The sequence below is a fragment of the Amia ocellicauda genome, chromosome 22 (assembly GCF_036373705.1).
Source record: "Amia ocellicauda isolate fAmiCal2 chromosome 22, fAmiCal2.hap1, whole genome shotgun sequence".
Classification (NCBI taxonomy): Eukaryota; Metazoa; Chordata; class Actinopteri; order Amiiformes; family Amiidae; genus Amia; species Amia ocellicauda.
Genome location: NC_089871.1, coordinates 17,169,958 through 17,242,046, shown reverse-complemented (window position 1 = coordinate 17,242,046; position 72,089 = coordinate 17,169,958). Strand labels below are relative to the sequence as shown.

At 39.8% G+C, this 72,089-nt stretch overlaps 4 protein-coding genes across 4 annotated transcripts; all 4 read left to right on the top strand.

The window, feature by feature from the left end:
* Nucleotides 1–2,229: 2,229 nt before the first annotated feature.
* On the top strand, nt 2,230–6,101 carry LOC136718570 (scavenger receptor cysteine-rich type 1 protein M130). Its single transcript, XM_066696330.1, has 4 exons — nt 2,230–2,299; nt 3,477–3,791; nt 5,151–5,465; nt 5,932–6,101. The coding sequence occupies exons 1-4, from the start codon at nt 2,230–2,232 to the stop codon at nt 6,099–6,101; spliced, it is 870 nt and encodes a 289-aa protein (XP_066552427.1).
* Nucleotides 6,102–6,128: 27 nt separating this feature from the next.
* On the top strand, nt 6,129–9,641 carry LOC136718569 (scavenger receptor cysteine-rich type 1 protein M130). Its single transcript, XM_066696329.1, has 3 exons — nt 6,129–6,141; nt 8,293–8,607; nt 9,313–9,641. Exons 1-3 carry the CDS (start codon nt 6,129–6,131, stop codon nt 9,639–9,641), a joined length of 657 nt encoding a protein of 218 aa, XP_066552426.1.
* Nucleotides 9,642–39,481: 29,840 nt separating this feature from the next.
* On the top strand, nt 39,482–50,402 carry LOC136717914 (uncharacterized). The gene is made up of 2 exons (XM_066695487.1): nt 39,482–39,811; nt 44,354–50,402. The coding sequence occupies exons 1-2, from the start codon at nt 39,529–39,531 to the stop codon at nt 45,646–45,648; spliced, it is 1,578 nt and encodes a 525-aa protein (XP_066551584.1). The 5' UTR covers nt 39,482–39,528; the 3' UTR covers nt 45,649–50,402.
* A 5,442-nt stretch (nt 50,403–55,844) lies between these two features.
* On the top strand, nt 55,845–66,445 carry LOC136717911 (ecto-ADP-ribosyltransferase 5). Its single transcript, XM_066695484.1, has 5 exons — nt 55,845–55,928; nt 61,619–61,711; nt 62,661–63,319; nt 63,477–63,494; nt 66,159–66,445. The coding sequence occupies exons 2-5, from the start codon at nt 61,628–61,630 to the stop codon at nt 66,172–66,174; spliced, it is 777 nt and encodes a 258-aa protein (XP_066551581.1). The 5' UTR covers nt 55,845–55,928; nt 61,619–61,627; the 3' UTR covers nt 66,175–66,445.
* The last annotated feature ends 5,644 nt before the right edge of the window (nt 66,446–72,089 follow it).

Genomic DNA, 72,089 nt, shown 5'->3' with positions numbered 1-72,089 from the left:
TAATTATTACCTTAGATATACTTCATGGCATGAAGAGATGCAAACCAACATAATGACAATCTCTCAAAATACACACATTTTACTTTATTATGAATTTACTGTTACTGTTTTTACAGTAAGTGATAGTAATAGTGTAAATGAGAATACCTTTAAATCTACATGTTGCTGCTGGCCCTGCCTTGGGTTGGGTGTGGGTTATTGGAGTTATCATAGAGATTGTCCAGGGGGATTGGAAGTAAAGAGCTGGGCAGTTAGTAGACTGCATAAATATATATTTTTACCTATAATGTCTTTATTATTATTTTATTATTATTTTAAATCCAGTTTTAAACGCCCAATATACTATAAATATACTAATATACTATTGGTGACGAGGACACTTTTGTACTGGACATAAGCAAAAAGGAGCACTTCAAGATGGCACATATCAGTCAAATTTAAAATTACAATGACACAAAGGAGGATTTTGATTCATACCTGGAGAGGATAGTTCTGGAGAAGTTCTGGATGATGGCAAACAATATCCTAGAGGACAAGCAAGTATGTACTCTTGTTGAAAAATGTAAAAGCAATGGACAAACTGAGTGATAAAACCTACAAGCAAATAACAAAAGTACTGAAGGAACATTACAGGCCACAATCTTTAGTTGTTGCAAAGAGATTTTGGTTTCACGGAAGGGACCAGAAAGAGGGAGAAAGTATTGCAGATTATATTGTGGCATTATGGAAGCTGGTCATGCGCTGTGAGTTTGGAAAATGTTTGAATGATGGCTTCTGTGATAGACTGGTGTGTGGATCAAATTGTGACTCCTTGGAAAATAAATTGTTATTGGTATGAAATTTAAACTTTTAAGATGGCTTGTGAGACCACATTACAAAAAATTCAAAAGCATTGGCAGTAAAAAGTACAAGTATCAGTTCCTGCCATATCAGCTGTGACCAGGGTTGCGCTCCGCTCACTCCAGCTTAAACAAAGAGAGACATGTTTTTTCCAGGAGGGAAGAAGAAAAAGGGCCCAGAAAATAAAATAGGCAGTTGCTATCGTTGTGGGAAAAGTACATTGCACAAAGTTGAGCATTCAAGGAACACTTGTAGAAATGCAAGTGGATATAGTGGCAGCTGTTTCCATTGTACCAGAAACCCTCTATGCTGAATGTTTAGCACATTTGTCTTTGGAGAAAACATCCTTACAGTTAAGGACATATTTAGGAGAAAGAAATTCCCCTACTTTGGCAGGTGAAAGTACCAGTACAAGTACCAATGCAGTCTGCAACCTTACCACTAGTCATTGCTAGAGGCAATAGAGGCAAAATGCAGAACAGTGTTCAAGCAAAGTTTGGGAACTATTAAAGAATTCAAAGCTGAAATAATGCTGAAAATTGTTGCAAAGGCATACCTGAGTATAGCAATGCATATGTATTGTTTTTGCAGAGAAGGATCACCAATACTTTTTGGTCCTGATTGACAGCCATTCAAAGTGGATTGAGGTGATGGCCCTCACTCAGATTAATTCATCCAGCACATTGTTTGCCGCCTATGGGATTCCGGAAGTGTTGAGGACGGTCAATTCATATCTGCAGAATTTAAACACTTCTCCAAAACGCTATCAAGCATACACTCATTTCACCTTATCATCTTGCGATGAATGGAGCAGCAGAACTTACAGTGCAGATTTTGAAACATGCTCTAGCAAGAGATGTGTTGGAGGCAGACCACAAGCAGACAAAACTCTCACTGCAGCATAGGTTAGCCAATTTCCTGATTGCATTTAGAAGTACCCCTCACACAGAAGATAAGCAGCAGAACTGTTCCTCAGGTGAGAAATTTGCATCAGAATTACCATGCTCAAACTGAATGTGGAATGTGACATGGAGGCAAAACAAGAGTGACAAAAAGATTACCAAAAGAAAGAAAGAAAGGCACATAGGGGAGAATGACAAAGTGTGGGTGAAAAATTGGGGGGGGGGGACAGAACAAGTGGATGAAATGAGTGGTATGCAGGAAAAAAGAGTCACGTTAATGTTTGGTAAGAGTGGGTAATGAAATGAGACTGGTACATTTGGAAAGTTTGCCGAAAGCTGTAGCAGGTGTTGCGGAGGAAGAAACCAAGTCGAACTTGCGTGCCAGTGTTCCTGACCCAGAGCTCACATCAAATAGTCGAGACTGAATTATGGAGAATATTAACCCACCATTTACCATGGTAGCCCAGGAAGAGTTACAACCAGAAACATGGAGCAGCTTGTAAAGGGGACACCAGTTAATAGAGACACCACCATCAGAGCAAACAACAGCTTCACAGGTACCTGAGGGAGGCCATTACCCAATCCGGAGAAGAAGAGCCCCTCAGAAACAAAATCTTTATTTTTTTTTGACTGCAGGGACTGTGTATCATTAGACCAGAAACTAATCCCAGTGTCTGAGGATAGTCTGCCTCCACCTTGTAGTTAGTTATAAAAGTAGTTTTGTGTAAGGAACTTTTGAGTTTAAGGGGGAGGAGTGTAATAGAGTAAATGAGGGTATCTTTAAATCTAGATGTTGCTGCTAGCTCCAACCTATGTGGGTTCTTGGGGTTACTGTACAGACTAGACAGGGGGAGTGGATGTAAAGATTTGGGCAGTTAGTAGTTTGGAGAAATAAATGTGTTTACGTAGAATATATGTGTACGTCTTTATTATTATTTTAAATCAAGTTTAGAACCCCCAATATACTACAGTGACCTCTATATATTTATAGACATGACACATTGCAAAATGTATTCCAAATTTAATTCAGTTAAAGGTATTTTGCATATTGTTTTTTCTTTATATTTGATTAATAAATCAATTGTTAGCACTGCTGGTGTGTGAGCACAAAGCGCATCACTGTAACAGATCTTACTGTGTATTTGATCTTCTCTTACTGTACAATACGTATGTTTTGTGTAATTCGCCCTGTGCTAAGAAAATGATTACTTTCTGAAAACTGGGAGCAACTTTTATAGTGAAATAAAAAGCTTTGGACATCTTTGTGGGAATGAATAATATGCACATGCAAACATATACATGTTGAATACAATTGCAGGGGTAACACTTCATTTTTGTTAAACAATGCAATAATGAAGGTCACTGGGCCCGATATTCAAAAGATTTATGCACCGCACAGAGGGGTATTTGTTTCGCAAATGGCTAACATGCATAAATGCACATTATTTGCCATATTAAAAACCTTGTTTTTCTTGGCGCAATCCAATCTGCACTGTGCACAGATTAATTTTATGCATGGGACATTATGGGGGAGTGGCTGAAATAATGCGTGATCCTGCTATATTCAAAGGTATGCGCTACACAATGGGCACTCACGATGCATACATATGGCATCAGTCCACACTGTGCAGTACATTCGAGTGTGGACACAATTCGGTGCTTGGTGTTTTTGATTTATTATTATGTTTTGTTTTTCTTAAGATATTTAATACTTGATCATCTTGTAAATTGTAGATCATCGAGGAGTCAGGCTGGTAGGTGGAAACAGTTTCTGCTCTGGGAGAGTTGAAGTACAGCTTGGTCAAAACTGGGGCACGGTATGTGATGCTGACTTTGACTGGCAGGATGCAGAGGTGGTCTGTCGACAACTGAACTGTGGAATTCCATCAGATGTGCTGGGGATGTCTCATTTTGGGAGTGGGGAGGGCCAGGTCTGGTCAGAAGAGATCCAGTGCAAGGGCAATGAATCTCAATTGTTTTTTTGCCCCAGTTCAACAACACAGAAACCTGGCTGCAATCATACGAATGATGTGGGGCTGGTGTGTTTTGGTAAGGCCACTATATTTTATTAATCTAAACTTACAATCTCCTGCAATCTCCAACAATTATTTTAGTCTTCCATTTTTATTTATAATCTTTCTTCTCCTCACTTAGTTGCGTAGGCGACTTTCCTCATTCCAGTACGCCACACAGTGGATCCTGAACCTTATGTTTTCATCAGAATCAGAAACGTAAATAAGCTTTCCAGTTTTTCCCAAACCATTCCCATACTGGTTTTTATTACATTTGCTGTCAACAAGACAAACTGCCTTTTTGTAGCTAATGAAAAGATTCACTACAATATTTATGACAATTTTCAGTCCTTACATTTTTTTCTGCTCTTCTCATATACTTTTCTTTGGTCCTTTTCTGTAAAGGTTTTAAATGTGTTCTATTGCTTTTGATAATAAAAGCTAGCTCATACATGTTCATCAAGTTGATCTGGCTTTAGCACCATTGACTTGTATGTGGAAAAGGCTTGAATTGTACATAAGGGCAGGACTTGATTGAGGGCAGTGTTCTCAAGCTAGATCAGAAAGCTGTGTAATGTTTATTACACACTGGAAAAGCAACAATTTATAGATGTAGCAGTAATATCTGGGCTAATGGAGGAGTTCAAGATTGCTATAGACAATATTTAAACTTTGGTTATTTTTTTTTTCATTTGTGGCCAGTTTTCGTTGTTTATTTTATTAGAAAGTCCTCTGCTTATTTCATCCATCAGTCTCAGTCTCACTCCAAAAAAGTTTTTGTTGCATTTTGCATTTCAGGGCCTAAATCATCTCAGTTTCAATATGATCTCCATTTTTGGCTTGTTATTACTTGTTTTATTTTTAATCAAAATTTAATTAATGTTTGTTATGAGAATACTGTCCACTAAGAAATATTATTATTATTATTATTATTATTATTATTATTATTATTATTATTAATAATAATAATATTGATATTAATATTAATATTATTATTACTCTATTTCTTATCAGACACCCTTATCCAGGGTGAGTTATTACAAGATAATTCACCCTAGTTTTGAATTTGGAGGAAACTTTCAAGTACAATATGATCCTGTGAACCAAATGTCAAGATTGAAATAAGAACAACTCTAGACATTCTACACCCAAAATCTAGAACATAGAATACCTTAAAAAGCTATAAGAAGTAGAGCTACTTTATTACTTAGATTTTACATAGCTGTAAATCTGTGTTGGAAATAAAAATGGACTGGAGTGTTTTTATAAGATTACTTTAAAAGGAAAGGAAATATTAGCTACATGTATTAATTATATGACATATTGCCAAAATAACATCTAAGCAATGCATACATGTGAAAGCTGAATAATATCTATATCCTTTTGCTATGGGCAGGGTACACAGATTCCAGGCTGCTGAATGGGACTGACTCTTGTTCTGGCAGAGTCGAGCTGATGTATCTCAATGAATGGGGGACAGTTTGTGATCGCTATTGGGATTTGAGAGATGCAAACGTTTTGTGCCGGCAGATGAACTGTGGGTTTGCTCTAGCAGCCCTAGGACAAGCCAGGTTTGGTGAAGGCACTGGTGTTATATGGAAAGATCACTTCAACTGTGATGGTAGTGAGTCACACTTAAAGAGGTGTTCCATCTTTGCGCTTGGACAAGATGCATGCTTTCATGGGAGTGATGCAGGAGTAATATGTTCTGGTGAGAAAACCTGAAGAGTATTGGACAAAAAGAAACAATCATAGATGACCAATATATATATCAAGCGTTTCAGTTAACTTAATTGAAAGTGGTCTTGGAAATTAATGTTGTGCTGTTAATGGAGATTCCCACCCTTGAGTAATCATTGTTACGTATAAAAATCTAGGACAGTCAAGCACAACATCACAAAGTGTGAACAAGATTCTATTTTGAGAAAAATAATGGATCCAAAATACTGATATATTATTTAATATATTTAATATATTTATTAAAATTACAGAGAAAACGTACGTTTTCTGTCAAGTTTATCTCATTATAATTTATACATTGTACACAAAATTGTTTCTCACTCCCATTTACATAAATTACTAATTTAAATAGGATATTAGAGAAATGGGCAAAATTAGAAAATGAAACAAACAAATCTTTACATTTTCCTAAAAAAATGTTTAATTTTTCTTTTCAGGCTCATCTCTCACAGCAGTGTCCCCTGTAGATGGTCACTGGGAAGACCAGGTGGAGGTTTACTACAATGGAATCTGGAGACGAATTCTCGAGAACAGCTTGAGTTTCAGAGAGGCCTCTGTGGTCTGTAGACAGCTGGGCTGTGGCTCTGCAATAGGTATCTATAACTAATCTTTATATGGGACACATGACATTGACATGTGTCTGACAGGTATTCATTCAAAATTATAAACTAAACTAAAATAAATGACTATGCACTGAGGAGAAAAACAAAAACTCATATGGATGGCTGATTATTATAGGAGAAAACAAATATCTGGGGTTAAGACCTAGGCCTAATGGTTGCCTCCCCTCTAGGCAGTATAATTACATGATACAGCATTAAGAAGATCATAAAGTTCTTAAACGGTGCTGTTTACTGTAGTCTTTCCTCTGATGGGGGGGGGCCTTGCCAGCCCTTGGGGTGGGGGTGGAACAACAACAGCCCTTGGTTGGCAATGACTCGTTAGTCCTTGGGGAGTGGATGCACTGATACTTATCCATGGTGGGGTGCCTCGTCAGCCCTCTGAGGTAGGTAGTGCCTTGTCGGGCTTCCAGGGTGGGGGTCAAGGTGCCTTGTCAGCCCCTAATAGGGGGCTATTGCTGGAAGACAAAAAGAGAAAATTGTGCTCAGCTTCTGATCATTAAATGTACAAGATGACAGAATACATTGTGCATAGCATGTCTATGGCACACTGGAGGCACAATGGGTTATAATGGCTAGAAAAATAGAGACTAAATGTGAAAACTAAGACTAAATGCTTTGCCACCTGTGGCTTTCTTGTGTATTTTAGGGACCACTAAGTAGCCGGCTTCCTAAACAACTTCTTACTTATTAATTCTTACTTACCCATAGAAACTGAGTGTAACATATTTAAAGTACAATGTGAATGAAATGTGAAATACCATTGTTTCTAGCATAGAAGCAAACATTATGTATTATACTTATGAGGTGCTGATCCATTATGATATGGAGTCTGACTCAAATTCCAAAACTGAAAATAATTCAGAATATGTGCTAGAATTCTACTTCTGTCCACAGAGGTGTGTACATGCTTTGAACAATGTTTTTATAATGAAAAGTAAATATTCATGAACAAGACAATATGTAAGACAAGTTGCTAAAGCAATGATAATCAATTGTTTTTTAAAGTATCTGGGACATTTTTTACTTTTTTTTGTTCGCCATAAAGCAGACAACTTCGCAATGATTACTCATATCAATAAATAAGTACAGTAGGTGCATATCTGATTTTCCAATTCTTATTGCACTTGTTCATAGTGCTACCACCTACTGCATTTTAGAGTAAATGGTCTTTGCACTGTGGAAGATAGAATGTGTTACAGAGATATCCATGTTACAAATTATTGAAAAAAATGCATGACACCAGGAATTTTATTATTTTCTCCAGATTGGTAGTGTTATATTTGTAAACAAGAATAATAAACAGTAACAGTAATATGAATACTGTTTGGTATCGTTTTTTAATTTAAATTTGAACTACCACATCTTACTTTTTAGAAAATTGAAAATATAAATTTACAAATGTAAAGCCTGTTTTGAGTGACACCTTTCTTGGAGAGTTTTGCAGTTGTACAAATGTGAATAAACATGAAAATAGATTGCACTTTATTGTTAAATAAGCTTATTTCTTTTACTTTACAATATTCAACATAATTGCTAATAATGAAACTTAGTTTCCTGCCCAAAAAAAGGACAACGCCATACTTATTTTGAAATTATCTTTCCGTGTCATCCACCTTGATATCAGGAATCTTTCAGCAACAGTAATCTGATTTCCGCTCATTGGGTATAACATAATAGGACCATAGTATTTTAAATTGTAAACATCAGGATATTAAATTATTGAATTACATTAGCCCATGGTAAACTCAGGTGTTTTGAATAAATTATATAACAAATACTAATGAACACATGCTCCAGATGTGTAATTATTATTTTATATGTATCATGTAATTTACCATTCTGATTTACCAATCAGAATGTTCCCAAAATTGCTTAAACATTATTAAGTACCTTGCTAGTTAAAACATTTGGATTTTAGGACATGTTTTTTGATCCAGACCATTGCTTTAGTTCTAATTAACAAGAATGAATAAGTTTTGAAAAACTTACAGTCTAAGACAAACTTTATGTGCTCCCGCTTTTTCCAAAATTAAAAAGTAAAGTATTATAATAATACTGCATAGACAAGACTTTCTCGCTAGTATTCCTAAATTTGACCTACTCTCCTAGTTTATGTAGTGAATGTGGTGAGATTGTAGATTTTAGTGTTGACACCTAATATTTCTGTGCTCTTAGACCATCAGTTTCTCAGGCTGGTTGGGAGTGGAGATGCCTGTGCTGGGAGGCTGGAGGTGTATCACAGTGGCTCCTGGGGGACGGTCTGTGATGACTCCTGGGACCTGGCAGACTCTCATGTGGTGTGCAGGCAACTCCAGTGTGGGACGGCCCTCAATACCCCAGTGCCAGCCTCCCTCAGCCAGGGAACTGGACCCATCTGGCTGGATGAGGTGGGCTGTCTGGGGAACGAGTCATCTCTCTCCAGGTGTCCCTCAGCCGGGTGGGGTCAACATGACTGTGGACACAAGCAGGATGTGACAATCATGTGTTCAGGTAAAGCATTTAAATAACCAAACATTTTTTTGCTGAACTGACTAGTTCTGAATATTAGTTCTTACTTGCTCATACACTATAGACATCTAGGTTTGAAATGTATTACTTTTAGTGTAGATTTATAAAACAGAGATATGGAAAATTCTCAAATAATATGCTTTTAAGAAGAATGATAAGAAATGGTATGCAAAATATTCTACTCATTAGCATTACTAAAATTGTATTAATTAATAAGTTTAAAAAATATTAATATTATATTAAACAATTTTGCCTACTTTGCCTTTTTCAAAAAATGTCATCCCACAAGGCAATTTTAAATGATGTATAAATGTTAACATGCACCTGTCATTTTTGAGACTGTCAAAACTGCTTTTCCTAAAAGTATTGAAAGCATCAGAGGAAGTAACCTCTTTAACTCTACTACAGATTGAACCATTCTAAAAATACAAGCTATGACAATTTCTAATCTTGCTTGAAAGCCGTGCGAGAGAATATCAGTGTTCTAGGTGTTGCTGTCTCTTATACTGTATTAAACATTGTCAGACACAAGAGCAAACTGATGTCACATATTTTGTTTTGAGCTGAGCATAAACAGAAATTACCTCAGCCATTTTTATTTTTATTCAGTAAGGGACACTGAAATCTGAAGTGTACATGCATTCAGAACAAACTTTTTATTTTGTTTTTATATTGTTGTACTGACAGAGTTCAAGCAGCTAAGGCTTTCTGGAGGCTGTTCGGGACAAGTAGAGATTTTTTACAATAACACCTGGGGCGGTGTCTGTGTCAATGAAATGACTGACACTACAGCTGCAGTAATTTGTCGGCACCTGGGATGTGGAGACAGAGGTGTTTTTAAGGATACAGTATCTAGGCTGAGCACTTCCCCATGGCTAGATAATGTTCAGTGCAGACGATTTGATTCCACACTGTGGCAGTGCCCCTCGTCACCCTGGAGTCAGGACAAATTCTGGACCACTGAAGTGGCTGAAGTCACTTGCTCAGGTAAACGTTTAATTTTGTTAGCTGTTTGAGGATAGTTGTAAGAGAATTACTTCATAAAAAGAAACTGATTACTTCATAAAAGAAACTGATTATTTTAAGATGGAAAACTGTACTATTTTTTAATCTTAATTGTACTTAATGTAATGTGTGGATTGATTTTCATGATGATTTTGTTACCTTTGTGATATTTATATTTCTTATGTTAAAGTAAGTAAGTTGCCTTTAATAACACTATGTAACAATTTTCGTTCCTGGGTAGTAAGTGTTATTTCCTAATTGCTTATGCCTCAAAAGTATATTCACAGTATTTAAAGTGTATTTACAGTATAATCATAAATCTCAAAACACTACTCACTTCTAAATCTTTCATAGTCATTTTTGTATTACTTTAGTATAAATACATGTTAATTTGGATTCATATGTTGTTTTTTTCTGACTTTATGTGAGTGAAAATACACAAAGTTGCACGTTTCCTCATTGGAAATAGTTACATTTCAAAATATCACTGTCCTGGTCACAAAAGCAAAGTTTGTGGGGAATAATTGCCATTTTCTATACTTTTGAGGCAGAAGCAATTAAGAAATAACACTTACTACCCAGGGACAAAAAAAGAATAAAAATTTGTTACACTGTGTAATGTATATATTTTCTTTATCCATATATTTTTTGCAGGTGAAAAGAAAGTATCTAATGCACCACCTCAGGACAAACAGCATCACTGCCAAAGTACGTTTTCTCTCAAAATCTCAAAACTATGTTGAAAAGCAACCCTGAGCTGAGTGAATTTAATAACCTCCCTTTTCATTAACAGAGCCGCTAGCCGTGAGGCTTGTTGGCCCCAGTAAATGCTCTGGTCGTGTTGAGGTGCATTACCAGGGCTCCTGGGGGACAGTCTGTGATGATTTCTGGGACTTGCAAGATGCTCATGTGGTCTGCAGACAGCTCGGTTGTGGATCAGCACTTAGGGCAGAGGGAAAAGCATCATTTGGGAAAGGCAGCGGTGCCATCTGGCTGAACAAGTTGAATTGCACGGGCTTTGAACTCCATCTGTGTGACTGCCGTCATTCTGCACTGAATGACTGTGGGCACAAGGAGGATGCAGGAGTGGTCTGTTCAGGTGAGTGGAGGAAAACTGTGTAGGTCAGAAAAGAATTCCAGTATGTTGTGTATTCAAGAATTGTGCATTTGGATAGATGGAAATTAACATTATATTTCTCTCAGATTTTCACATATAAAAAGGTGGATCAGGTTTTTTATGATGTTTGGTAATTCATTTAAAATTCAATTAGTTTCCAAAAAATTAAATGCCATATATAATAAAAGAAACATAATTCAAGATTTTATCAAATATGTCCCAGCACTGAAGAGGACATTTTATAAAAAATTTACATATTATTCGATCTCTTTTTGTCTGTCCATCTTTCTCTCAATCAGGTGATGCTGCACTAAAACCGAAGACACAGTCACAGTCCATCCCTATTGTTGTATTATTTGTGCTTGGAGCTCTGCTCTTCGTTGTATTGGCCCTGCTGGTTGGTCAGGTGCTGCAGAACAGAAAGCTAAGGAAAGGTATGGAAGTAGTCCTTCTCTGTGCAATGACATGATCACTACCCAAACAATGGTCCTGGGGACCCACAGTCCTACAGCCTTTTGTTCCAACCGAGCTTGCAGTTCCTTAATCAAATCTTTAATTGAACTAATAATGCTTAATTTTGTTTAAAAAATAAAGCAAAAATCCAACTGTTTAAAATAATGTAAAAAGTGTAATCTGGCAGATTATTAATTTAAATAAGATAGAGCTTGGCTGGAATAAAAGTACTGTGAGGCTTGAGAATCACTGTTCTTAGCTGTACATATAATTCTGAGCAGGGTTGTGATGGAAAAAAAAATCCCCTTCCATAGATAGGCAGAAAATGAACACTCAGAGTCCGTTTTTAGTAGAATACCAGACATAGTTTATTCAACTGTATCAAAGCACTCTGGAGACAGCCAGTCAGGAAGATTCTTCTGAAGTTTTTCTAAAGACCATACTATCATATAGGAGATTCCTCCCTTTGGTTGCCAGGTGACCTCATTAACCTCAGTTGGGTCATTTCACCTCTATATGACCTTAAAAGAGAGTTATGTTTAGTCTAAAACCAACTACACAGACATTAAGCTGAGCCTGGCCTACCAAGAGCAATGTACAGAAATGAAATGTACACATGGGTTACACAATCCTGCAGCAGCAGTAATACAAAGAAAACATGTACATCCAGACAGGGCAGTGTCCTGAGTCTTTCAGATGGGTGCATTCCCTTCCTAATTGTAAAATGGATGTAATGAAATGAAAGCTGCTATATAAATGCAAGGTATAATAATTTATGATAAGATAGTTAGGGAGAAACCAAGGAACCCTTAATACATGTTCACAAAAAAGTAATTAAAAATGTAATTTTTGTAAAAGTAAATAATTTGTAAAATAATTGTTTCTGGCAAGAAGGAGATTTATGTTCACAAGACTTTTTAAATAAATATCTATTTAGTTTAGCATGATGGCATAGACAGAGACACCAGGAATGCTTCATATCCTATAGTAGGGGATAAATATATAGCTCTGTCTCTTTGCCTCCTTACACAGTTATTGCAAAGGGCAGGTTAATCCCCTTCAATGAAGCAGTCTATGAGGAGATTGAGTATAAACTGTCCAGAGATCGAACCTACAGTGTCCCCAGGAGAGGTAAGTGGAAAGAGATTTGTTCAATTCAATTTGCACTCCACATCAAATAACTTCTAATATCACATACATTACACCCCATCAATCTGTGCATATTGTGGCCGAAGAGACCCTATATTAGCGAAAATAAGGCATTACATGAAAATAAATGTAATATTTGAATCCAAGCGTGATCTATTGGAGACATGGAGAAAACAGCACATATAGACTTAAAACAAAACAACAAAAAAACAATTTCAGTGGTAGCTTTTAGGTTTACGCAGTTAATGAAAGAAAATGAATATATAGTATCTGTAAATAGTGTATAATATAATTGTTTAGTTTGTAAAATGTGCTGGCTAACATATTAACTCTATTCAGAGTCTGAGAGAGCTGCTTTATATAAAATGCCACACATTTTGCTAGCAAGGTGTAATTCCTCTTGGGAACCTTTCCCACGTAAAGTGTAACACTTTGATGAAAATGAATACATTTGTATCAAAAATATTTTAACTGACTGATTCTGCTTCCAGGCAGATCATGTGGTTTTAGCATAGGATCAAAATTAAAGGGGAATTCTATCCTGAAAATTATATTCAGTAATACTTCCACCAAGATTCATTACACTAGTGCAACACACAGATAATCAAAACACAAAACCACAACTAATGGAGATCAATAGTATTAATCTGCTGACATCAATGTATGAGTACACTGCACATAACCCGTGCAGGTGGCTTTCCAAAAGTTTATAAAATGCTGAAACCAAATAAAAATCTGCTCTCATGTTCACAGGAAGTTCAGACAAATTGACCCCTGAGTACACTGATATTGAAGATGGCGAGGAAGACCACACCCCAGGTAAGGAAGCAGTGGAGCACAGAAAAGTGGCAATAACTAGTTCCAACTACTAAAAATGTAAGGAAAAATGAAGGTTAATAAACTTTTGAACAGTTCACACATAACTGTCATTGTTTTCAGTGGAAAGCAATGAAATCTGTTGCCTGTTGGAGTTGCCTTCAGAAAATCATAATGTAGAGGGCAGTAAGGGAGTCTTTATCCTAGGTAAGATCAGTTAAGCTCAGTTTTTCAGATACTTCATATACATATACTTAACCTGACCACAGATCAGATGTTGACAAGCGCTTAGCAGGTGCCTAACATGAATATTTGTGAACAGGTGTCATCTTGACCTTGGCTGGGATTAAATCAAAACTTTGACCCATCCGCTAATAGAAAACTACAGAACTGTACTAAGTTGCGGCTTCATTTTTAGTTAGATGCCACTTTCCTCTAATCATAAACTGCTATGATGTACAGGTTTTTAGTTAGCAATTAGCGGGTGGGTCAAAGTTTTGATTTAATCTGGCCCCTTGACTACTATATAATGGTCTACTTAGTTCAGTGTTTTTCCTAGTTTCTATATTAAGAAAGGGTGATAAAGGTGCAAAAATAAGTATTTATTTATTTATTTCTAAGCAGACACCCTTATCCAGCACAACTTACAAAATATAAGAGCATTACAATCTAGCTAATCCCTACTAATCCGACAAACAGTGAGACTAAATATATAGCACTTACAAAGTTATTTTTAGAATATTAATTCATCATGAATAACTCCCCAGTCTTCCTTTGCTAGAAGATAGACTGACTGACCTCACTCCCCTACCTCCAGAACCTTATTTTCTCCACCCTCGTCCCCAAGAGTGGAATAACCTACACCTTGAGGTCAGGTCCACTATGTACCTTACCATCTTATGTCACCTGCTCAAGACACACCTGTTTAGACAGTACTTGTAATGTCTCAGCCCTTCTCTTCTAGACAATATTACACTCAAACGTAATTACCTTGTTTTAATTTGCTCTTTTGTAAGTCCCACCTTGCTGCTCCTTACTTATATTATTTGTAATTATTCTTGTACTTACATTTCTGTAAACATTTGAACCACCCTTTAAAACAATCTTCTACTATATTGTGGACTAGATTTTAGTGTTATGTATGTTGCTCTTTGTTCTTAGTTTTTGCGAATTATGATTTGTGAAATGTGTATATTTTCTATAGTAGCATGTTCTGGGTAACAGTGCAGAGACATAATAATAATTTAAATAATAATAATAACAAATATAGATAAATAATATGTTTATAAAGCTTTAAAATGTAATCTCCTCTAAGAAAGCAAACATGACAAGTATCCTGTGAAATGTTAAATCAGTGGATGACTACATTAATAATGGACTAATGTACTATATAATTAAAAATTGCTATGAAAATTAACATAATTAACTTAATTATTAGTAATAAATTTAAGACAATACTATATTATGGATATGGTTTGCCTATATTATTATTATTATTTATTTATTAGCAGATGCTTATAATACATTTTACAGATTCCAATTTACACAAGTGTATACAATATATGAGGTCTTACATCCTGGATTGTAAAAGCTGAGTGCAGACAAGATGTTAGGTCATAGTCAATGGCCAAGGGAAAGGGAGCAAATGGGAAATCAAAATAACAATATGAGTACTAGTAACACAAAGCAAGTAGTATGATAAAACATTGTAAAGTGCTGTCTTACAGGAGAGTAAATGACTAAATTACAAGTAATGTCGGAAAAGATGTGTTTTGAGTAAATGCCAGAAGTAGGTCAAGGACTCTGCTGTTTTGACTATACCATGATTACACTGACTGTGTTTGTTCCTGACAGGTCTGCATCACACTGTTCCTGGAAATAAGCATATGCTGGCCGAACTGAACTATGAAGAAAAATCCTCTGATGTTGATGGAAGTGACTATGATGATGTTTGTGTACCGGTGTCTGGAACATGATTGGCAGTGTAAAGTAAATGCCGACATTAAATTCTGATCCACCCTATTAAAAAACACATTTGATATTGGCTTTCCAATGGTGGCCCCATAAAATTGCACATTTAAAATTTGTACTGACCGTTGACTTGAAATTTTGAAAGAATCCAGATCTATGACTCCACAAATTTTCCACCTGCAAAACGAAAACATCCTAAGGGTAATGATAATTATTTTAGCTGACACTGATCTATTGTGGTGTTTTTGTTGTTGTTATTTTAATGAACATAAAGTTTTTATTCTTAAAACCTGTGACTTAAAAAAAATGTAGTAATTTAGATTACATAAGCAGGTGCACATTCACCCCCAAGGGATTTTTGATTTACAATTGGTAGGTTGGATAGGTTGATGTGTTTATTTGGTTCAATCGCTTAAGACTTAACTTATGTTTTGAGATATTTAATATAGGATTATAATATCTTAAAATGTTGAAATGTAAATGTATTGTACCAAAGTATGCTTATAACCTTTTAGAAGACATTAACAACCCTCCTGAGCTAGCTGTATCTAAAAACATATACTATACACATAAAGCATAATAATAAGAAGGACCAATGTATGTATTAGCTGTTAGATATGAGAAGCAGAAATTAAACGCAAACAAAATAACAAATTAAACTTTTGTCTACTGATAAATCTGTATGATCATGCTTGTGACAGAATGTAAAAGAAGCCTGCACTCATTGTTCATTGAGTCAAGTTTAAACAATTGCTGTAATGCTGAATGTTTTTCTCCACATAATGCTTATATATATATATATATATATATATATATATATATATATATATATATATATATATATATATATATATATATATATAGTTTGTTATAGTTAATAATTGATATGCATGTGTTTTAATGTACCCTTTTTGACTGGTTAATATTTTCACAATAAATGTTTTGCTTTGAATGCTTCTTCTTTATGTTATGAAATACAGGAACTATATTTGTGTTTATTTAAAATATATTTTCTTCATTATATGATTAAGCAGTGGCAAGTTAAATATGCCACAGTACGCATTCAAAGCTTTTAATATTAATACTATGAAAAACAAGTAAAAAAATAATCACAACAATCAATGCTTAGGGGGAACCAATGTCTGACATAATTTCAGTATTGTTAGGATTGTGTTGGTATTTTTTTCATGTGTTTTTAAGTAACCAATGTGTTAAAATGAGGAGTAAATAGATATAGGCTAAGAATAAATTACCCACTCGCTAATTGCATAACTATAATGGCAGATTTCTCTGTAATGAAGAAATATGTAAAAATATAATCAACCACGCAGTACAGCAATGTAATTTGAGATTAAGTAGTAGGTCAGACTTTTAATTTTATCACAGTTATAAATTGTTACATTTTATACAGTGATTTCACCACAAGGGAAAAGATATGTTTTCCATCACCATTACAGTTATACAGAATATGAAAAAGACCTAAACTAAACACCTAAAACAACTCAACTAAATGACTTTAATGTATGGTCACAAAGCACCAGGTAATGTTGAAAAAGTTCATTTGACACAATCCTAATAATTTTCAAAAGGGACAAAATAAAATTTAATTGCAGAAAATGTCTACATTTTATTTGTAAATATAAACTCTCTAAAAGGAGTTTATTAAGTGACCTAAATGAGGTTTTAAAAATTAGATTGCAACCAACTTCATATGTTCCCCTGATTTTTTTGGAAAATCATGTTGAATGTTTCCTGCAAAAACTTTGTCCAGTAAATGGACAATGCCAATATAACAAGGACACCTTGGTGACATTTTACCAGAGCTGTAAAAAGTATTTGGAAGTCATACTTGAGTAAAAGTAAAAATATTCTATCAAAACCTTACTCCAGAAAAATGAAAAAATCTCCCGTTCAAACAGTAGTTGAGTAAAAGTATAAAAGTAGCTACTTTCAAGAGTACTCAAGTACCAAAAGTAAAAGTAAATTGTGATTTTAGTAATAAAGTGAATGTGCATGTGTTTGTGTGTGAGACTTATGAAGAGGCACACAAGAGATTAATTTGATGTTTTAATCTAACATTTTATTTTCCATAAATGATCAAGGTATTCTATTTCCATGGCTCCTCAATTTTATCTTGAGGAAAACCACTTCCAACAAAAATAAATGTTATTTAGGCACATATGTGCAAATTACTTTCATTTGTATTCAATATTAGCAAAAGGTAATATTGGGGGATTTATATCATAGCCTATTTTGAGTTTTCTTAGCAAACTGTTCACACATGCACACATGCACACACACAGAGACAGACCCCTCCCCCCCCCACACACACACACATACAAACTGAGCTTCTGAAATGAGGTCTTACGTCTTCGTTTAAACCCAACAAAACATAACAAAACAATCTGTCCAGTTTTTACAAAGTGTCATTTGGATTGGGCAGGGGTGTCTTCAGTAATGCTTCAGCGTGTGGAAAGCATGGCATTTTAAAAAGTATTTATTTTTGCCAGGCATGCAAACATGTTGAAAGTTGTATTTCATATTCAATTATTACTAATGTCAATCTAAGAAAACTAAGGTCGTGCCATGTCCCCCCTTCTAACGGCAAGTAGCCAATCAGACGCATCGTATAGGGACCATTCTGCCTCCCGGAGCAGTTCTGTCCTATCAGAGCTGTTTTCCAAAAACTCGATTCAGTGATTGGGTCACTATCTTCTGCTTGAAGGCGGGACTAAGTAGAGTGGCAGTTCAGAGAGCCTTTCACAGGTGAGAATTATTTGAAAGAAAAAGCCGGGAGAAAGTAGTACTGAAGCTTGGAAACGCGGTTAGAGATGCCGTCGGCTGTACGATCTTCATCGGGAAACCGTGCAGTATACCGTCTCAGTTCAAGGACTATATATATATATATATATATATATATATATATATATATATATATACAATGGCATTGCTTCATTTATGGCTTAAATTAAACTTGCAATCTGTGTTCCCAAATGTGGACATCGCATGTGTCACATATCTACCTTTGCGGTTAAAGCCTCTGGAGATGCTATTTCTCTAAACCGGGCTGTGAGGAGCAGGGCCTCTATGGTGCGGACAGACCGATGCTCCCTCTGATGCCCTTGAAAGACACAGTGTGCGGACCTGGGATTTTGGTGACATCAAGGTAAATAATGGCTGTTCGTTCATTTATGTAACGGGAGGGGGTGCCAGCCCTGCTGCTGATCGAAGTCCTTTAGGCTCCTCTTGTGTTGCCGCGCCAGCACTGAGTGACAGGTTGTGTTGCTCAGTGTTTGCTGTGTTGGTTGTGTGTGATTAGCCATGCAGATCAAATGTCCATGAAGCATTGAAAATAAGAGCAGAGTTTCTGTTGCGATGCTTTTTCTTGTATTGAAGGATTTGATCCTGCAATAAAAATGTTTGATCACAAGGAAAGTTGTTGAGTATGCGCTGAGAGAGACACGGCGGCAGGGAAAGTCGGCGCATTGTTGGAGCTCCAGCTTCAATTCCAGGGGGCACGACATTTTCCAGTGGCTGTAAAAAACCGCACCCCCTTGCTAAATGCAATGATGAGTCGTAAGAGAAAGTACAGTAAGAGAAAATAACTTGTGTGAGTGCAGCTTTAACTACGTATGTTTATACAGTCCGATAAGCACAATATAGTAAGACATCTAACACATCTCAATAAACAATATCTGTATGTGTTGTTGCTGGTGCTGTATTTAAACCATGTATTTAGCATGCAGAATTGCAGAAGCACTAAACTCGCTCCCGGTGGCAGATATATAGCTGGGTTTGCATGTGTCGTGATGAATCCTAGGGCCCTGAATTCGTTTTAACACCGGTAGAAATGTGAGCTGGACACCGTTGTCTAATCGGTTCGCATTGCCAAACCGATACAATCAAAATCGGGTAGACGATTAGTTTGTAGAGGCAATGCTAACAGTTCACACGACGCCATTTTGTTTCTTTGGCTATCTGGTCCTATGACATCACTAGATTTTGCATACGTAACAGTTGCCGTGACGCGAATCAGTTCGCTTTGTATATAGTTTATTTTATGGAATAGTGTGAAGTGTGGAGAAGGAGCCAAAGACATAAAGACGTGAGCAAATTGATTCCCAAGAGAAAAGCTAAGGCTAATCTGTTTAAAAGAATGAAAGAGATTGTGGAGCTGGAAGGATGCCTCAAGGCACAGCTGGAGACATTCTTCAAAATGTAAGTTTGTTCATATTTATGACTTTAAACTTTGTTCTTAATCATTTTACTGATGTATTTCTTTTTACTTTTGCAAACATGGGCATAACAATAGTTTGATGAGTGTGTAGATCCACTTCACAGTAGTCCCACACAGAGACTAAAAACAAGAACAATTCATATTTGTATTTGCCATACATAACCAAAGGACTGTGGCCATCTGCCTCATGACATGTCCAACTCTTTGCTGTTTCACAGGGACCTATTTCAATTAAAAATTGCCAAGGAGCACTATGAGCAGTTAAGTATCAAGAAGGCGGCGCTGCAGGAGCCCATTCAGGCCCCAACAAACCATCGCTACAAGGCCGAGAAGGGGCTCAGACGAGCTGCGCTTTCCTATGGCTATCAGGTGAGCCCCAGTGCCTGGGAGCTGGGATGCAGCTGGCATACACGACGTCTTCCTCATGCAAACCAATCCAAATCTGTTCTTTTCACTGGAAATATTGTCTCCTAAAAGCTGAGCCTAAAATCTGTTTAAGTCTTTGAAAATTCTCTTTTTCTGGGCTCTGGTGTTTGCTTGAAATGTGCAGTTTTATTGAACTAGCACTCCTGTTATACTGTGTGTTCAATTTTCTTCTGACAAAATAGCAAATCCTGTGAGAATATGGAGAGCTATCTGTAGAGTAGAGTACTCGCATAGCCATCACCGTGCCCTGTCAATTGTCATGCAAAATGCATTTTGTGGTAGAAGCTTCAAATACAAGCTTGGGTATGTCTTTGGAATAATCCAAATTAGTAAAATGAAACACCTGCCATTCTCATCTGATATGTGATTCATTACCCACTGCCCATAACAAGTCAGTGTGCTGCTTTGCAGTAGTCCGGTTCAAGTGTTTTCCTGCTGACAGGCCCTTTCAGACATTTTGTAAAGGCTGGTGAAGAAAAATGTTTTCTGTCAAAATGAAGCAATTACATTGACTTCCATTAGGAACTATACATTGTATTGTTTGGTCTTATGGTAATATCTGTATGCATATGTATATTTTGTGGGAAAGAGCATCTGCTAGTAAATAAATCCTACTGGAAAGCCACTGAGAAAATAGCCTTTCATTTCTTTCCTTAGATTAATGTCCTGCAGGCCAGGAGATCGCAAATCCTGAGATCGGTAAGATTGCTAACTTATTTTTTTTTTCAAATTCCAAACATTCATACAAGGAATGTCTACACAACTAAACTTAACATAAGAATGCATGACTGGTGCAAACCTTTTGGGCTGAAGACAAATGTGCCTTTAAGTGTGAAGTTTTGATAGTGACCTGGGTTGATCTGTGTTGACGTCTTCCAGTTCTGTGTGTTTGAGTGTATTTAAATGATTTCATATAACAGCAAAGATGTGAAAATTGCAAAAGTACAATTTATTTTAATATGTGTTTTTATTCATATTGGATAGAAAAGTTTGTTGTCTGTTTTTGTTTTTGTTTTTGTCTATCTATCTCTTTCCCTGTCAACTGCTTTAAGTGTTTTCTTCAGTTCAGCTGACTTTATGTAGATGGGTGAATACAAAATAGTTTTTTGTTTTCTTGCAGCTGGATCAGCTGTTTGATATCACAGCAAAGGACACTGAGGTCATTAACAATACATACCCCAGCACCCAGAAGATAGTAAGTTTTTTTCACACCTCAGTATTTGGAACTGTGATTTGTGTAAGATGATGGTTGAATTGTGCAAGGAGGGGCATCATTAATATGTACTCCATAGGCTGAGAATCCAGTATTCTCCAATTCCCTTTGTCACAGAGGCTGTGGTCGGCTTCATTTAAGGTAAACAATTCCTTAATGACTGATGACCTACTGCTGGTAATGGTAACGATTATTTAAGTGAGATTTAACGGATGTCTTGTCAAAACAGGAACGCTTCTGGTCAGGGTTCAGTGCTGTCACGTGGGTGTCAGAAGGACTTAATCACCCCAAACTGGAGTACAGTTCATCTGTTAATTTCCTGCTCTCCCCCTCTCTCGGGAGCAGATGAAGGAGAGCATCTCTGAGCCAAACCAGGCCCAGCTCGCTGCCCCCGCTTCTGAAAGCGAGGCGCTACAGAACCCCCCAGCCGAGGAGACTGAGAAGAAACTGGATGCTGAGAACATTGACCAGAAATTCCAGTCTAGAGAAGGTGAGCTCTCAGCACAGAAGTACAGAAGAAAAATGCAGAATGCACAGTGGAGATGGATACAGATATTGTTACTAGGGCGATCACCAAAGAGTCGAATACTCGACTAATTTCAGGTGTTGTCGACCTAAGCGCTTGTAACCGGAAATGTCATGTGACCATTCACACTAGGTGCTAAGGTGGAGGATGTTATGTCAACATCAAAAGAAGCGCAGATTTTCTGTAGTTCACAGATGTGCAGAATTCCACCGATCCCACGTGACCCTGGTTTAGTGTGTTTTTTGTTTGTTTTTTAAAGCAAACCTGAAGTACAATTCACACTTGTCAGAAAGTGGTAAAATACAATCACAGCACATTGTGTATGCGTGAACACCACAGAGGAAAGCATTCCTTCAAACTGTCAGCTGAAAGTCAAACACTACAGTCCAGTAAGTGACACCTGAAAAGGGCAGTCAAAAAGGTTTGGATTTTCAAAGCATCCAATGAATGAGATAGGCTATGTCACAGGAAAAGACAGAAAATCAAATAGCATTCGTTGTGAGAGTTATATGTGTCAATAATTCATGCACAGCGATTTCAGGATTTTATCCATTCTTTTGAACCTGAGTACACAATTCCATCCCTTAGCTTCTGGAAACAATCCAATGCCAGCTGCAGAACCTAAAACCTATGATCTCAGAATTAGGTCACGTTTTACACATTTGCACTTAAACAGTTGCACTTGTTTGTGATTGTATGTATTTTAAACCTTTGAAATTCTTTGTGTTTTTATTGATAGATAAAAAACCCAGAAAAGCTCCATGTGAAAGGTCTGGCTGTTCCACTTCTGAAAAGATTTAAAAAACCGTTTAATTAAATGGAACAGGTTCAATTCAGCAGTAAGGAGCTCATCTGGAATGCGCTGAACACTACTGTGAGGACTAGGTCTGTGGTTTGGAACAGTGAGCCTCCATTCTTGGTCTGCTGCACTGCAAGCCCTCAAAATGCACAGGGGCAGTAGTTCTATCCATGTAGCAGTGCAGCATGTTCCTTCAGTGGGTCCGTCCCTCTTTTCACAGCTCCCGGGTCTGGACGGCCCTCTACCGGCACCCTGAACCGATGCTCCGTTCTGCAGCAGTCATCCTCTGCCGCACCTTCCTCCGTAGACAGTGATGCACGGAGAGTCCCGCAGAGGTGAGATCCCGCAGGGGGGCAGTGGAGGCAGCTGGGTCCTGGTCTACAAGCTGGGGTGTATTTTCATCCCCATTTTCAGCCCAAGGTCAAGTTTCTGCTGTGGAATTCTTATCCTACTTGTCCACCTTAGATTAATTCACATTTATACTGTGGACTGAGCTGAGCTTGACCTATGCTTAACTCACTGATTCACTGTGTCCAAAGAATTCTACAAACATTAACGAACAGAGACCACCTCTTTATAGATATCGCTCATCTAGGTTGTCAGTATGCAAGCAGTCTGACCTACTTGCTTGATCTACATCTTTCCCTCTCCCGTTGTTTTCAGGAGTAGCTCCCACCGGGGGCGCAGTGAGCGTCGTTGCCGCTTCGAATGTCTGGAGCGGCGTGAATGTGGCCAGCGTGATCGCTTTGATAGGAGAAAAGCTGGAGATAAGAGAGGCCTTGTCAGGAGTGACCAGAACAGGCCCTCAGTCACCAAGAGGGGCTATAGTAAAGAGACGGAAGACCGCAGCCATGAGAGGCGCCACTGCGGCCCAGCAGACCCCCTGCCCAGAGTCGCCAGCATGACTGACCACAGAGACCAGGGCACTCGGGGGAAAGCTGGGAGTGAAGAGACAGGTATGTGCTGGCTGACAGACTGGAGAGAGGATATGGGTATGGAGAGGGGGTATGGAGTGGTTGAGAGTCTAAAGAAGTGAAGAGGTAGAGAGTGGGGGATGGATAGTTTTCAGAGTGATAGACGGGTACGCAGTGATTGAGACAAGGTCTTGGAGACTGCTACTTGCAGAGGGACGGAGATGGGAGCAAATTTAAAGGTACTGCAAGGCAACACTGCAACAATAACGCATTGATGCTAAGTGAGACCTGACAAACCTGTTTCAGTGGAGCTGTTGAGTTTGTGTGAATGAAGGATTTTGTGTGTTCACAGTGAAACGGGAGGCAGTGTCCACCCCTCCTCCTGCCCCTGCCAAAGCCACCCTGAGCGAGGATGGCATGGACAAGAAGTCTAAGGCCATCATTGAGGAGTTTCTCCACATCAATGACATGAAGGTAAGGGGATGTTCCACTGCTGCACACAACAGGGGGCTCAGAGGCCATAACTTCAGACTTCTGTTACAGGTTTAATGTTTACATATATGTTCTGTGGATCTTGCTTCTGCTGACAACCTCCAACAAAAATATACAGTAACAGAGCTGAGGAAAGTTCAGTTAATCTGCCTGCCATGTGATCAAGACATGAATATAACTTCAATAGAATGAATATGAGCTGTGTGTTGCCAGGTTAAAGGCATGGTACATTTTAGAAATATCACTTCCAATTGCAGTATTTTTTGTGAATCTGTCCCCATCTTCTCTTCCTCACACCCACAGGAAGCCCTGCATTGTGTCCAGGAGTTGAACTTGGAGCCGCTGCTCTTTGTGTTTGTGCGCAACGGTATAGAGTCGTCATTGGAGCGCAGCAGCATTGAACGGGAACGCATGGGCCTGCTGCTCTACCAGCTGCTCAAGGCTGGTACCTTGCCCTCTGAGCAGTACAACAAAGGGTAAAGCCTGGCTTACACTACACATACTCTCACAGTTGGACAGTGGTGGCCGACAAACCCATCAGTTTCTGTGTGGAAGTTGCAGTGAAGAACACATTCCAACATGCATTGTGATCGGTGTGATTTTTAATGGGCAACTTCTACATTTACTTTTTTAATTCTCCAAAACTGTTATTAAGAGTGCCATCGGATCTGAACCTTGCCGATTAGGTTTCTGTTGTACAGTGTGCTGCTGCGGCAGTCAAGTGGTGGTGAAGCGCATTTCCTGAAGGTCTCTGCTGTCATTGTGTCCAGGCTGCAGGAAATCCTGGAGGTGGCAGAAGACATGGCCATTGACATCCCTTACATCTGGCAGTACCTGGCAGAGATCATCGCACCCATGCTGCACGAGGGGGGCATTGCCATGGGCGAACTCTTCAAGTGAGTCGTCTCGTAAACGTCCCTGTGATGTCACACACTCGCAAACTCGCTCTCCCATTTGGCCCAGTCAGTCACTGTCAAGTTTTGCATAGAAGGCTGTTTTTAAAGCAGAAGAGCAGAGTTTAGCCAGACCCAGCACTGTTTGTGCCACACAAGTCTTTACCTCATTCCATATAGTGAATATGTAGAAGCTGGATTTCTGACCACTTAAACTGCAACGCAATGTATAGTTTTGTGTTACTTTTATTAAAGCAATTATTGAATAAAAACGACATCTGCCCTAAGTTGGTGAATTTGTAAAGAATGTTCTTTTTTCAATAATACAGGATTATAATACAGTATGCTTGAACACTAGAAAGGGTGAAAACTTTCTTCTCCTTCTGTCCAGTCTCAATGCTAGTAAGTTAGTGTCCTTTCTGGTTTGCTAACACCATGCCATGTTTCCTTTGCTGGGCAGGGAGGTGTCCAAGCCCCTGATTCCTCTGGGCAAAGCTGGCATCTTACTGGCGAAGATTCTGTCCTTACTTTGCAAAGGAATGGTGAGTCCAGCGCCCTTTTGGACATCTTTAGAAACATTTTGTGAAAACTGCAATTATGATGCATAAAACGTATTGTATTTTTAACCTACATGTCTGTATACAACTTCCTCCTTCAGAGCCATGAGAAAGCTGGTGCCCTGTGGAAAGATGCCGAATTGGTCTGGAAGGATATCCTGCCTGAGGGTGATGATGTCAACAAGTTTGTGACTTCATTTAAAAAATAAACAAAATCTTCTCTGTTTAACCGACAAAATAAAATGTAAATATAAAAACTGAACTGTGGGAGTGCAATTCTTTCACTGTATCATTTTATCTTTTTATGTTTTAATGTATCTCTACACACTTCAAGATGTCTACTAAATCCAAAACAGAAACTAACTAAGACTGCTCTTAACAGTGTGTACGTGGTGTCATATATATAATCTATAGATATCCATAGTGTTCACCAGGCTGCATGAGCATGATGCACAAGGTGGAACGTAGTGTGAATTAAGGTTGGCCGTGCACCGGCCAGGAGCCGGAGCGGAGCTGGACAGTTTTTGTTAGTTGTGCTCTGGAGTCGGAGCGGAGCTGGAGCTGGCAGTGCTGGAGCCGGAGCGGAGCTCATTGGAGCGCTCCGGAGCTGAGTTCATGGAGCTGCTCCACTCTCCCTCTCCCCCTCCATTTTAATCACCCAGATATTAAGTCCAGTTTCCTTAAATTAACAAAATATGTAACTGCATATGTTTTGTTGTGGGAGGGGTTATAAAATAAGATCAGTTCTCACTCCAGCTATTAGTACCTAATACATTATTTTTATTAATTGTAATTATATGACACCTTCACTTTCTCACTCCGTTCAAGAAGTGATTCTATAATCTCAGGGCATCTCTCATAAACCACTTGCAATAGAAATAAAATTCATTTTAACTATAAAGTTTTAAGTATTTCCAAATTATTTTATTCCAACCAAATTCTTCATCTGCCTGAATTAACCTAATTTTATAGCCTCTGTTATCTGAAGTGTCCTGACTAGTTTGTCCAAAAGTTGGTTGACATGGAGTTAAGGTCACATGCAGAGTCATGCCTCCTGCACCTTGTTGACCACTTTTGAGATATGAAATACCGGACCCCTGGTGGAGGGGGGCGGGGTTTGAGAAATGTCAACCTAGAGGGGGTGCTGGCAATTAGACGATGATGGGGGGAGGTTGAGGGCAAATTGTACACTGATAACATTTTTTATGACATATCCAATAGATTTCAGTACATCTTCTAAAAATACTGGACAGAGGGTCAAAGTACATACATTACATGGCCAAAAGTATGTGGACACCTGCTCGTCAAACATCTCATTCCAAAATCATGGGCATTAATATGGAGTTGGTCCCCCCTTTGATGCAATAACAGCCTCCACTCTTCAGGGAAGGCTTTCCACTAGATGTTGGAACATTGTTGAGGGGATTTCAGCTACAAGAGTATTAGTGAGGTCGGGCTCTGATGTCAGGCGATCAGGCCTGGCTCACAGTCGGCTTTCCCATTCATCCCAAAGATGGGATGGGGTTGAGGTCAGGGCTCTGTGCAGGCCAGTCAAGTTCTTCCACACTAATCTCGACAAACTATTTCTGTATGGACCTCACATTGTGCATGGGTTGTCATGCTGAAACAGGAAAGGGCCTTCCCCAAACTGTTGAAAGTGCAAAATCACATAGAATGTAATTGTAGGCTGTAGCATTAAGATATCCCTTCAGTAGGACTAAGGGACCAAGCCCTGAGAGCATTATTCCTCCTCCAAACTTTACAGTTGGCACTATGCATTCGGGCAGGTAGTGTTCTCCTGTCATCCGCCAAACCCAGATTCCTCCATCAGACTGCCAGATGGTGAAATGTGATCCATCACTCCAGAGATTGCTTTTCCAGTGCTCCGAGGTCAAATGGTTACACCATTCCAGCCGATGTTTGGCATTGCACATGGAGATCTTTGGCTTGTACAGCTGCTCGGCCATGGAAACCCATTTCACGAACCTCACGAAGAACAGTTATTCTGCTGATATTGCTTCCAGAGGCAGTTTTGGCACTCGGAAGTGATTGTTGCAACCATTTTTATGTGCTACGTACTTCAGCATTCAACAGTCCCGTTCTGTGAGCTTGTGTGGCCGACCACTTCACGGCTGAGCTGTTATTGCTCCTGGATATTTCGTCTTAAAAATAACAGCACTTACAGCTCACCAGGGCAGCTCTAGCAGGGCAGAAATGAACTGATTTGTTGGAAAGGTAGCATCCTATGACGGTGCCACGTTGAAAGTCACTGAGCTCTTCAGTAAAGTCCTTTCTACTACCAATGCTTGTTTAAGGAGATTGCTGTGTGGCTTGATTTTACAGTGGCTCTCAAAACTATTTACCCCTCTTGGACTTTTCCACATATCATTGTGTTACAACATGAAATCAGAATGGATTAAATTGGGAGTTTTCCCACTGATCATCACAGAAAATTTCCATAATGTCAAAGTGAAAAATATAATCTTCAAATTGTCTAAATTAATTACACACACAAAACAGAAAATAAGTGAATGCATAAGTAATCACCCCCTTCAGTCAATATTTGGTAGAGGCACCTTTGGCAGTAATCACAGCCATGAATCTATAAGTCTCTACAAGCTTTACACATCTGGACACAGCACTTTTTGTCCATTCTTCTTTGCACAATTGCTCAAGCTCCATCAAGTTGGATGGGGACCTTTGGTGAACAGCAATGTTCAACTCTCTCCACATATTCTCAATTGGATTGAGGTCCGGGCTTTGACTGGGCCACTCCAGGACATTGACCTTTTTGTTTTTAAGCCACTCCAGTGTGGCTTTGGCTGTATGTTTGGGGTCATTGCCTGCTGGAAGATTAATCTTCTCCCAAGTCCCAGGTCTCTTGCAGACTTCAGCAGGTTTTCTTCCAGGATTTCTCTGTACTTTGCTGCATCCATTTTACATAATGCTGCCACCTCCATGCTTCACGGCAGGGATGGTGTTCTCAGGATGGTGTGTGGTGTTAGGCTTGCACCAAATGTAGCACTTAGCATTGAGGCCAAAAAGCTCTATTTGGGTCTCATCAGACAATAGAATCTTCCTCTACTTGGTCTCAGAGTCTCCCACATGCCTTCTGGCAAACTCTGGTCAAGATTTTATGCGAGTTTGTATAAACAATGGCTTTTGTTTTGCAACTCTCCCAAAAAGGCCACTTTTGTGAAGCACCAGGCTATTGTTGCAGTATGCAGATTCACAGTTGTGCCATATTCCCTCCATTTCTTAATAATGGACTTTACTGTGCTCCGGAGGATATTCAATGTCTTGAAAATGTTTTTATATCTTACCCCTGATTGGTGCTTTTGAAGAACCTTACTCCAGATTTGATTTTAATTTATCTTCATCTTCATTATGTAGTTCTTGTTAGGAAGTTCTTGTACTAACCAACTGTGGGACCTCCCAGAGACAGGTGTATTTAACCTGAAATCATGTGACACACCTTAATTGGTGGATTATGTGACTGTGGAGACAATTGGTTTCACCACAGCTCAATCAGCTGTGTCATACCAAGGGTGGTGACTATTTATGCATTCAAGTATTTTCTTTTTTGTATTTGTAATTTTTTAGAACATTATCTGTGTTAATCAGTGGCAAAAACTCCTGATTAAATCCATTCTGATTTCATGTTGTAAAACAATGACATGTGGAAAAGTCCAGGGGGGGTGAATACTTTTGAGAGGCACTGTATACACCTGTCAGCAGTGGGTGTCTAATTAGAAGAGGTGTCGGCATACATTTGGCCATATAGCGTACAAATACCGGACAGTCCGCTAAAATACTGGCTGGATGGCAACCCCAATTGCCACAGACATCTTTAAAATGTTCTACTTTTTCATGCTTGAATGGTTAAACAAATGTTTGTTATTAATATTTTGGTTTTGTTAAACAGTTATTTACATAAAAGTAAAAAAACAAAACGTTATAAATAATGATCGCATCCTAGTTGCACTTTTTTTTGTGGCCACTCCGGAGCTGGAGCTGGGGCTGGGGCTGGGGCTGCTGGAGCCGGCCCGGAGCCGGAGCCAGCAAACCCGGAGCACTGCCAACACTAGTGTGAATTCAATATAAGTGCACTGTAGATCAGCAATAAAGTAGAATAGGTCAACCATCAGCCTCATCATGCTCTTTTATGAAAGTTTATTTCCCCACAATGTGGTTCTTAGGTAGAGATTGGGGCATGTAATATGGGGCCTTGAACCCTTACCTGGCGGAAAAGGACTTGATTATTAATTAATAATTGTGTCGGAGGTGATGTTTGTGTATGTGTGTGGGAGCTGGGGCTGCGTCTTTTAAACCCTAACCTATGTGAAAAGCTCTAGTCCACAGCGAATCACTAGATCGCCACAGGAACTTCCCTGTGTTTTATTTATTTTTATTGTATGGTTTGTAACCGGGCCAACAAGATTAATTGGACATGCTATTGAATAGAGGAGTGCAAAGATGTGCTATAAAGTGACTTAATTTCAAGTACAACGATGTTTATATTTATAGTAGGCTATATGGTTCAGACTACAGAACCTGTAGAAATAATGTGCTGATCGCTGGACAGATGTCGACTCCGATGGTTTCACAAACCTTGGTTAGCACTAGTCTCGGACAACTCTACATAATATAAATCTGATAGTCTGAGACCAGTACTAAACTGTGTGAAGCCACCGCTAAGAAATTGTGAATAGAAGCTTGACAGTTGTACGGTGCAACAGGAAATGCTACGAATTTGGAAAACAATCTCAACAAATTTCATACAGTTGGGTATAATAAATTAGGAGAAACTATCGAAAAAGAAAAGAGCACTTCTACGCACAATGTGCTGTCTTCGACATGTGTGTGGATTTCTGCAGAAATGTAGCACAGCAGGCTCTGCTTTGACAAGAAAGTCTAAAGAACATCTTCTGAAAACAAAGACTCTTGAATATGTTAATTATGATCTCTCTAACAATATCTGTTGAACAGCCATCATTAATTGATTGCTGTAGAGCTCTGGAGCTGAAAGGCCAGGTAGACTGATGTCACTCACTCAGGACACACACTATGTGGGTTCCTAACTGTTTGTGAAAAATGAGCTGCCTAGACCAAACCCTACAGATTTTACCCCCAAAAGCAGTTATTTAGCTTTCTTGGTAAATTTGTGTCCAGTTTTCTTTCTGTGATATAGTTCTGTCCCCCCTCAGTTCACATTCTCACACATGTATTATTTTGATCATTAATATGTCTTCTCTGTTCATATAATTGCATAGGATCAAACATGTCTTTCTGTGACAGAATAGTGAAAGCAAGAGGTTTCCTTTTTATTTATTCAAATTGAACAGTTTGAAAACATTTTAAAAGTGAAAAGAAAGTCTTCAGTAAAAAATCACATACATGTGTGTCTATAGTCTCCGGGTGTGTCTACACTCTGATACAGTGCAATGAGAGACACTTAATGGATGATGGAAAGTAAATGTATGAATAAAGACAGTGAAGAAAGGATGTGTCCAGCGCTGGGCCTGCCTGTCTGGACCCGTGAAACACAGGAGCAGCGAGATGAACAGAGGAGCTGAGTCACAGTGAAGACCTTCACACATTCACAGTTTGAAAAGTGGGCTGCTTCTGCTTCAGCTGAACAAAGGCTGCAAGAGACTGGATATGCAGGCTAAGGAATATAATCAAGTCATATAATTTAGCATATATATATATATACACTCACCTAAAGGATTATTAGGAACACCATACTAATACTGTGTTTGACCCCCTTTCGCCTTCAGAACTGCCTTAATTCTACGTGGCATTGATTCAACAAGGTGCTGAAAGCATTCTTTAGAAATGTTGGCCCATATTGATAGGATAGCATCTTGCAGTTGATGGAGATTTGTGGGATGCACATCCAGGGCACGAAGCTCCCGTTCCACCACATCCCAAAGATGCTCTATTGGGTTGAGATCTGGTGACTGTGGGGGCCAGTTTAGTACAGTGAACTCATTGTCATGTTCAAGAAACCAATTTGAAATGATTCGACCTTTGTGACATGGTGCATTATCCTGCTGGAAGTAACCATCAGAGGATGGGTACATGGTGGTCATAAAGGAATGGACATGGTCAGAAACAATGCTCAGGTAGGCCGTGGCATTTAAACGATGCCCAATTGGCACTAAGGGGCCTAAAGTGTGCCAAGAAAACATCCCCCACACCATTACACCACCACCACCAGCCTGCACAGTGGTAACAAGGCATGATGGATCCATGTTCTCATTCTGTTTACGCCAAATTCTGACTCTACCATCTGAATGTCTCAACAGAAATCGAGACTCATCAGACCAGGCAACATTTTTCCAGTCTTCAACTGTCCAATTTTGGTGAGCTTGTGCAAATTGTAGCCTCTTTTTCCTATTTGTAGTGGAGATGAGTGGTACCCGGTGAGGTCTTCTGCTGTTGTAGCCCATCCGCCTCAAGGTTGTACATGTTGTGGCTTCACAAATGCTTTGCTGCATACCTCGGTTGTAACGAGTGGTTATTTCAGTCAAAGTTGCTCTTCTATCAGCTTGAATCAGTCAGCCCATTCTCCTCTGACCTCTAGCATCAACAAGGCATTTTCGCCCACAGGACTGCCGCATACTGGATGTTTTTCCCTTTTCACATCATTCTTTGTAAACCCTAGAAATAGTTGTGCGTGAAAATCCCAGTAACTGAGCAGATTATGAAATACTCAGACCGGCCCGTCTGGCACCAACAACCATGCCACGCTCAAAATTGCTTAAATCACCTTTCTTTCCCATTCAGACATTCAGTTTGGAGTTCAGGAGATTGTCTTGACCAGGACCACACCCCTAAATGCATTGAAGCAACTGCCATGTGATTGGTTGGTTAGATAATTGCATTAATGAGAAATTGAACAAGTGTTCCTAATAATCCTTTAGGTGAGTGTATATACACTGCGCAAAAAAAATTAAGGGAACACTTAAATCACACATCGGAACTAGATTAATAAATATGTTAAAGATCAAAATCTTTACTGTACATTGTGTAATTCATTGAGAACAAAATTACGTAACAACGGTCAATGGAAACCAAAATCACCAACCGATTGAGGGCTGGATTCAAACTCACACCGAAAAAAAAGTAAACAATTGAAATCACAGTCTGTTCCAACTTGTGTGAATTTCATCACGGCAACTCATAATGTGACTCAGTAGTGTGTATGGCCCCCACGTGCCTGTATGCACTCCCGACAACATCTGAGCGTGCTCCTGATGAGACGGTGAATGGTGTCCTGGGGGATCTCCTCCCAGACCTGGATCAGGGCATTAGTGAGCTACTGGACTACTACTACTGTGGTGCTACTTTCGGCGTCGGATGCACCGATACATAATGTACCAAAGGTTCTCAATTGGATTCATGTCTGGGGGACGTAAGGGCCAGGCAGCATAACATTCAGCACCGCATCTCCAGACTCTTTCATGTCTGTCACATGTGCTCAGTGTGAATCTGCTCTCATCTGTGAAGAGAATGGGGTGCCAATGGCAGACCTGCCAATTCTGGTGTTCTCTGGCGAATGCCAATCGAGCTGCACGGTGCCAGGCTGTGAGCACAGGTCCCACTAGAGGACCTCGGGCACTCATGACACCCTCATGGAGTCTGTTTGTGACAGTTTGGTCAGAAACATGTACACCAGTAGCCTGATGGAGGTAATTTTGTAGGGCTCTGGCAGTGCTCCTCCTGTTCCTCCTCGCACAAAGGAGCAGATACCGGTTCTGCTGCTGGGTTGATGCCCTTCTACAGCCCTGTCCAGCTCTCCTTGTGTAACGGCCCATCTCTTTGTATCTCCTCCATGCTCTTGAGACTGTACTGGGAGACACGCCAAAGCTTCTTGCGACGGCATGTATGGATGTGCCATCCTGGAGGAGCTGGACTACCTGTGCAACCTGAATGGGCTGCAGGTACCGCCTCATGCTACCAGTAGGGAAAAGGACACTAGCAAAATGCAAAACTAGAGAAAAATCATTCAGGAAAGATAAGGAGAGAGCAATTGCCTGTGGTCACCACCTGCAAAACCATTCCAGTGCACCTGTTGTCACTTTCATTTGCACCAAAACAGTGCAATCGCTTAGGCTTCCTAAATGGACAGATTGATATCCCTGAAGTTTAACTGACTTGGTGTTATACTGTGATGATTATGTGTTCCATAATTTTTTTTGAGCAGTGTATATTATTATTATTATTATTATTATTTTTATTTCTTGGCAGACGCCCTTATCCAGGGCGACTTACAACATAAGTGCAAACAAAATGCAAAAATACAGAGAAGTACAAGGCATCAATTACAAATTCAATTTGGCTAAAACAGCAATTCAAAATACATTTTACAAATTCCAATTTACAATTTACACAAGTACAGTAAGAGACTTCCTACATCCTGGATGGTGAAAGCTAAGTGCTATCAAGATGTAGGGTTACAGACGAGGGCTACAGGAAAGGGAGCAAGGAGGAAAACAATCAAGAATGTGAGGAGCATAATAAATCTGAAGTGTTATCTAGCAGGGATAGAGGACTAATATTACAAGTGCTGTCGGGAGAGATGCGTCTTGAGTAAGCACCGGAATGAGGTAAAGGACTCTGCTGTTTTGACTTCGGTGGGCAGGTCGTTCCACCACTTAGGGATGAGAAGGAGCGGCTCTGGAGGAAGGAGAGTGGAGAGGAGGCAGAGTTAGCCTTCTGGCACTGGAGGAACGCAGTGGTCTGGAGGGGATGTATGGAGAGACAAGTGACTGAAGGTAGCTTGGTAGTGTGGTCGAGACAGCGGTAGGTGAGGGTCAAAGTCTTGAACTGAATGCGTGCCGCTATCGGGAGCCAGTGGAGGGAGCGGAGCAGTGGAGTAGCGTGTGCGAATCGTGGCAGAGAGAATACCAAACGAGCCGCAGAGTTCTGGATGAGCTGGAGCAGGCGGGTAGTAGATGCAGGCAGGCCGGCCAGGAGGGAGTTGCAGTAGTCCAGGCGGGAGAGGACCAGTGACTGGACGAGTAGCTGAGTTGAGTAGTCGATGAGAAAGGGACGGATCCGACGTATGTTGCTCAGGAAGAATCTGCAGGTGCGCGTCAGAGTGGTGATGTGCTGGGAGTAGGAGAGCACAGGATCGAGGGTAACTCCTAGATTTTTAGCGGAAGAAGAAGGAGAGAGTGTGGTGGATTCCAAGGGGATCGAGATGGGTAGGCCAGCAGAAGGTGAGGAAGAGTGGGGGAAAAAGAGGAGATCTGATTTGGAGAGGCTGAGCTTGAGGTGGTGCGAGTGCATCCAGGCGGAAATAGCAGACAAGCAGGAAGAGATGCGTGAGGGAATGAGAGGGTCAGAAGAGGGAAAAGACAGGAAGATCTGGGCATCATCAGCGTAGAAGTGGTAGGAGAAACCATGGGAAGCGATGAGGGGGCCCAGGGAGCGAGTGTAGAGAGAGAACAGGAGCGGGCCCAGGATGGAGCCTTGGGGAATGCCTGTGAGGAGAGGTTGGGGTGTGGATGAGGAGCCTTGCCATGTCACTTGGTAGGACCGGTCACTGAGGTAGGAGGAGAACCAGGTGAGAGCAGTCCCAGAGATCCCAAGGTCAGCGAGGCAGGAGAGGAGGATGGAGTGATGAACATTATATATATAATGTTCCTGTTGGAAAAAGTAAGCATTATCTGTATAAAAATATATAATTTAAGATTTTAATTTCTGAGTTAAATATATGGTGCTTTTCACAACTTGTTACATTTGACCCAGACTGCTGTTACTGACTCTGGGTACGGGCTCAACTGTAACATCTGACTCCTTGGATCTGAAGCAATGTTCAATCTGCATGTTACCTCTAAAGACATGAATCACAGCACACAGATGCAAGTGCTCAGTATTAAAAATGACCAAAGCGCCTCAAACAGTCCCACAGAAACGGAGCACAAGGTAACACATGGTACAGCTGTCCCCAGTCTGCTCTACTGTCAAAGGCCAAATATTACAAATAATCTTCCTCTTTTACCATTGTGTTACTGTGTTGTGTAGTTAACTTTGTATATATCACATAGTGTAAATAAACCAAATACTAGTTGTTCACATGTATCTACCTGTAGTTTGGGCCACATACCCCACCCCCACCTTATCAGGCTAATTAAGTCAGAGATGCAGCAACAATGCATGCCAGGGAGGTGGTGGGGGGAGGTGTGAATAGAGACCCTGCACAGTCTATTCAGAAGCAGCTGGATCACTGTGGTACCATTACAAAATCAAGTAAGAAGTAAGACCCAATGTTCTATGTGCTAAATCATCCCAATCTTATAACACAATCACACGATTAGTACACTTTTGTGTGGAGTAACATACTTTATGAAACTAAAACAGAGGTTAAGCAAATCATTACAATTCTCTTTGTTTCTCACATAATTCCCTTTAACTGAAACAATTGTCTCCATATGAAATGAAGAGTCATAGAAATCCGGAGAGAGATATATATTTCCAACCAAAGCTTTTAATTACAAGCAGCTGCAAGGAAGAGGTGCAAGAGGCAATCTCAAGAACAGTCTCAAAACAGTTACAAACTACAGGAACTTTTATACAGACCAGAGAGGAGAGAAAGATAACAGGGCTACATGTCTGTCCCGTGATGAGTGCAAGTTCAGTTTCTGCCTAACAACTCGTTAGGAAAACCCATATATGGTTAAACCAGAAAAAATTAAAGCATACGTAATGTTTAATATAAGGGGGTTTGTACGATGTATCAAAGTAACCATCATCCCAGTTGTTCAAACTGACCAATACCCACTTCCTCGAATTGAGGATATTTTTCAGTTATTTTCAGGAGGCAAACACTTCAGTATACTCAATCTCACACAAGCTGGAAGTAGAGGAGGAGTCTAAGAAATGTCTTAATATTAATACACACAGGGGCCTTCTTCAGTACAATCAGCTTGTCTATGGCGTGGCTTCTGCTCCAGCCTTGTGGCAGCATGCAATGGATCAAGTGCTCCAAGGCATACCTGGTTGCAGATGTTACTTGGATGGCATCATCATTACCGGTGTCGATGAAGATCACTTGAGAAACCTGAAACAAATACTCCAGAAACTAGAGGAGTATGGATTGATCGTAAACAGCAGTAAGTGTGAGTTTTTTAGTCTCAGTTACATATTGTGGACATTGATGTCATTGATGCTGATGGATTTCACACATCTCCAGACATCCGGTAAATGTGTCCCACCTCAGATCATTTATGGGACTGGTAAATTGCTACCACAAATTTGTACCCAATTTGTCAAATACTCTCTGCCCACTGAATCCATTTTTACAAAAAGAACGGAAGTGGCAGTGGTCAAAACGCTGTGAAGAGACATTCTAAAAGGCAAAGCAGGTAGTTAGCTCAGAACAAGTACTGATGTACTACAAGCGCTAGAAATATGACTTGCATGGGATGCCTCACATCACATTTAAAATAAGACTGGATAGGAAACTTGGATCACTTAGTTATTAATGGACACCAAACGCGCATGATGGGTCGAATGGCCTCCTCTTGTTTGTAAACTCTTATGTTCTTATGTTCTTATGGTATCGGTGCAGTAATCTCTCATGTCATGCCAAATGGTTGTGAAAAACCAAAATTTTTTGCCTCCAGATCACTCTCTTCTACTGAATGACATTATGCGCAGATTGACAGGGAGGCATTAAGTTTAGTCTGGGGAGTTAAGAAGTTGGGACAGTATCTCTATGGCAGAAAATGCATACTTTTGACTGACCACAAACAAACTGCTTGTATCAATTTTCAGGGGATTCCTGAAATGGCAACTGCATGCATACAGAGATGGGCTTTGGTACTCACACCTGTGATGTGCAATACAAAGGCACCATGGCAATGCTGATGTGCTTTCACATCTTCATTTAAGAACATAAGAAAGTTTACAAACAAGAGGAGGCCATTCGACCCATCATGCTCGTTTGGTGTCCATTAATAACTAAGTGATCCAAGGATCCTATCCAGTCTATTTTTGAATTTTCCCAAATTGTCAGCTTCAACCACATTGCTGGGGAGTTTGTTCAGATTGTGACGACTCTCTGTGTGAAGAAGTGTCTCCTGTTTTCCATCTTGAATGCCTTGAAGCCCAATTTCCATTTGTGTCCCCGGCTGCGTGTGTCCCTGCTGTTCTGAAAAGCTCCTCTGGTTTGATGTGGTCAATGCCTTTCATGATTTTGAAGACTTGAATCAAATCACCATGTAATCTCCTCTGTTCCAGGGTGAAAAGGTTCAGTTCCCTCAGTCTCTCAGTAGGACATTCCCTTCAGACCTGGAATAAGTCTGGGTGCTCTCCTCTGAACTGCCTCTAGAGCAGCGATGTGTGTGGAGCCCAGAACTGTACACAGTATTCCAGATGAGGTCTAACTAGTGCATTGTACAGTCTGAACATTACTGCCCTTGTTTTAAATTCTACACTTTTGACAATATACCCTAACACTCGGTTTGCCTTTTTTATTGCTTCCCCACATTGCTTGGATGGAAAAAGTGAGGAGTCCACATAGACTCCTAAATCTTTCTCATGAGCTACTTCATCTAGTTCTATTCATAGTGTAATTATAGTGGACATTAAATACTGATATATATCCAAGGCTAAGAGATTATATTGGCTACTTAATAATCAACAATATAGCTAATGAGTAGATATGTCAAACCCTTTGGTACAATTCCACCTCACCATTTCTGTGACCTTATGTACAACTCTCAGGAACAACAGGAAGATCTGTCATCAATATAGTCTCATCCCCTGAAAGTGTCAAGGCAAGGGGAATAAAATATTTTGAGAAGTGAGTTTCTGTCTGCTACAGATGTCTCAGGACACCAAAAAAGGTTGGTATACACAGGCCCTGTATGAGACAAAATTTAATAAATTTGGATAAGTTCATTATAGTTGCTGATCAATACTAGAAATACTCACAACAGTATTATAAAGTAAATGTTAAGAATTGCAACATACTGAAGTTGCTGTAAATGTAAGTGCTCTAAGTGCTAAGTGTATCTAAATTATCAGTATCATAGTATATTCCAAGTACATTGTAAACTTCAGCATACTATTTTTCCATAGGGGATATCATTATTGAACTATACAGATCACCTACTCTTTTTCTTTTCTTGTTATCATTTTTATGAATCTCAAAGGCTGCCCAATGTCAGGCAACAAGCATATTACTAATAGCCAATACAAAAACACTATTGTCTACTGATAGTATTCCCTTGAATAATTACTTGAATGGTCACTGTGTAATTTTAATAAGAAACAATAACAGTCTAAAAGTGTAATTACCTAGTTATTGAAAATGATGCATCCGCCAGTGGAAATGGGGGCATTATAATCTGGTTGTCTGCAGAATTTAAGTGATTTCACAGAAAAACTGACTTGTTCCTTGCATTGTTTTCTAGACAATTCAAAATATTCAAATGATAGTTTACATGAAATATTATTTTATTTTGATTTAAAACTTAAATAACTTAATTTGGTATTTTAACCCATTCACATACATATATGTCATAATTACATCATTCATGTGCAAAATTTTGTATATTCCAACACTACTACAAATCGATTCATATTGTAGCACATAACAGCAGAAAATCCAATGATGTTCACCAATCCAGTTAAATTTCAAACCTTATACAGGCCTGCTGAGGAAGGTCAAGTGAAACAATAACATTTTTAGTTATTATGAATTTGTCTGGCTTCATACAATGCTGTGTCTGTTCAAAACACAAATGCATTATCATCTAAGAAGGAACCATAAAATAGCATATCATTTAAAGGCAAGAAAAATGTACCAGCAAGACTAGCAAAATACAATAAACACACAACAAACGAGGCAACGGAACACACGATGGCATTCTTTTGCAGGAGTAAGAATTAAGACCAGTTTGGGAATAGATTTAATGTTATGAATGTAGAGTTCATTCAAATTGTGCCCCAATCATCAAGAGTTGATGACCCACCAAGTTCTCATTCATATTTGATTCTGTCGAATATGTTAATTCACGAAAAATACAATGTATTATTATTCAGGATAGGGTCGTGGTGATCAACAAACTAGGGGGGGATGCCAGTTTACATGGGCTACTCTACTGTACTGTACTCGGGACATCGATGATCCCAACTACGGTACCGGACCGCAAGCGCTGCTATCTCTGTGCGTTTGAAGACCCTAAATAAAGACACGGCGCTCCCTTGCAGTGCAGCTGCGTGACGTCACTACGCCCCACCTGCACAGATCTGCAGATCTGCGCCGGGCTGCGGCCGAGAAACAGAAGAGAGACGCGGAGCTCTGTACTGAACTATGTCCGACCCTCCTTGTCTGGACGCCCGTCTGGCCTCGGCTCTGACCGGGCTGATGAGAGCCGCTCTGTGTGAGATCTGGAAGGCGGTGGGAGACACGGTGTCGCAGTACCGAGCCGAGATAACCCACAGGGATGCGGAAAACGAGGCGCTGAGACGGAGGCTGCAGGAGCTCCTGGCGGCGGGGGAGGCGGCTGTGTGTACCTGGAGCTCCGGAGCGGACGGGCCGCCTGTGAAGAGCCGAGGGGCCGGGAGGGCAGAGTGGAGCTGCGGAGCTGTCTCTGGTAGCTTTTCGTGTGTTTATTTATTCATGTATTTACTTGTATACGAGGCAGACTGAGCACTTTACACTGTCTGTAAATGAAAACCAGGAGCATCAACACAAACGAGCACTTTCTCCGCCAACCATAATCCCGGGTGGTGTAAGGCCTTGCGTTATCGGCGATTATTTGTAATTGAACTGTGATGCTCTAAATGTTCCCACAGTCTCCTATATTATTATATTTCAATTCCCGTTAACAAAAATGAAATTGCGCTTTGACAAATTAGAAAAATAAAAAGGAATTGCGATTAGTGTAAATGGGAATAAATCGATGCTCTAAAAAAACTCGAGACCAAACATGGATTCCATTTTACAAAACATCACAATCAAAAAGCATTTTTATTCAGAAACACGCAACAATATACACCTGGTTTTCTGTACACCACTGGGTAGCCTATGATTTAATTTGCCATTTTATCTTTAGATTACACTAGAAAGTCAACACTAAACTGACATTTATCACAAATAAAAAAGGAAAAACGAGCCTCTGAGATTGACAGCTGTTAAATCACTCCCTCCTGTAAAATCCCAAGGGAAAGAAAGTACTGAATGCCAACAAGATGTTATGTGTTTGTGCTCATATCCCCCTGTGAAAAAAAAATCATGATCCAAATGGTCAATTTCTGAACAATCAATCAGCCAAACAATGCAATCAGTGCTGGAGCTATACTGGGAATATCTACCCCAGATTGCTGATTTCCACACGGCGCAAATAATACAGCTGGTAGATGTTTTCTTAGACAGGGGACAGATTACAACTATTGACAAATCGGAATGCCCATTGACTGTGATGGGGACGTCAGGTGGATGGTATGCACCCCCATTCACACTGGCTTTGAAAGCTGTCAAAATGTCGAGAAACATAAAACTGAGATCCGGCTTTAGCTCTTCAGCCTAGGGAGCAAGATGTTACAGAAGCCTGTGGATTCTAGTTCCACAAGAATGTTTCCATGTGCAACAAGAACAATACATATTTGCTGTTTAGTATTATTATTATTATAACTTATATATACTTATAACTCTTTTTTGCAGATTTGTAACTGCAAACAATGCTTTTTGATGTATTATTTATAATTTGCTTAGCAGACAGATACAGTTGAAACAAAATACACACATTTCACGATTAATCATCCAGCTACAATATAGCAGGTTATAATTTAACTAAAGTGTGCACGTTTCAGTCATGGCGTTTATGTAAGCATTTATTAAACCAGTCCTTAGTGTTTTAGAGGGAAACCCAGATCTGCTGTATTTATTTATTCATTAATTTAACTTATAAATGTGCACGCGTTAACTAAATCATGTTCACCTTCATACTGATTGTCTCTGTGAGGCTGTTATACAACAGTCCTGCACACCATTCACAGGACAACAACCTGAAACACTGTCCAGTTGTTCATAAAATATTATCCGTTCCGATTATTATCCTTCAGTTTATTTTTAACTAGTCATGGCAAGGTACCGGTCTCCTGTGAAATCCACGTTTTTAATACACTCGGACAATAACTGTAAGTAATTCTCTGTATGTGGTTTTCACTCCATGCTGCTTGTAGAACCCGTCTCGGAAATAAGTGGAGAAGTCGTCGAGATAAAGCAAACAGAACTTTAATCAAGCCGGCTCGGAAGCCCCATGTCAGGAAATTTCTGCAGGTCTGTTTACGGTCTGTCTTCCCGTGAAGAGGTGATGGATCCAAAAAGCAGAGGTCTGTCTTTGATGTGCACTAGGAAGATGCGATCCCACGGTCGTCATTTACCTAGTGTCAATCGCTCATTAACAGAAACAATTCCTGCCTGGAGAAACGATTAAGTCACAAACAAATTTTCAACAAACAGCTGTAGGCTATTTCGGCACTGTGTGATCTTTTATTACTGACAGGAGTTTCTAACAAATGAACCTTTTTGACCTTTTGCTTAGCCTGCTAAAGCTAATCTGCTCAGTCTGTATACAAGCTACGTCTAATGCTAGTATTAATATAAACATTATATAATTATCACAAAACGCTTTCTTCAAATTTCCTATACAGTCTTCACTGCTAATAAAACTTTTCTTCTGATCCCACCCATTTGAGATTATAGCTTCCAACATAATGTAGCTGATCTCTTCCCTGTCTGTCTCAATTCCAGCACACATCTCTGCTTCTGAAAGATAAGTATTTCCTTAGTGGGCATTATGGACGCTTACGGCCATGTCTGGCAGCAGATAGTTAAGTGTCCGGACAAGCCAGTGGAAACACCTCTTTAAGTATCTGGGGTCGGATGTGTCCGTGAGTGGAAACAGGGCATTAGAGTGACCAATTAACGGAACCCGCATGTCTTTGGATGGTGGATGGTGGGAGGAAACCGGAGTGCCCGGAGGAAACCCACACGGACACGGGGAGAACATGCAAACTCCACACAGACAGGGCCCCCAAGATGGGACTCGAACCCAGGACCCCTGGAGCTGTGAGGCAGCAGTGCTAACCACCATGCCGTCCACTACCGCCAGTGTACACTGTAATGCAGTCTAACACGTTTGTCTAGGTATATAGAGAGATTATATTTTGCATGATTTATTCATATATAACTTCTGACATACTTCTGGAGATATAGACCGGCCTTCTGTTTTCCCGCTTGTAGTGGTCATTAAGTTTTAGTCTGTCACGTTGGACATTGTACCTGTAATTACTGAGGAGTCACAGATACAAAAGATCAGTATGTTTTTCACATAATCTCCAACAACTATCAGATACCTACAAACAGACAATAATATTAGCTGAGACCATCAATCTGCACTCTATGATTTACACAGTGTAGTGACATCTTGAATCGCATTTGAAGTTAACTTTAATAATGTGAGGATTTTTCTCTGATAATGCCAGATCAAGACATATTTTGACATTTTTCGAGGTTTACTGCATAATTATTTCCCAATTCTTAATGAAAGTCTAAAAGATATTTGACAGTTGTTAGCAATTCTGAAGATGCTGGAAGAAGTGTTTCTTCTTCAGGAAACATTTTTGCAAAACAATGTAAATCTCTGACAGAAGGTATGATTAACCAACTGACATTGCTTAGATTTAATAGGACAATGTCTGCCTTTGAACAACCTTACATTTTATATTATCTTTAATATGTTATTATTATTTATTTATTGGCAGACACCCTTATCCAGGGTGACTTACAAAATATAAGTGCAATAACAAAGTTCAAAAATATAGTTCAGTACAAGTCATAAAACCTCACAAATTCAGATTTGCATAATCCAGTGAAATTCAAAGCATAATACAATTTACAAATTCCAATTTACACAAGTGAATACAATGAGGTCTTACATCCTGGATTGTAAAAGCAGAGTGCAGACAAGATGTTAGGTTACAGTCAAAGGCAAAGGGAAAGGGAGCATAGGGGAAATCAAAATAACAATACGAATACTAGTAACACAAGGCAAGAAGTATGATAAAACGTTGTAATATGCCATCTTACAGGAGAGTAAAGGACTAAATTACAAGTACTGTCTGAAAAAATGTGTTTTGAGTAAACGCCAGAAGGAGGTCAAGGATTCTGCTGTTTTGTTACAGCATTGATGTTATCAATTCAAAATTTTAAATAGGGGAATGAGGTGATGTTTTTTCACTCTTTATTCTTACTAGTAAAGAGGTGCATATTCTAACAAATATTGAATAAGACACATTCGTTATAAAGGGATGCACGTCCTGTTAAATGTCACACCTTTCTTAGGGATAAATTCACTGTAGTCACTTTGCTGGGAAGTTTCTACCCGCACTACTCTCCTCCATCTCATCTTCATTCATTGTGCATTTCTCCCATTTGTTTGTTTACTTCAACACGCAATACATGTAGCATTTTTTTTCATTAATTGACTGAGACAGCATTCATTCTAATACAAGGTCGCGTTTGTGAAGTGCAGATCTGCACAGAAATACAGAGATGCGCATTCTTGAGTGTTTCTGCGTGATACCACTAAGACCCACCCGCAGAAATCTGTGCAGAGTCTTCGCAGTCCAGCTCACCTCTGAAAAGTTACTGCATTGTAGTCCCAACAGCAGTCTAATAAATGCTAACATCAGCCAGCCTGTCGCCAGCAATAAATACATTCATTGGCCATTTTCCAACTATATAATTAGATTGGTTTATACAGATGACACACACAAATTCAGTCTTCTATCTGTGTACATGTTATTAATATTTCTCAAATAATGATATTCAGGAATGTAACAATTTACTGCTTTATTTTCATACTTATGTTCAGCCTAGAGAGACATAATTATGTAGTACTCACCTGCACCTGGACTATTGAATACTAATAACAGGGTTGAAAATCCTCATGTGCCAAGTACCCCCAGTATCATATTTTAATATGTATATGAGTTACCAGACTATACTCTTATTGACTGACTTCAAACATGCTCCCAGTTTACATTTAGATGTTCTAATATAATTGTATTAACTGAGTTTTCAGAGCTGCTGTTCTCAGTGCTGTTCTCTTTTGTCATCTGTCCCCCAGGAGCTGTAGAGGCCAGCGCTCTCCCTGACTCTAGGGAAAGGGCTCCCACTGAGCATCAACACTGTGAGCAAGAGTGGGGCTCCAGTCTGAGGCAGGACACAGAGCCCACAACTACTGAAGGCAACCAGAGGCTGAGTGAGCAGCCCAAGTGCAGCCAGAGTGTTGAGGAGCTCGTTGGACAGGAGTCTGGCCACATGGTAGAGTCACAGACTGAGGGGTCAACACAGGGATCTTTTCTACCACTGGGATCTGATACAGCAGGGTCAAAGTTAATAAAAAGCGAGCTGGACTCCATCCACATTGCGGATCTCTCCAGGATCCAGTCTCTGGGATCTGAGTGTGGCCCCAGTACAGCTGGTGCTGAGCTGCGCTCTACCAGAACACAGTGTGATAATATTAAAACAGAGGACGATACATTGGAGTTTGTTTATACAGTGGAGCCAATACAACAGACTCCTTTCAGAGAGACACTCCGTAATTTAAAAACTGACAATATTACAGACAGTGCCTGTGACTTGGGGCCTGAGCTCCCTATAGGTGGACAATGTGACCCAGAGTCTGCTGATCTAAGGATGGAGCTCAGTGGGTGGAGTGGAAGTGCAGTGAGAGGGGAGAGTCCATCAGTGAGACTGTACCCCTGCACGCAGTGTGGGAAGAGTTTTAGTCAATCAGGAAAACTTAAAACACACCAGCGCATCCACACAGGAGAGAGACCATACAGCTGCGCCCAGTGTGGGAAGAGCTTTACTCTGTCAGGAAGCCTCTATAGACACCAACGCATCCACACAGGAGAGCGACCATATTGCTGTGCCCATTGTGGGAAGTACTTCACTCTGGCAGCAAACCTTTATACACACCAACGCATGCACACAGGAGAGAGACCATACTGCTGCAGCCAGTGTGGGAAGAGGTTTTGGCAAGCAGGAGATCTTAAAACACACCAGCGCACTCATACAAGAGAGAGACCATACTGCTGCGCACAGTGTGGGAAGTGTTTCAGTCAATCGGGACATCTTAATCGCCACAAGCGCATTCACACAGGAGAGAGACCGTACTGCTGCGCCCAGTGTGGGAAGGGTTTTTGTCAATCGGGAGATCTTAAAACACACCAGCGCACACATACAAGAGAGAGACCGTACAGCTGCGCCCTGTGTGGGAAGAGTTTCAGTCAATCAGGACATCTTAAACTCCACCAGCGCACTCACACTGGAGAGAGACCGTACTCCTGCACCCAGTGTGGGAAGAGTTTTTGTCAATTGGGAGATCTTAAAACACACCAGCGCACTCACAGCTGACCCCTTCTTCTGTCTGTGTGTGTTTCAGCAATTAGCAGTACCTTGCAGTGTGGCTTTTTAAACATTGTGTTAACCCCCAGAGGACTACAGGGCCGAAAATCACAAGTATATATTGCTGCAGACCCGGAGACATTGGAATGTGGGAGGAGTAATTGTCAATAATTTTGTATGCAGCCAATCAATTTGCAGGAAATGTTTGTCAGTCATTTTTTATGCATCCAATTGTCCCTCTCGTATATAAAAGTAAGGCAGGAGGAAAATATAGAGGAGGGAGGAAACAAATATGTCCTGGGCCCCGGTTCTCCTACCTGGTTTAACTAATTCAGGTTAATCAGCCGGATTAATATGATAATTTAAGTCAGGCTCTCCTATGGTAATTTACTCACTTGTTTTTTTAACTTGCTTTGAGGAACAGAAAAAAACAGACTGTCAGGTTATACTGAACGTTATCTGGCTAACTCAATTAGCCAGCTACGAGGAATTGGGTCCTGGTGTTTTTCTTTCAAACAATACAAATGGATACCTAGTAGTTTTGAGGTTGTTAATCAGGAGAGGCAACCGCTTATAACTTGTATGTTATTTTTACAATTGTACGGATTTTATAACTTACATTATTTTTACAATCAATATACATTAAAAACTGCATACTACATACCAACATTTCAACATTAGTCATTACTGAAAATTGGTATGTATAGGCTGCGTGTAGTATGCGTAGTATGCGGTTTCGAATAGAGCCATGTCTTCGGTGCGTTGCTGCCCTGCTTGCCAGCTACCAAGCAGCTGCGCAAAATATATTTCCAAGTATTGATTAATTTTACATAACTATTAAAATGATTAATGAATTATGTTCACCACCTTGGATACATTGTTGTAGTAGTAATAATAATAATGGTATAATAATATTCTTTACATACCAATCGTCTCATCACAACAGTCTCTTTCAACGGACTGTGGTGGCATCAAATTCAACTTGTGAGTGTCATGTTTTGTTTTTTAAGTTTATAACATGTAAATACTAATATAATATGGTTTATTATTAGTTATTTGGCCACATGCAGATATGCTGTGTGTCCTTTCTTTACTTGATGCACAAATGTACATTGTATGACTGTACAGGATGAAAATGTTGATTCTTATCCTACAGAGACCCACCATTATAACTCTTATTCAGTTATTGGATGTTGTTGTCACTTGGGCGATACCCGAGCTGCAGTAGCGAGAGTGAAGTTGGGGGCGGTGCTTGTCTGTTAATGTTAGCTAACTGGCTAGTTACATGTCATCATATGCATGCCGAGGCAAGACATTTTACGTGTTAGCTATCTGAGTCTTTCAAAAGCTAATGCTTTTTTTTTTTAAAAAAAAGCGAGTGTCGTGCTCCACAGAGTGTAAACATGTAATTTGATCTAATACAAGGAAGATTTGATCTATCTCCTCCTTGAAGCGCTTACAAAGAAATTAAGAAGGTGATTGGCTGCATAAAAATTACTGACAAGAAATTCCTGCAAAGGGATTGGCTGCATACAAGATTTTTGACAGTAACTCCTCCCACATTCCAATGTCTCCAGGTCTGCAGCAATACCCTACTCGAAAATCGGCCCACGTAGGCGTGTTGTAACCTATAGGATGTTTTGAACATTTTACAGCATCGGAGAGCGATTAAAAATAAAATTTTTACTATTATAAATTGATTAGTATTTTAGACCATTATGACAGTGATTTGGAAGAGGGGGAGGCAGAAGTTTAATCACAAGAAATGTATACATGTCAGGGGGTGAAGGTATAGATTAAGATGTTTCTAGTTTATTTCACCTGTTCAACCTAAAAGTCAGAAAATCCTTTTCAACCCAAATAACAGAATTGACACAAAAGAAAGCTGGTAAGATTCAGAAATACACGGAAGTAATGCAGAGATTAATTTAACACCGCAAACCCGACCGACGGATTTCTCGGGAAAGGAGAAATAACACATGCGTTTACAATCAATGCAAAGCAAGCAATGTACATTTTTTATTATTATTATTATTATTATTATTATTATGATTACATATTACTGGTAGTAATAACGACAATAACAATATTAATCTGTATGTTTGCTTTTATATTAATATTAATTAATGCTATTAAATGCTTTTATGTTTGCTTTTATATTTATTCAACACACAGCCCAAGCCGTTAGTTAGTAATTGTTAAGAACTTACTCAATGTTATAATGTAAAGCACTTAACAGCCAGAAGTAAACAAAAGAAAATTTGCAGGAAATGTTTGTCAGTCATTTTTTATGCATCCAATTGTCCCTCTCGTATATAAAAGTAAGGCAGGAGGAAAATATAGAGGAGGGAGGAAACAAATATGTCCTGGGCCCCGGTTCTCCTACCTGGTTTAACTAATTCAGGTTAATCAGCCGGATTAATATGATAATTTAAGTCAGGCTCTCCTATGGTAATTTACTCACTTGTTTTTTTAACTTGCTTTGAGGAACAGAAAAAAACAGACTGTCAGGTTATACTGAACGTTATCTGGCTAACTCAATTAGCCAGCTACGAGGAATGGGGTCCTGGTGTTTTTCTTTCAAACAATACAAATGGATACCTAGTAGTTTTGAGGTTGTTAATCAGGAGAGGCAACCGCTTATAACTTAATAACTAACAATTATTTGTTAATCTGTTTTTTTTTTTTGTATTTTAAAAAGAACATTCAATTTTAATGTTTATAAGCCGTGTTCATTTTGAAAATAGCTTTGTTTGCTTTGCTAATGAACATTTCTGTATTAATTCCAGAAATAAACTAATTATAGAATGAATAAAACACTTCAGTGAATTATGTTTATATAGGTTTCATATGATCATTATATCAATTTATGTAAAATTATATGGTGCGCTAGACCAAGCACTGTGATTTGTGAGAGTGCTCTAGTTTTGACACGTAGAGCACTCGCTGTGAGTTTAGTAGTCTGATGGTTAACGGTTAAAGGAAGCGCTGCCCAAGGGGGAAGGGTTTCTGCGTACTTCCGTAGGAATCCAATCGAAAAGTCACTATCAAAGCTGCAATTGGCCCCTGCGCACGTTACTCAAAACAGGTCCCTTCAACTAACTGTTTGTTTAAAAGGTGACGTCAGTTCAGGTTGTGCTTCCTTTTTCAGATAACTGGGGTTGAATTCGCAACCTATCATTATCTTTCAAGTCGGAAGCACTGCCCAAGGGGGAGGGGTTACTGTATAACAAAACCATCGGAAGGAGGCAGCAAGCTGATGAGGGAGTCTGCCTCGAGGTGTACCGCTGACAGTAATCCCAGGGGTCACACTCTTACCGGGAACTGCCTGCAATCAGCATATATAAACTGGGGCTACAGAGGTCAACTCTTACGCCCTCCACCTACAATAGCAAGGCCGGCTGCTCTATTAGTGCTGCTAGGAGCGAGGCCGTAATCTACTTGCATAATATATGGCACGGGCAATCAAGCACAGGAGTGGAGCTACAGACCCAGTGAAATCAACATAATACACAGTCGTGTACTATGTCGTGTCAGTCAGAGTAGCCGAGCTGAGAAACAACAGTATGTATAGCGTGGTAGCAGGAACATTCATGCTGCCTCCGCACAGCACAGGAGCATCCTACTCAACTGAACGGTACAGAGTGGAGAGCTCCACTGTGCTGATAACTTAAAATGTCGTACAAACGAACTGTATACACCACGGGGCGCAGGAACCAGGTCATGCATCAGCAGGCGTCAACTCCTCCTGTGTTCCGTGTGTGATTAGCCCAGCTAATGCAGGGCAACTTTAGCTCAACTGTGTTAACAACTGTGATGTACACAGGAGAACACAAGAGCCAGCTCAAGTGCTTACCCCTGAGGACAGCAGCAGTCTCTTGCTCTATGACGCACAGCCAGAACAGGCCACAGAACAGCTTGAGCACCATCAGCTGGGAACAGCGGCAGTGATGCTCCAGTCTACAAGAGCTACAACGGAGCCACAGACCTGCTGTTTACGCACGATATACAGCTCTGGGGAAAAATTAAGAGACCACTTAACATTGATTGTTTCCAGAGCTGTATATATATAGTGGGACTGGCCGTTGAAAGTGTGTCTCCACTCCGCAACGTTAGGGGACAGCGGGCACTGCAACACCAACCACATGCAACCTTGCTGTTGCCGGACAGAACACTGTGTATCCAAACACTGGAGTGTAGCATACAAGCACCACATAGGCCCGTAGGCTTAACCACACTGTGTGTGCCGGGGGTTCCGGGGACACCGGGGTCCGAGGGTAGTAGGCCACCTGCCGAAGCCGGGCCTAAAACTGAAGCCTGCAGACAGACGAGGAAGCAAAGCAGAGCTCGGTCACAGAGAGCAAGAGTGACGTTTCGATCGGGTTCCTACGGAAGTGCACAGAAACCCCTCCCCCAGTGCTTCCGACTTGAAAGATAACATTAGTTTCTTTTGTTTACTTCTGGCTGTTAAGTGCTTTACATTATAACATTGAGTAAGTTCTTAAATTGCTGTTTTTATACAAATGAAATGCAAAATGTTTATGTGCAGGGGTGGATTAAAAAAGACTAAATTGCTCACTTATTTCTAAACCTTGTATTGTGTTCACTAATTTAAATAAGAAGTCAAATTAAACAAATCAATTTCAGAGCTATGATGAAAACCAATACTGTCCTTTTTGTAAATGATGTAAATGACTGATTGTGTATAATGCTATTGATTTCTAGTTTGTATGATTTATTTATAATAAACTGTTGATACAATTGACTTGACCATTCAGTGCTGATATTTTAGGAAATTAGTCAAACCTGGGGCTGTCATGATCATGAAATTGTGTTTGACGATTAATTGTCTTTGCCTGGTAAGCCCCGCATCTGGCAAACTTGTCAAATTTGCAGATGATACTAAAATAGGTGGCTCAGCAGATACAATCTCGGCAGCACAGGCTGTTCAAAGGGACTTGGATAATATTCAGTTGTGGGCCGACACCTGGCAGATGAAAATGTGGACAAGTGCAAGGTATTATATGCAAGTAACAAAAATGTCCACTGTTATGACTGCAAGTGGCTGGTGTAAGGGTATAAGGGGGACATAACATAAAACACACAAATGCAGTAGTGGTGGGGAAGAGTGCAAAAAACAACACTCTGGTGCAGCACACATACAGCCAGTGTTAAACACATTAATGTTCGACACACAACAGTAGTAATGTACATAATAGCATAATATGTTTGTTGCTGTGTTTGCATATTATCCTGCAGTAAGGTTCCCTACATAGATACAGTTATGGTTATTATGTAATATTTATTACTACATCCACAATATTGTGTTTGCAATACTACACATATGAGCTTCATAGAGGTATGCATTCAGGATGGGTCCAAATATTAGCATTTATCATTATTATTATTATTAGACTCCACATGTAGATGTGTTACCATTGAAAACATCTTTATAATTAATATTTCCTACCTTATGTTGTTAGTAAAACCACATATAAAATACTCCAGCCTGTTTTGCGTTTAGAATATTTTTAATACCTATGAAAACAATAGAAAGACAACAGAATTACAGTAACTTGAGCTGCTGAAGGATGTTTCCTGGTCAGCATTATTGAATACTGGTTCCTCCACTCAGAGATCCAATAATTTTCTACTCCTTACCGTCAAAGCCTGCCTATTTGTCATTTCCGGTATAGAATGTAATTTAGTTTCTTGCATCTTTTTTGATTGCAGCATCCTTTTTAACTTTTGTAATGTTGCAGATACTTTTTTGTTAGTTTGCATATACTTTTTTAATGTTGCATACACTTTTTTAAGTTTGCAGACACTTAATGTTGCAGGCAGTTTTTTAATGTTGCAGACACATTTTGTTGTTAGTTTGCAGACACCTTTTTAAGTTTGCTGGTGTTTTGTTTTAATTGTAATGTCATCTTTTTAATTTGCATGTGTTTTGCACTTCAGGGCCACTGTACTGATCTCCCTGCTCTCTTCTCTTGTGTAAGTCCCTTAAGTAAGTATGTGTCTGTGTGTATCTCGTTGTCTGTATCTCAGTACAAAAGTACACTGTTCAATACAAATGGCTTATTTATATTGAGTGCCTTGCCTGTTCAGCACACTTTATCTCCAAAGCCTCACTTTTTGCATTTTAGATAGAATTGCACAATGGCACATTTTTTTTTCATATATCAAATCATATCATATGTAAGGTGTGCAAGAATGGCCTTTGTTTGACTTTAATTTAAATGGCAGTTTGATATATGAAAACAAAACACCTTCTATGCAAAAGGTTTAAAGGCTGAAAAGTTAGTTCATACAGAGGGGATAAGAAAGAAAAATGTGTGTTTGTATATATATATATATATATATATATGACAGGTGACAAATTAAAAGAAAAACCTGAATAAATGAGTGGAGGAACATAACAGATGCCTCCAAACAGGTGTACTACAATTAAGCAATTAACATCCTATCATGCTCTGTGGCATGTATAAAAATGCTGAGCAGGCCCATTTGACCTCAATTTTAGATCAAGATGGCAAGAGGAAAGGATCTAAGTGACTTTGAAAGAGGGGTCATTATTGGGGCATGAATGGCAGGAGCTTTAGTCACAAATACTGCTCAACTGGCTAGTGTTCTTGACAAGTGGGTGAGTACATGTGTGGCGTACACCAAGAGAACGGTACAGGCCTGACTGCTTGACGGCTACAGTGAGGGGGTCCGGAGGCTGTGGTATGCTGTGGGGGGCATTTTCCTGGCGTGGTTTGGGTCCACTTGTCCTCTTAGAGGGAAGGGTCACTGCAAATCATGACAAAGTTATTTGGAGTGATCACCTTTATCCTGTGGTGACACATTTCTCTCCTGATGGGAGTGGTCTCTTCCAGGATGACAATGCCCCCATCCACAGGGCATGAGGGCAGACTGAATGGTTTGATGAGTATGAGAATGGTGTGAATCATATGCTATAACCTTCACAGTCACCAGATCTCAGCCCAATTGAACACCTATGGGAGATTTTGGACCAACATGTTAGACAGTGCTCTCCACCGTCATCATCAAAACACCAAATGAGGGAAATCTTTTGGAAGAATGGTATTCATCCCTCCAGTAGTATTCAGAGACTCGTAGAATCTGTGCCAAGAGCATTGAAGCTGTTCTGGCGGCTCATGGTGCCCTACACCTCACTGAGACTCTTTATGTTGTTTTTTCTTTTAATTTGTCACTGGTCTGTATACATATATAGATATATACAGACACAAACACATAAAATGCTGGGGTGATGTAGTCATAAGTAGGGAGTTATAGTGTCATTGTATCTCATGATACATATTATATATGATTTTAAAGTGTACCTTTACTCTTTCATGTAGTTTTCCTGTTTGCTCATGAAAAAATTGAAGAATTGATTTAGTGTATTTCACGACCAACAAACTGCATCACTAACACTATGGGAATTACAAGAGAATTTGGAGGACTCCATATCATATCCATATCCATATAACAAGATAAAATGTTCTGCCAAGAAAAAAGAGAAATTAAGAGAAATTATATATGGTCAAGACGCCAAACCAAAAGTTAATTACCTTGAGCTGTGCAAAACAATATGGACACATATTACTGAAGATGTAAGGAAAGATAGCAATAACTTAATTAAAGAAACCATTGAAAATTTGAAGAACATCAAACATGCAAAACATCTCCTAATTGGAAAGAATCAAAGCATTGCCAGGATCTCTGTAAAGAGAACAAAAAAGAGAAAGTGCATGACAAGCCAGGTGGCGAAGAAATAAACTATGTGATAGATATACATATTAAGCGGATGTATAGCCAAGTGGTGAAGAATTGAACCATTGATACTTAACTGTTTAATACCCCTTTATTTACAGGACCTAAACATTTTTTTTATTGGATTAAGATTTTGGGATGAGACTGGAAGGATTATTTACTATTTCTACTGCCCTGTTTATTAAAGGCAGTTTAGATACTTTCTATCCTAGAAAAAAACACACCCCGTATCTGTACTGTGTCCTACAGCAAAAGACTTCTTGCCCTATGGCAATTACCTTGTACTTTATGATTTGTAATTCTGTTTTTCAATTTTTTTAACATACATTAATCCTGTCTGTCTGTGTTGGTGTGCTGAGATCTTGAGATGGGCCAGCGCCATAGCAGGGTGTTGGGAGCCCCCTTCTCAATAAACGAGTGGTGACATATTCCACGTCCAGTGTCTATACACCCCAGCACTGGGACACTACCACATGGCATTCAAGACTCTCTGGATTTTGCCCAACCAAGAGAACATACAGAATTTGAGTGATCATATATATATATATATATATATATATATATATATATATATATATATATACACACACAACTATTTTGTATGATTTATTATAATGTATGTTTTTAATTGATACATTCATTTGAGACTATAACCCTAATAATTAAGTTTTATACAATTAGTCAGAACAGCTGGCAGCGAGGACTACAGGGTACTTCAAATAGGTTTCGTGTTAAAGTTATACAGCAGTTGGTATAGTGGTTATAATACAGCACTGTGATCTTGGTGATCTGGGTTTGATTCTTGATCAGTACTGATAATAATTTCCTGGAGTTAAACAGTATCAGAATAGAACAAACAATTACAAGGTGATTAATAAGGATTTTTAATTCTCCTAATTAGAATTGCGTTTCAATAACACGGTTCAGGGAACATGAAATAGTAGTAAATCAGAAAATACAGTGCTACATATGGAGGGTCAAACCTTCTGACAAATATAATTTACTGATTTGTAATTATTTCACTTAAGCATTAAATTCAGTGCATATGCGGATGCATTATAATAATAATAATAATAATAATAATAATAATAATAATGTATTATTGATTTCTTACACTAAGATTGGCTGAATTTGAATAATGATCCAGTCTAACTGGATATTAATGAGTGAATTGGCCTTGCTGTCTGATTTGCAACTAGTTCATGTTCCCTGAATCATGTTATTGAAATGCAATTCTAATTAGGAGAATTAAAAAACCTTATTAATCACCTTGCAATTGTTCGTTCTACTCTGATACCATTAAAATAACATGTACCAATCAGGAATTGAACCCAGCTCACCAAGTTCACAGTACTGTTCTCTAACCACTGTACCAACTCCTATACAACTTTAACATGAAACCTATTTGAAGTACCCTGCAGCCCTTGCTGCTGCCTGACTAATTATTATTATAATTATTTGTATTTCTTGGCAGACACCCTTAGCCAGGGTGACTTACAACATAAGTGCAATACAAGTGCAATATAAGTTCAAGAATATAGTTAAGTACAAGGCATCAAACATTATAAATTCAAATGTACATTAAACATAGCAATTCAAAATATAATACATTTTAGAACTCCCAATTTACACAGGTAAGTACAGTAAGTGAGGTCATACATCCTGGAAAGTAAAAGTAAAATTGTATAAAAGTTAATTATTGGGGTTATAGTCTCAATAATGTATCAATTAAAGACATACATTATAATAAATAATACAAAATAGTTGTGTGCCTGTGTGTATTTATATATATATATATATATATATATATATATATATATATATATATATATATATAGCTTGCCTACTATATATACACATATGTGTGTTATAGGGGCGAATTGACACAGGGACGAATTATCACCGGAACCAATTATAGCGGGGGCGAATTTTCGTCAGGGTGAATTAACGGGGATGAATTGTCGCGGGACAAATTGTCGTGGACGCGCTTTGTTAAGATGGTCTTGATGGTAAGATGCACCCCTTGGTTGTCTGAAGGTTGCTGTTGTACCCTTGTACCTACATTGATACAGAAAAAAAATAGCTGTATAAATGGATAATTGTAAGTGAAAAATAATGACTAATAATAATAACTGTAAGTCACATAATGGCATTTGTTAAAAAATATAATAATTTGGGGAAAATTCTTTAATGCCTAAATGATACCTCTTTTAGAACATACTAATTTTTCTGTCTGTGTCTCTCTCTTTCTGTCTCATTCTCTAGCTTTCTCTATTTGCATTTTCTCTATCTCTCTGTCTGTCTCCCTATCATCTGTCCACTATGCATTCATATCTGTAGTTCCATAATCACGTGACCTCTATAACTCTCCCCTTCATTGATTCTGACATTCATTCCAATGATAACAAGTACTATAAAAATTACATGAACAGAATGCTGACTTCAGAAAGTAGGGGAATTAAGGATCTAAGATTGCTCTTGTCCACCCTTGTTCATTCTCCCAAAAGGTAAGTCAAAGTGGTCAAAGTGTGTCTCTGATGTGTGTAATGCCGAGGTGGACAGAGATGATGGATCCAAGTGCAGAGCTAGGATAGACTGTATGACTTATTTTTGGGCTGGCAATAACTGTGTCAAAGGAGATCAGTAAATCAGGGTCGGTAAACAAGTATTAGGTCAGGCAATCAGGCATACAATACAAGAGGGGTAATTTGGAAGACAAGGTCAAGGAAGGGAAAGCTAAGGTTTATAACTAGTATGCTTAATAACAAAAAGCTCGGAAATGCAGTGAGGAAATACTGGCTAGACTGCAAAGATGTCACCTAACAAAGGAGAATATATACAGAATGAGAAGAGATAGATAACTGGGGACAGCTGTGTGTTAAGTGGACATGAAATGTAAAGCAATTACACTATGTTACACTATTTTTGTTCCTGGGCAGTATGTGTTTCTTAATTGCTTATGCCTCAAAAGTATAGAAAATGACTATTATTACCCACAAACTTTGCTTTTGTGAACAGGACAGTGATATTTTGAAATGTAACTTTTTCCAATGAGAAAACGGGCGAATTTGTGTATTTCCGTTCACATAAAGTGAATTCAAATTAACATGTATTGATACTGAAGTAATACAAAAATGACTACAAAATATTTAGAAGTGAGAAGTTTTTCGAGATTTACATTAGTAAATGGCCTCGCAGATTTTGTTTTGCAGATCTTACCTCCCTCATTATTATTATTAGTTTTATTTCTTGGCAGACGCCCTTATCCAGGGTGACTTACAACTCTCATGAATGGAGAGCCCTGGCAGCTCCCACTATGAGCAGACTTGTTGTCTCAGGTGTAGGGCATGCTCTGACACCCCAACTTGGGCCTGCTCCAGCTTTGGGCCTGGCCCCTGAGCGGGATCACTTGATGGCCTGGGGTTTGTCAGATGTGGTAGTAGCCATTATCCAGTCGGCGAGAGCTCCCTCTACGAGGACGCAGTACTCCTACCGCTGGTGGACGTTTATCACTTTGCCAGTCACTTGCCCTATCGGGGTAATATTACCATTTCTACAGGAGCTGTTGGTCCAGGGCAAGTCCCAGTCCATGCTCAAAGTGTATCTGGCGGTCATCTCCACATGTCATGTTTGGATCGATGGCAAGCTCCCTGGGTTCTGGCAGCGCAGTTTCTGAAGGGAGCTCGACGGCAACGACCTCCTCACACCCCCTCACTGCCCCCTGTACTTTGATGTAGTGTTGGACGCACTTTCCCAAGCCCCATTTGAGCCACTGAGTTGAGTTGAAGCTGGTGTCACTTAAGACTGCATTTTTGCTGGCAATCACCTTTGTAAAATGCATAAGCGAGTTACACACCCTGTCCGTACACCCAGCGTGTGTCCGTATTGTGGAAGATGGCTCCAGGGTCACACTACGGCATAATCCTGCGTTCCGCCCAAAAGTGCTGTCTCCATTCCATGTGAACAGGCCTACTGAGTTGATAGCTTTCCATCCTCCTCCTTTCTCCTCAGAGCAGGAGATTCGGCTTCAACTGCTCTGTCCTGTGCGGGCCCTCAGGTGCTATTTGGAATGCACTAAGGACATTCGGCACTCGGACCAATTGTTTGTGTCCTTTGGAGCACGCACACAGGGCCAGGCGCTTTCCTACGAGTCCACCGGGACCCCGGTGCCTGAACACCTGGTGGCCCATTCGACTTGGCGTTGCCACATCTTGGACCCTTTTTCAAGGCGCCCCCTGTGGCTGCAGCTTGGGCTTCAGCACTAACATTTGCCTGGTTCTACAGGTTGGACATGACAGGACCGGTCCTTTCCATTGGGAACCTGGTGTTGGTTCAGTCAAGCCCCAGCAGCCTATGGGTTCTGGCTCCTGATTTGTCTTCCCAGTCTGCCCCCTATTTAGCACATCCTGTATGGAGCTATTGAACCGTGTCTTCCCTTCCACTGGCCTATGTCTTCCAGTCGAGCACCCACATGAGCTGCTCCTGGACTTTCTGACAACCCTGTCGATGTGTTCCAGGGTCTGTCATGCGGCTTCCAGGTACATTGCCTTATGAAGCTGCCCTTTATATAGTTCGTTCATTGTGTTGCGGTGGCGCATGCGTCTGGCCTGTACCCTGCTTTGTGTATATATTGTGTAAACAGCAAGTCTGTGGCTCCGTCCTTGATTAGTAGACTGGAGCATCATTGCTGCTGTTCCCAGCTCAAGCTGTTCTTGCTGCCTTGCTGTATAGTTCCTTGGTCAGCATGTCTGTGGCCTGCTCTGGCTGTATAAATCCATGGAGCAGAGGACCGCTGCTGTTGTCCTCCAGCAGAGGGCACTTGAACTTCTCCAGTGCCCCGCTGTGTACATAGTTGCCCTGTGTTAGCTGTGCTATTCGGCAAGCGTCAACTGCTCCAGTGTTCTGCATGTGGTGCATGAGCCGGCTCCTGTGCCCCGTAATGTATATAGTTTATTTGTCACGACACAGTCGAGCTGGTGTGACCTAGCTCCTAGCTATGCTAGTATAGCTGGCAGCCACTGCTCCAATGTCCCACCTGTGGTGCATGAGCTGGCTGCTGTGCCCCCTTGGTGTATATAGTTTGTTTGAACAGCATTGTAAGTTTAACAGCACAGTGGAGCGGTTTGCTCTGTACTGGTCAGTTGAGCGAGGATGATCCTGTGCTGCGTGGAGGCAGCATGAACTTCCTGCTGCCACGCTGTATATACTGTTGTGTTCAGTTGGGCTACTCTGGTGACTGGTTCATTTTTTCAGTGGGTCTGTGGCTGCGCTTCTGTGGATCAGGGGTCCACTGCCACGATATTCGCGGAGGCCGCACAATTTGCTTGATTACCTGTGCCGGATATTGTGCAAGCAGATTACGGCCTCACTCCTAGCTGCACTAGTAGAGCAACCGGCCTTGCTATTGTAAGCGGAGGGTGTAAGAGTTGACCTTCTAGACAGGAGGCGCTCCGGGGCCCCTGAGATTACTGTCTGGAGTTGTGTTTCCGAGGCAGGCTCGGGGCAGGCTTCCTTATCGCTGCCTCCTCCCTTGCAATCCTCCTCCCCCTTTGGGAAGTCCTTCCGACTTGAAAGATAACGATAGGTTGCGAATGCAACCCAGGTTATCTGAAAAAGGAAGCACAACCTGAACTGACGTCACCTTTTAAACAAACAGTTAGTGGAAGGGACTTGTTTTGAGTGACGTGCGCAGGGGCCAATGGCAGCTTTGATAGTGACTTTTCGATTGGATTCCAACGGAAGTACGCAGAAACCCTTCCCCCTTGGGCAGCGCTTCCTTTAACCGTTAACCATCAGACTACTAAGCTCACAGCGAGTGCTCTACGTGTCAAAACTAGAGCGCTCTCACAAATCACAGTGCTTGGTCTAGCGCACCATATAATTTTACATAAATTTATATAATGATCATATGAAACCTATATAAACATAATTCACTTAAGTGTTTTATTCATTCTATAATTAGTTTATTTCTGGAATTAATACAGAAATGTTAATTAGCAAAGCAAACAAAGCTATTTTCAAAATGAACACGGCTTATAAACATTAAAATTGAATGTTCTTTTTAAAATACAAAAAAAAAAACAGATTAACAAATAATTGTTAGTAATAACCGGTCGGCTTGGGCTGTGTGTTGAATAAATATAAAAGCAAACATACAGATTAATATTGTTATTGTCGTTATTACTACCAGTAATATGTAATCATAATAATAATAATAATAATAAAAAATGTACATTGCTTGCTTTGCATTGATTGTAAACGCATGTGTTATTTCTCCTTTGCCGAGAAATCCGTCGGTCGGGTTTGCGGTGTTAAATTAATCTCTGTATTACTTCCGTGTATTTCTGAATCTTACCAGCTTTCTTTTGTGTCAATTCTGTTATTTGGGTTGAAAAGGATATTCTGACTTTTAGGTTGAACAGGTGAAATAAACTAGAAACATCTTAATCTATACCTTCACCCCCTGACATGTATACATTTCTTGTGATTAAACTTCTGCCTCCCCCTCTTCCAAATCACTGTCATAATGGTCTAAAATACTAATCAATTTATAATAGTAAAAATTTTATTTTTAATCGCTCTCCGATGCTGTAAAATGTTCAAAACATCCTATAGGTTACAACACGCCTACGTGGGCCGATTTTCGAGTAGGGTATTGCTGCAGACCTGGAGACATTGGAATGTGGGAGGAGTTACTGTCAAAAATCTTGTATGCAGCCAATCCCTTTGCAGGAATTTCTTGTCAGTAATATTTATGCAGCCAATCACCTTCTTAATTCTGTGGCTGCGCTTCTGTGGATCAGGGGTCCACTGCCACGATATTCGTGGAGGCCGCACAATTTGCTTGATTACCTGCGCCGGATATTGTGCAAGCAGATTACGGCCTCACTCCTAGCTGCACTAGTAGAGCAACCGGCCTTGCTATTGTAAGCGGAGGGTGTAAGAGTTGACCTTCTAGACAGTTTCCGGTAACAGCGTGACTGTGGTCCTCGTCCTTGGGAGGCGCTCTGGGGTCCCAGAGATTACTGTCTGGAGTTGTGTTTCCGAGGCAGGCTCGGCAGGCTTCCTTATCGCTGCCTCCTCCCTTGCAATGGTTTTCTTATACAGTAACCCCCCCCTTTGGGAAGTCCTTCCGACTTGAAAGATAACGATAGGTTGCGAATGCAACCCAGGTTATCTGAATAAGGATGCACTGCCCAAGGGTTGCAAGGTCACACGGAAGTTCTGCTCCTGGCAAAAGAGGAGGAACCTGTGCTGACAACACATTTATAGAACAGGAAGGGAAGGGACCTTTTCTGATTGACGAGCCAATGGCAGCTTTGATAGAGTGACATTTGATCGGGTTCTTACGGAAGTGTGCAGAAACCCATCCCCCCTTTGGCAGTGATTCCTTTTCAGATAACCAGGGTTGTATTCGCAACCTATCGTTATTCCAGGTTTGAAGGGAATGTCCTACTGAGAGAATGAGGGAACTGAACCTTTTCACCCTGGAACAGAGGAGACTACGTGAGGACTTGAATCAAGTCTTCAAAATCATGAAAGGCATCGACCACATCAAACCAGAGGAGCTTCTCCAGATCAGCAGGGACACACGCACCCGGGGACACAAATGGAAATTGGGCTTCAAGGCATTCAAGACGGAAAACAGGAGACACTTCTTCACACAGAGTTGTCACAATCTGGAACAAACTCCCCAATGATGTGGTTGAAGCGAACATTTGGGAACATTTAAAAATAGACTAGATAGGATCCTTGAATCACTTAGTTATTAATGGACATCAAATGAGCACGATGGGTCGAATGGCCTCCTCTCATTTGTAAACTTTCTTGTGTTCTTATGAAATCTACAGGAACTGCTGAATTTGTCCTGAAATTGTGTGAATCACAATTAACCAAACAAGCTATTTCAGTTTTTATTTTTATTACATTTTCTATAAAACATTTAAAGAATATTGTGTTCACTTGGAAGATGTGGGTTAGGATGTATGAAACAAATAAAACTATTTTCATGCATTTTGATTCCAAGCAATGAATCCAATTTTATTATATACTATACTATTATACTGTACTGTCTGAATTATTGTATTTATCTATGTGTTTGTGTGTGTGTTTATCTTTATATGTGTGTTGTCTATCTGTCTGACTGACTTACAAGTTCTCCTTTGCTAATTATCTTTGTCTGCCTGTATATCTCCAGTGCTAGACCATGGAGAGAACTCTAACAATGATGAAGATGATGGTGACAATTTGTGGCCTTCTATCTATGATTGTGGATTTACATGACACTGTGGTATTTATTGGTTATCCTTCTCATAAATCTTGAGGGCATTTGCAATAAACACATAATTAAGACGTATTTATCACATTGCGCTTTAGTGATGAGTGAATCTATCCCTAAAAAAAATGAATGGCTATAATAAAATGGTTTAGTATTTTAGATAAATGTTTATTTGTAATGAAAATAAATGTATACTATTTATTGTACATAGTTACATATATAAAATATAATGGGGGGAAAGGAAATAATTGTAATGTTAATAATGTAAATCATTAACGTACCTGTTGCTGAGAACTGAATGCAGGGTAATGCCAGAAAGTTAAATTTAGTAATTTTGATTGATTTATTATTTTAATGTTCATGGTTTACATACATACTGTATACATTTAGAGTATAATAATGTACATTATTGATGTTTTGTATACACATACCAAATTGTGTACATTTTTCAGAATAGACAAACACACACGCAATACCAAATTTGCTAAATACCCAAGTATCTAAATGAACGTTGAATAGTATACAGTTAATATTTTAAATAGAGTGCACTCATAATTGCAGTGTATTTAAAATTAAGACCTGTTATTTTACACAGTCTCTAAATGGCGTGGTTGAATGTTGAGGTGACCCAGTTAGTTGCGATATAGTGGAAAAACAATAGAAATAGAAAAAATATATACTTTAAAGTAATGTCTTTAGGCAGTAGAATATATTATTCCTTTGTTAGAACTACATTAATGAACAGAACATGGATTACTTTTTCTTATTCACTCTCACAGACTGTCACAGGACACAGGCTTAATTACAAGTCCCAAATTGGGAAGGGACTACATGAGCATGTAGTTAGAGTGATGATTTAATACCCTGAAGAATTAGTATTAGTAATTAGTAATAATAATAATAGTAGTAGTAGCAGAAGTACTATTCCGTGCTGAGCCTTACTGTGCATTTCTTCCTACAGGAGGTTGTGCCATTAAGCATGGTGGAAGACTCTGTCGATGACCAGTATTTGGGCTGTGAGGAAAAAATGTTTTCAAAGGTAGTGAAAACTTCCCTGGAAAATGAAATAAATATCCTTGATCTGAAAAAAATTTGGACAAATGGAAAAAATCAAGTAAAAGTACCAAAGTTGACCACTGACCACACCAGAGCATTAATCGCTTATGCCACCAACAATGGCATGGCTGCCAAGCTCAGGATTGCAACCCAAACATCGGGAGGGAGCAGGAAGAACTATCAAGATAAATTCAAATTCAAGGCTCTGCACTTCCTGCTCACTCATGCCCTTCGTCTGATGAAGCCTGATAGGTGTCAACAAGTTTTCAGAGGAAGCCCCCATTTATTTGTGGCTAGAGAAAATGAACTGGTCCGATTTGGATATTTCACATCCACCTCACTGGAAGAAAATCAGGCAAAGAAATTTGGAAAAGAAACCGTATTCCACATTCACACCTGCAAAGGTGTGAACATTGAACAATTCTCTGAAAACCCACAACAAAAGGAGGTGCTGATTCCACCACACGAGATGTTTCGGGTCATGAGTATCACTGAAAATGGAGAAAGTAGAAAGATCCAACTGATGTCCACTGAGCTCAGCAACAACTGTTACTACTTTCCAAGGCAAGTCTAACCCACAACCTTCATTCTGCAAAACGCATTTTAATTCTTCATCATGCTAGAAATGACACAGAATGAAAATTAATTCCATGACTTACATGGTATGTAAATTACCTAAGAAAACACAGGGCACTTATCTTTTCTTCTCTTTCCCTTACAGCGAAACACCCAGTAGGAGGTAAATTGTTTTGATTTTTCATTATGAATTTTTGATAAAACAAATTTAAAAAGTTCTGTGTTGAAATTAGCTGCACAATTTAGGTAGATTCTAGAGTATGAGCGGGATCTGATAATAATAATAAGGTAACACTTTACAATAAGTACCATTTATCAGACAATAACTAATATGTTAGTTAACATGAACAAACCAGTAACTAATGCATCAACAAGTCACGAAAAGTAATTAATGGTAATGGTAACTAATGAATGAATGACTGCATGAATTAATTTATTGGTTTGTATTTCTTAATGTCTGAATATTCTGAAGCAGTAACTAAGGTGAACAAATGACTTAGTTAACATGAATAAACATTACTCATCTCAATGACAACATATTTAGATGTTTGTTAATCCAAATAGTCACCAGATTTTGTAATGATCTTATGAAATAACATTAAATACCTTGGTTAACATTAAAATATTGATATGTTTTGATAGTCTTACTAAACATGATCAGTGCTTATTCATGTTAACTAATTCACCAGCAAATGGTTTATTAGATGTTTTCTGGGACCTTTGTGCATCATGGTTAATGAAATAATGATTAATTTGTGGGGCAATGACTTAGTCCAAATATTTAACAGGAATTATTATATTCTCACAACAAAGCAGTAGCAGTAGTAAGTCTTGAGATGAATGAACAGGGCTTTAATGGATGTAATGGACTTACTTACTTGCTGAACTCCATGCTGCAATATTCCTCTGGAAAAAAGGTTGTGAAGGGTGGGTACCATCCGTGGACATCTGTGTGTGTGGTGTGCTTTACATTTATGATTCATGCCATATTAATGATTTACGCAAGCTAATTAGTGAATTAGTTAACCCTTTTGGAAGTGCTTGATGTAGTGGAAACTGTTCATGATTTACCAATGCACCACAAGTGCTTATTTTACATTAGTTAACATTAATAGGGTCTTGATAACACATTTTGGGGTACCTATAGTAAATTGGAAACTGTTCATGACTTACGAATGCATTACTAGTGCTCCTTATGCATTAGTTAACATCAATAATGTGTTAACACATATTGGTATTGCAAAGAACCACAGAAGATAAGGAACAGCAACTCCCATGGAATAAGCCAAATCTGTATACTTTTATTCTTGCACTTTCATATATCAAAACATCAGCAAACAACAATTCCACTGTTTGAGGATGAACATCTTGCAGCCAATTGCCTCTTTGCATAATGTTCTAAAACTCCAGAACTGCTTCCTCCTGGGTTCTTGTCACACACTCTCTGAAGTCTGATTGGTTACTTGCCTTTAGGAGGTGGGACAAAAATAATGCGACTGATTGAGTGATATACTCAGATGTCCAGCTCTCTGGCTGTTAACTGTGCTTAATCCCGCCTTCAAGGAGTAAATTATCCAATCAGACCCAATAAGGCAAACAACCAATTATTTTAAACTACAACCCAAAAGGAAGTAGTTCTGAGTTTTAGAACTTTATGCAAACAGGTGATCGGCTGCAAGACACTGGAATATAAGTAAAATATACTGTTTTATATATTTACATGAATAAATACTGGCATTAATAACCGTACGTATTGCATTTCTATTGTGTTTTCGTTGTTCCAATTTACATTTGTAATACATAAAATGTGAAATATATCCTATATACACCAATCAGCCATAACATTATGACCACCTGCCTAATATTGTGTAGGTCCCACTTTTGCCACCAAAACAGCCCTGACCCATAATGGCATGGACTCCACTAGACCTCTGAAGGTGTGCTGTGGTATCTGGCACCAAGACGTTAGCAGCAGATCCTCTAAGTCCTGTAAGTTGCGTGGTGGGGCCTCCATGGATCGGACTTGTTTGTCCAGCACATCCCACAGATGCTCGAATAATATCCTACAGATGCTTGCTCCTCAATGAGCCTTGGCCACCCATGACCCTGATGCCGGTTCACCGCTTTTCCTTCCTTGGACCACTTTGGATAGGTACTGACCACTGCAGACCAGGAACACCCCACAGGAGCTGCAGTTTTGGAGATGCTCTGACCATTTTTCCTGCTTCTAACACATCAACTTAGAGGACAAAATGTTCACTTGCTGCCTAATATATCCCAACCACTGACAGGTGCCATGATAACGAGGTCCCAGAAAAACATCTAATAAACCATTTGCTGGTGAATTAGTTAACATGAATAAGCACTGATCATGTTTAGTAAAAATATCAAAACATATCAATATTTTAATGTTAACCAAGGTATTTAATATTATTTCAAAAGATCATTACGTATGTTGTGGAAAATCTGGTGACTATTTGGATTAACAAACATCTAAATATGTTGTCCTTGAAATGAGTAATGTTTATTCATGTTAACTAAGTCATTTGTTCACCTTAGTTACTGCCTCAGAATATTCAGACATTAAGAAATACAAACCAATAAATGAATTCATGCAGTCATTAATTAATTAGTTACCATTACCAAATTAGTTTTTCGTGACTTTTTGATGCATTAGTTAATATTTGATAAGGGGTACGTATTGTAAAGTGTTACCAATAATAATAATAATGCAGGTTACTCTATAGCATTGTTGATGCAATTATATGTATTTTCAAAAGTGTTCATCATGTAATACTCCCTCTCTCTGATGTTATTTTTTTTCCAGAATGAGTATCAAATGACTTGGAACCTGAATTTTGCTTGTGTGCACCTTTCTCTACTGCTTGTTACAGATCCTCAATATTAGAACATATGTTTTGAAAGAAAAATCGAAATCTTATGCATGCCAATTACTAATTCAGCTTGACTCAGTATAGCTATATTAAGTTATACTTCCTATACCTTGGCACACAAACATGGACACATGTGTCCTCCTACATATGCATTGTCTGCTTGCATTGTTTCTGTAGCTTTGGAAATCTAAATAAAAAAATAAAACACATTTTAAAAATGTGATGGAGTCTTGTTACTTTCTTTCTATACAGACTGTACAGTGAGGGAAGAAAGTATTTGATCCCCTGCTGATTTTGTACGTTTGCCCACTGACAAAGAAATTATCAATCTATAATTTTAAATTTAGGTGTATTTTAACAGTGAGAGACAGAATAACAACAAAAAAATCCAGAAAAACGCATTTCAAAAAAGTTATAAATTGATTTGCATGTTAATGAGGGAAATAAGTATTTGATCCCCTATCAATCAGCAAGATTTCTGGCTTCCAGGTGTCTTTTATACGAGCTGAGATTAGGAGCACTCCCTTTAAGAGTGCTCCTAATCTCAGCTCGTTACCTGTATAAAAGACACCTGTCCACAGAAGCAATCAATCAATCAGATTCCAAACTCTCCACCATGGCCAAGACCAAAGAGCTGTCCAAGGATGTCAGGGACAAGATTGTAGACCTACACAAGGCTGGAATGGGCTACAAGACCATCACCAAGCAGCTTGGTGAGAAGGTGACAACAGTTGGTGCGATTATTCGCAAATGGAAGAAACACAAAATAACTGTCAGTCTCCCTCGGTCTGGGGCTCCATGCAAGATCTCACCTTGTGGAGTTTCAATGATCATGAGAACAGTGAGGAATCAGCCCAGAACTACATGGGAGGATCTTGTTAATGATCTCAAGGCAGCTGGGACCATAGTCACCAAGAAAACAATTGGTAACACACTACGCCGTGAAGGAGTGAAATCCTGCAGCGCCCGCAAGGTCCCCCTGCTCAAGAAAGCACATGTACAGGCCCGTCTGAAGTTTGCCAATGAACATCTGAATGATTCAGAGGAGAACTGGGTGAAAGTGTTGTGGTCAGATGAGACCAAAATCGAGCTCTTTGGCATCAACTGAACTCGCCGTGTTTGGAGGAGGAGGAATGCTGCCTATGACCCCAAGAACACCATCCCCACCATCAAACATGAAGGTGGAAACATTATGCTTTGGGGGTGTTTTTCTGCTAAGGGGACAGGACAACTGCACCGCATCAAAGGGATGATGGACGGGGCCATGTACCATCAAATCTTGGGTGAGAACCTCCTTCCCTCAGCCAGGGCATTGAAAATGGGTCGTGGATGGGTATTCCAGCATGACAATGACCCAAAACACACAGCCAAGGCAACAAAGGAGTGGCTCAAGAAGAAGCACATTAAGGTCCTTTAGTGGCCTCAATGTAGATGGAAAAGCATGCAATTATATATGTATATGTAGTGTATACAATTGTACCTATGTGTGTGCAATTATGTGAATATGTATGGCGGCGTGTCGGCAGCTGTAAAAGAAAATGACACTATTTGAGCATATTGGCATTTAAGTGGTAGATCCCTGGTAGTAGCAGAAGTATAGCTCGGCTCTGAATGTGGAGTAAACTTTTTAGCGTGAGTAAGCAAACAGCGAAAATAACAACATAGACACAGGGTTATCATTAAGATCACTACTGAGGCGGCAGCCGCTAACATATGGCCAATATCCCACCAAGTAATATGCGTTCCATTCTCCTCATCACTCTTCACACTATTTCCCAATTTTACCTGGTACCTTCCATGGACCACCTCTCCCTTGACCAATGATACTGCCCTCCGCACATCCTTAATAGCGACACTGAGCAACTGGCGGGCTATAGCAACAGGAGTACTGTTTTCAATGAGATGCCCATGCCACCAAGGCAGAGCAATCATGCCAGTAAAAACCTCCCTGGTAGATGAAAATACCCCAAAGTAAATGAGTCCGAGACCTGTAGACACATAGCAAGTTGATTGGGGCATGTCAAAGGCCCATACTGATAGGATGGCAGTGGGGTAATAAAGCACCACTGAATAAGTGAAACTTGTACAGCAGTCTGAGATACAGACAGAGGGGTTACTGTTATCATGGCTGCTGAAGTATTACTAAAATGCAGAAGGGTAGAACAGGAGGAAATTTTAAAAGAGACTGTTTTTGTGCAGCAGTCAGCAGTGGTCATAAGCAACCCTGCAGAAGATGGAGTCATGTATCCTGACGTCCCCAGGCGATATACAGTGCCGTTAGAAGGGTTACCTATAGATCTAAAGCGAAAAGAGTTAGAGAAGGTCTGGGAAGCTATAACTGCAGGATAGACTAAAAGGTAATGTAAAGTACAAGTAGAGGAAATCTGAGGTACAGCTACAATCAGTTGAGTAGAAACATTTGCAATAAATGCAAGAGTGGTGTCTTCTGTAGTTTAAGAAGGTGGCAGTCCCATTCTTACATCTAGTATATCATCCTTTAACATATCTAAAAGGTCTCTGGCTAAAACATCACAAGCTCGACCTTTAGACTGAGATATAGTGATGTTTGTGATTACATCAATCATGGCTTCTGAATATTGTATAAATGCATTCCCTGTAATTTTCACCATAGTAAGAGTGTGTGTAAGGCTCTTCAAGTTGTGTCCCAGCCCTTGTGCGGTCTGGGATTTAATCCACTGGACATATTGCCGATCTATCTCTCTATATTAACAGAGCTCATCATTGAGTTGGTACTACCAAACAATCTACCAGTATTGCCAATAATGCTCCTTTTCTTTCTACTACCTGATGTATGTGTTTGGATATGTGATGTGCGAGTGTTATAGGCTTTTACTTGTGTTCTGATTTGCTTTCGAAGCCATTGTGCCGAAGCTAGATGATCTTTACAAATGCTAATACAGTTGAAATGTCATACTCCACCTGCACAGTTACCATGACAGCACCATGTAAAACAGTCTTATTAGGGCCTATTCGGATTATGCCATTTGTAGGTGGGTCATAGAACTGGGGACATGTATTTGGAGGCTCATACCCACATGTAAACAAATTAAAACAATGTTCATCTGTACACCCATTGCTGGTTGTAGGGTGTGTCGAAGAACAATCAGTCTTCAATGAGGTTGGAACGTTCATTGTAATATCTTTATTACATGCAGCGTGGAGAAAAACAGTGAATCAAGACGATTCCAAAGTTACTCTGCTTTCATTTGAAAAGTCAGAGGCTTTTATACACAAAATCAAAGATCTGGTTATAATTAGAAAGTCATTACTATGTTATCTTAAAGGCTAACTAAGCAGAATATATATCATTATAGAACAGAGTTCATAGGTCAACACATGGTTTTAGGGAACAGGCACTTAAGTCATACCGTTTGACATTGTCTCCAAGGTTAACAGAAATCAAACTACCTTCTGGCCTGATCTTCTAGCTTGACCTTATCTTTCTTAAGTATACAAGAGAGAAAAACAGGTGTGAGACAATATTGACAATATTGTCCCGACATGCCATTTTCCCATAAGATTGGTGGCAGGTGGGTCCAGCCTGCTGTGACATTAACTATCTGTCCAAAATCAAGGAGGGTGGAGTTAAGGTATGAAAAAATTGCCCACACACATACAAAACTACCTAATCCGTATCCTCATCATATACATTCCCAATATCAACTGTTCCATCTGAAGCTGTAATGTGAGAAATATTGGTTGAAGATAAGGGTTTGAATAATGCCCCCAAAGGGTCTGTACCAAGAGGAACGGGGCTCTGAAACCAGGTCACGCCATAATAAACAATAAGAGACTAAGGATGGTAACTCCAGCTGCATGACATTTTCTCTAAGGAGGTAGTATTTTATTTCCAGCAGAGTCACACTTTGGTAACCTTAGCCCTATACCGGGCTGGGGAATAAACACAGTCTGAGCTGAAGTATTGCCTATTACAACTGGGCCTGTATTACTAAAGGTGGAAAGCCACATATGACAGGACAAGACACAACATAAAACATACAGTTGGGGTCCAGAACTGGCTTATCCCCGTTGTCTATATAAATTTGGTTTATAATACACTGCAGTATTGGAATCTTCTGCTTGTTCTTCTTGTTGCGGGCCCGGAATCTGTAAAATAAGAAAAACGCACTCAAACTCAGGTTAGTATTAGTACACGAAATTAACTTGAATCCCTTTTAATTAGCCAAATATGGCTTCATCTGGGTCCAATGCTCCCATTACTCTCCAGCCTTATTCCCCACACACACAGATGTGTCTGTCGTTAACCTGACCTCAAATGGTCCCTCCCAACGGGGTTCTAGACCTGGCCTGCGAGGCAGGCACTTAACCATGACTTGACTGCCCACCTCAGAAAGTTGAACTTTAACATCTGATTGTGCATCATCCATCTTATTGTCCACTTCTGCTTGTTCTGACCTTTGGCAGCTTTGGAAAGTTCTTTAAGACATTTATCTAATGTCACCAGATAATGTCTCAATTGGTCTTGAAAAGGCCCTGACGATCCTGTGCCCCCTGGAGGGGCATCGGGTGGTATTCTCAAAGCTCTGTCAGTCATCAACTCATAGGGCGTCAAGTATGTGGTTTTGTTTGGGGAGGCCCTGATTTTCCATAAAATGGCTGGGAGAACCTGAGACCAGGTATTCCCTGCAGTCTGTATGGCTTTGATCAATCTGGCTTTAATCGTTCTGTTCATGCGCTCCACCATCCCAGAGCTCTAGGGATGATAGGGGAAGTGGAATTTCTGCTTGACTCCCAAAAGCTTCATGGCCTCCTTCATGACCTTTCCCACAAAAGGTGTGCCATTATCAGAGTCTATTTGGAGGAGTACACCCCATCGCGGGAACACTTCTTCTGCCAATATCCATGCTTCTGTCTCAGCAGTACAGTTTCTGGTGGGGTATGCCTCTACATTGTGTGAACTGGTCGACAATGACAAAATATATTGATTGCCTTTGCTGGCAGGTAAAGGCCCTGTGAAATCTATCTAAAGTTGGGTCAATGGCCCCCTGGGTCGAGGCATGTGTTTAAGTTTCACTTTGATGGCTTTTCCTCCATTACAGGCTGCCCACACAAGGCATCGCTGACAGTACTTGGCAACTTCACATCCCACCCCAGGCCACCACCAAGTATTAGTTAATTGATGTAGCATAGGGTTTCATCCTGTATGGGCTGTCCCATGATACATGCATGACAACTTCCGTTTAATACATGTGGGAGCAACAACTCTACCCATAAGGTCCCTCCAGAGTCCATCCTCCTCTTATGCAACTCCTGCTTCCTTCAATTTTTCCATCTCAGCCCTCTCTTCTGTCTCATAACAGTCTCTAATGTCTTCTAGTGTTAATTTTCCCTCTCCTGGTGAATGTACTTTTACTGGTGAAGCTAGGACTGCATGCGCTGCCTCCTTTGCTGCTCTGTCAGCTGCTGTATTTCCTCTCCCTTCCATTGTGTCTTCCTTCTGGTGAGCTTTGACCTTTATTACAGCATGGGTGGCTTGCATAAGTTTTCTAATTATATTTTGGTGCTTAATCTCATTTCCTACTGCAGTACAAAAACAACGTTGTTGCCAGGATTTAGCATAGTCATGCACCACCCCAAAGGCGTAACGGCTGTCTGTGTAGATGTTAACCCTTTTGCTTTGCCCCATTTCTAGGGCCCACATGGCACACAAGAGGACACAATCGCTGGGGTCCAGTTGTCCTTGGCCATATGACATTAACTAAGGCTACCAGCTGTGACATTAGATCCATTCCCAAAATACTTCCCTCTGTGTAATACACCCAAAATCGAACCCAAGCCATATTTTCTCCTATCTGCAGTGGGGTCACTTAATTTACTTAATT

Coding starts and splice junctions, on each gene's coding strand:
- LOC136717914 (XM_066695487.1), top strand. CDS start 39,529: ATGTCCGACCCTCCTTGTCTGGACGCCCGTCTGGCCTCGGCTCTGACC. Junction 39,812..44,353: donor GAGCTGCGGAGCTGTCTCTG/GTAGCTTTTCGT, acceptor TCTGTCCCCCAG/GAGCTGTAGAGGCCAGCGCT.
- LOC136717911 (XM_066695484.1), top strand. CDS start 61,628: ATGGAGAGAACTCTAACAATGATGAAGATGATGGTGACAATTTGTGGC. Junction 61,712..62,660: donor TGGATTTACATGACACTGTG/GTATTTATTGGT, acceptor TTCTTCCTACAG/GAGGTTGTGCCATTAAGCAT.
- LOC136718570 (XM_066696330.1), top strand. CDS start 2,230: ATGGAGCAGCTTGTAAAGGGGACACCAGTTAATAGAGACACCACCATC. Junction 3,792..5,150: donor TGTGGGGCTGGTGTGTTTTG/GTAAGGCCACTA, acceptor TGCTATGGGCAG/GGTACACAGATTCCAGGCTG. Junction 5,466..5,931: donor TGCAGGAGTAATATGTTCTG/GTGAGAAAACCT, acceptor TTTTCTTTTCAG/GCTCATCTCTCACAGCAGTG.
- LOC136718569 (XM_066696329.1), top strand. Junction 8,608..9,312: donor TGTGACAATCATGTGTTCAG/GTAAAGCATTTA, acceptor TTGTACTGACAG/AGTTCAAGCAGCTAAGGCTT.